Below are 72,089 nucleotides of genomic sequence, written 5' to 3'. Positions count from 1 at the left end.
GATCTGGTGGACTCAATGTCCCGAAGATGCCAGGCAATGATAAACGCCGGTTGCATGTGGACAAAGTATTAGATCGACATGTGTATTTTTTTTCCTTTTTATTTAATTTGTTTATTATTTTTGTTTCATTTCGGGAAGAAAATTTTTCTCCAAAGAGTTTTATTCTCCTAGTCGAGCCTGAGTTGGGAAATAATTCGTTCCACCATAAAATATATCAAGAGAGGTAACATGTATAAAAATTAGTTACGTTAATAAAAAAAAAGTTCACCTGCTCGGAAATCGAAGGTGGTTCGGAGAACGCAAGTCAACACGCTCCTGACTGCTCCACCTGTAAGGACGAGAGTCTTATAGCAGCTTGGCTGGAAGTGAAATGAGACAACACACATACAAACATACTCGTGTAAATAGCGCGTCAAAACTCTAACATTTCCACCACCAAGAGACACGAGAAAACTTTTTTTCTAAGATTGTACATACTTTACATGGATGCACGAATGCATTGTCATTATCATTATCATAATTTTATCGTCTTCCGTATAATAATGTAGAAAGCGGTAGTAAACCACCTATCTGCGTATTCGTATAGTGATACGTCACCACTAAATTTGACATTTATCATACACGTCCTACACGACAAATTTATCTATTCAGGATGACTGAATTTTTTACTAAATAGACTCTGCAAATATGAAATAACTTGCGCATGGCATACACTATATCGATGGCCTAGACCTAATACCACGTATGTGATTTTCCCAAAAATTTCAGGAAAGACATAAAACTTTTCAAATGTTATGTTAAATGTTTTGTTTCTTATTTAACGACGCTCGCAACTGCAGAGGTTATATCAGCGTCGCCGGATGTGCCGGAATTTTGTCCCGCAGGAGTTCTTTTACAGTAAATCTACTGACATGAGTCTGTCGCATTTAAGCACACTTAAATGCCATGACCTGGCCCAGGATCGAACCCGCAACCTTGGGCATAGAAGGCCAGCGCTATACCAACTCGCCAAGCAGGCCGACTAAAACTGTTCATTATTTATACTATCTATTTGAGTCGCCCTCGGTAACGTAGTTGGTATAGCGCTGGCCTTCTATGCCCGAGGTTGCGGGTTCGAACCCGGCCGAGGTCGATGGCATTTAAGTGTGTTTAAATGCTACAAGGTCATGTCAGTATATTTACTGGCATATTAAAGAACTCCTGGGGGACAAAATTTCGGCACACCGGCGACGCTGATATAACCTCTGCAGTTGCGAGCGTCGTTAAATAAACCATAATTTAAATTTAACTCTCTATTTGAACCACTGAAAAGCACAATAACCAGTAAGAATAGTACATTTTATTTGTCTCAAGTATTTATAAAAAATATTAGATTATGAGATATTTCAGTTTTTTTAACACACGTGTTATTAGAACGTGAATAAAGAACTGAAATAAAACTATTATTTTTTTTACCTTTTCATTAAGATTTCAGACTTTATTTTATTTGATATAAGACCATTATCTAGAGAATAACAAATAAAAACTATTTGAAAAAGAAGAAGAAAATGTAAAAATCATTTCTAATTTATGAAATGACATATGCCTAATTGAAATTTCAGAGTTTACATGAATAAAACATTCTCAAAACTCCTAATTTCTTATTTCATTTTTCCAATGGCAGATGTCTACAGAGCACCAGTGAGATGATAATAATTAATGTAGAAAATGTAGAATGCCGGTAGGGGAAACTGGAGTAACCCGCAAAAACCTCCCATCTAATATAGACTTCAACCACAAATTCCATGCGGGTCCGCGAATATTCGAACCCAGGTTACCAACGTGGATAGCCGACGCTCTAGCTAACGGTGAGTCACATTTTCTGATATTATTCAGTGTATAATTTCTTAAAAATGTAAGAAATTACAAAAGCAACAATTTTAGTGTGGAAAATTGTCAAAAAAGGAGTGTCAATCTTTAGGTATAACTGATCTGAGTTCCTCTCAAGTACTGCCACTTTCTCTGTTGTACTGGAACTACACAGTCATAGAGGTTCACAAGAGAGATGTCTCTCTTAGCTTTGGCGGGATGCACGTCTTACTAAGTTATGAAATAAATGGTTAAATGGGAGTTTATATCGAATTTTCCCCTCACAATATTTAAATATCCTTACTTCATTCACATTGGTACCACTACTTTTTCTTCCGGGACGACGAACTGGTTCATAACATTGCATTTGTTTCGAGGCGTAGTTCTTGAAGAATTCAGAGATTAAATAGCTGCTTGGTGTCGTAACAAAATATGTCTTCTTGCTTATTTGATGAATTTTACAATTCGCTTAGGAGAAAAATCTTTAGTCTTTGTTCGATGCAGACATGCACACAATAACACTGCATTTGAGTACAGTAGAAGTGGGTAAAGTCAATCAGAGGGGGTGTAAAATCGATCATTTGTGATTTTTATTGAAAATTATACATTTTCTCAGTTACTTATTAAAATTTTGTTATGCTGACCTCATTTCCTGACATTGCAAATGTAAGCGAGAGGGACAAAAAAAAGTTTGCGAATGCCAACAATGGGAACACAGCGTAATTACCGTTGAAGTGAAAATTGTCATTTTCAACTTTTTCTCTTAAATGAAAACAGTCTTACAAAGTCTAAATTATCGTCAGCAGTGAAAGGAGGCAGGAAGTATACGTAAGTACTTTCCGTTGAGATTGTATCCTGAAATAATAATTTTGCAGTTCGTAAATGTTAATATTGAATCTTATTATTTTAAGAAAACATGTACCTTTGTAGGATTAAGTCGATCATGCCATCGATCTACTCGAAGCAGATAGGACCAGCAGGAAGAATAAATTGTTTACCGGAATACCTCCAACTAACACTTATAAACAGAAAAGTGTCATAGTATAGCTTATATTGATGGGATAGTGGGGAAAGTGGAAGACGAAATTATGGTGAATTTCTTGTGTAAGAGAAGCACTGCTAAAGGAACATATTTTGTACACCCCTCTGTACCTGACTATGGGAACAATGTAATTTCTAAAGTGACATGAGGAGGGGAAGATTTCAAATAACATCTGATAAAAAACCTAAGCAATGTTGAATTGCATTTTAGATTATAATTGAAGTGTGGTATTTGAATGTAAATTTTGAATTTTTAAATCTTTGTTTGTTGGTATGTGAAGTATTAAAATGTGTTTTTATGTTTTATAAGTTGGCAATCATAGTCACGTTTGTACAGTGGAGACCTATAGGCCTAATTGTATCGAATAGCATGATCACAGTAACAAAAGATACAGTATGTAATGCTATAGGCATATATTCTAAATTATTATTGTTTTTATACCCCTTATAACAAATAAAATATATGTAATACACTTAATTTGTTTTTTAAAAACATAAACAGTGATCGACTTTACTCCACAATATTTTAAAATTGATCTTAAATTAAAAATTCAATGATGATCGACTTTACCCTATTTAACAGGTAACAGGTAACTTCGATCACATGTCAAATAAAAAAAGTCAGTTTTTGATAGATTGTATTTCAATACTTGTAACGTGCCTTCATAAGTCAAAGATATGACGACAAATTGCTATTTTCTGAGGAAATTCGCTCCATTGCATAACCTCAATATCATAAAAAAATTGCAAAATTTTGATCGACTTTACCCTCTTCTACGGTATGTTTCGTCACAAGCTATATTTGCAATATAGTGACATCATGTTGAATTGAAAAAATGAAGATGAGCATCTGAAATCACCCAATTTTTGTTTTGGTGAGCACAAGTATCGCTGTATATTATGTATATTATGATTGGCAGTTTTGGTTGTAAACAGTGGTGTGTGAGGTGATCTACAACAGGAATCGCGAATGTATAAGCTACGAGGTCGCCATCGGATTCATTCCACCAATAGTTTGTGACTCTTTTATTTACAAATGAGTTTTAGCATTGATTCTTTGTAACCCTCCTGCTGTAGTGAGAGGGAACTTTCGGAATGTTCAGAAGAAAGATTCACGAATTTCAAAATCCTCATTGTTTTCAAACTCAGCTTTATTTTATGAGGAGTATCGCATGAATTTCTTCTCATGCAATTACGTGCCAGACCCAATGTTTTTTTTCTACATAGTTTCCTGTTGCTCCTCAATTCGTATACTGTAATTCTTGCTTGCTGTTCTGCGAGATTTCCCTGTCTTTTTTATGCTTTCTTAGGAGTTAATCTTGTAATTCTAGAAGATAAATTTTATAAATTTCTCACCAATTTTATTTTCTCCAGAAATAATTAAATATTTGCTTTCTAATTTTTTTACTAATTCTAGTACAATGTCTGTCAGTTAAATTCCTGCAAACTGGAGATTTGCGGATTGCACTCATCTTCCAAGCACACTTTTTCATTTCCTAATGACTTTTCCATCTTTTCTTCGCTGGTAACCTTTGTACTTCTTACCTTTCATTCTTAATATTTTTATCCCATTTTCTCCCATTCCTTTTATCTGCTTTCCTTTTTCTATGTCTCACCTTAACATCATATTGTTGCTCAACATCTAAGTCATTAATATGATAATTTAATGCACAATTGAAATCCTCTTCATTATCTCACTCTGTCTTTCAACCAGAGTTGATATATTTCCTAACTTAGTATTGGAAGCAGAATTGTATGATTGTGGATACTAAAAGCCAGGTTATGAACCTACTAAACAGGAAGTAGTTGGGAGAACTAGAGCAAAGTGCGGGTTAGAGGGGTAGCCTGTGCAGCGATGACATGTTGAGCGTGGGGAGTTAGAGGGAAAAGAAGAACATAGCTTTTCACTGGACCTCAAGTGAAATTGTCGTCTGCTAACGAGAATCTGGCAACGGGTTCACGGAGACAGTGTAACCAAACTTCCCAGTTCATTTGCAATACCACGTGTATTACGAGTCTCATTTCGTGCTTTCTTAAAAACAGTCATTTTAATTACTAATATTGTTGACAGTGTTATCGAGAACTGTATACAGTAATACTTGAATTTAGTGAATTTCTTGACACCACTGTAAATGTATTCTAAATTTCTAAGCTGCATTGCTCTGTATTATTACTATTATTATTAGTATTGTTACCGGTATTGTTATTATTACAAGTATTGTTACTTTATTTGTATTGTTGTATTCATCTGGTTTTACATTTATGACAAATATTATTTTATATATTTTGTAATTTAGAATATTTTATGTCTATTGCAATAAACTGTTCCTCATGACATTAATAAACGATTGATTGGTTATTGATTCATTTATTGATTGATTCATTCATTGATTGACTAAATTCTCCGGAGTGCTACGATTCAAAAATAGCTGAATAGTAAATTTGATTTATAAAGACAGCTCAAAATGAAATAAAAATTACTACTATATATCGTGATAAATTTAGTTAACACCATATTAATATCGTTATTATTATTATTATTATTATTATTATTTATTATTATTATTATTATTATTATTATTATTATTATTATTATTATTATTTAATTGAATCGTTGTTCGTTCTTTTGACTGAAATGTTTGAATTCGTTATATACTGTACTTCTCTAATAATAATTGAAAGCACAGCTACGATGTTTTTTAAACATATCGGTGACAAACGTTGAACACCCTTTGAATCTCGGCCATTATGTGGCAACAGAGCTCTCAAAGAGAGCAACAGAAAGTTGTTTCCGGTTTAGTCGGTTCATAACCTGGCTTTTAGTATACACTCAGTGGCAAGAACTCTCTTCGACGATTGATGTGTTTAGTAGAAATGACAGAGGTGTGCACATTTCACTTCCTTTTGTGTCAGGAATAATATTGGTAAGTTTCTTAATAACATCGGTGGAGTACATCGATCAGATCAGAATGAATGTGTTATCTTATAATATAATGGGATTTTAGGCTAAATAAGTGTAGTTTTAATCTTGTGTAACTGCAGCTACCTCATCTCATTCCTCTACTTTTTATTGTGAGTTGTCTATCTAAAAATTACAAAAAAAGAGGTAAAATAGTTCTTAAATCAAAGTAAAATTTATCTTTTACTTACAGCACTTGGAATCACCTTGTTAAATTATTCATAATACTTACAGATACACTAGAACAGTAAACCAGTTCAACAATCCTCCTTTCAGGAGATGAGTTAAGACTTTTAGGGGAATATAAACTCAGATGCGTGATATTAGTTTACATTCTAATGGAATATCTAATACGTGTTATTAGAAAACGTGTCGTACGTGTTATTAGCAGCAATAAATCCAAAATTTTGATACGAGTTATTAGAAAACGTAAATAGCTTCTAATGTAATTTATTCTCATAAGTGGGATTAGCACCATTGGATAGAGGATAAAAAATACCCCAGAATAGCTCAAAACCTCGAATTCATAAAATTGGAAGTTACATGGTATTAGTCTAGAGTCTAGACTATTGATATGCTTGTGCACAAGGCGGAACTGAGCGGAAGATAGTGAACATTTGTAGACAATTATAATTCCTAAAAAGTTTCAAGTTTTTATTTTCAACTTTATTACACATAAAATAAATCTTAGACTGGTGAAGTTGTACATAACAAGCTCAAACGTTTAATTTTATTTGTTGAATTCCTAATATTGTTGTTTAGTCAACTGTCCGATAACAAGTCTGAACCTCACAATTTATACCAAGAAGGACACCAACTATAAGGAAAATAGGCCAGAAGATAATGGGTTAAGGTGGTCAGTCTCTTTCCCCTCCATTGCATACATCGCCGACTAGCTACATATTATACTAGTCAGACTTCATATGCATATTAATGTAGTTTCAAACAAAAATACATATACTAATTTCCGGAAAGCCTTAACAATTTCATCTTCAGGGTTATAACTATATGCATGAACTGCAACAAATAGTTTTCAATTTACAAAATTTTACTTAGTTACCAAACATGTGATACGAATTTAGCAATGTCCATGACGACATGATGGTCGATCTTTTTATGTGTATCAAATGAAATGGCAGGTTCTGGGGGGCAATGATTATTGTGGTAATTCTGAATAAAAAACCGGCATAAATGTATATACTACAATTTATAAGGTAAAGTAATCATATTGAAGACGTTTTAAAATGCAGCAAATGAGTCGCCTAGAATCAATCTACGTTTTATTTTAAAATCTGATTTTTCAGGAAAGACGAAAAAAAAAATTCTATCTTGTCTGAAACTTATTGGAAGAAACAATTACATTCAATTTAAAGTGTAAGCTTAACAAATGTACTTCAAGTGGAAATCATCGATTTCTTTGATGTACTCAAAAAATGCAAGCGATATATATTAACAGAAAATCCACTCTGCTACCAAGTTGTTTATAAAGTGCAATTTAATTCTAAGCAAAGTGGATAAAATGCAGTTGGATTCCAATGCATAATTTTATTATTATTCTTAGGTGGTACGTATCAGGAGGGTGAATCTCTGCAGTAAATAGGGGAGAAAAGTATTCATTTAATATATAAAAGTGAATGTGGGTATGTATGTAGTAGGTTATTTTACGACGCTTTATCAACATCTCAGGTTATTTAGCGAAAGTTACCCAGCATTTGCTCATATTGGCTTGAGGGAAAACCCCGGAAAAAAACCTCAACCAGGTAAATTGCCCCGACAGGGAATCGAACCCGGGCCACCTGGTTTCGCGCCTAGACGCGCTGACCATTACTCCACAGGTGCGGACTGTATGTATGTATGTATGTATGTATGTATGTATGCATGTATGTATGTATGCATATTTATTTATTGAATCTGGCGGAATTAAGGCCATCACACCTTCTATACCATACCACCGGAATACAAATAGACATATACAAGAAACAATGTAGAGAGAAAAAGCAAATAAGAAATATAAATAAAATAACAGATACAAATACAAAATGCATAAAAGCAAAAAGAATGAGAGAAATAAAATTAAAATATATACACTAATATAAAGATAAGATCGCAATGACCACAAAAGCTACTAATATACGTAGTATATTGTCTATCTAATATATTAGTGATCAAGAAAAATGATTAAATATCTAGAAGTAAGTAGCTGACTGTGCAAATGTAAAGCGGAACAAAACAGTAACAATTTCGAAACATTTGCAGTAAGTTAGATTACTTAGTTTACTGCATTGTATTCTACGCAGTTTAATGAGTTTGTTTTTTAACACTGTTAAATTCCGACAGTCTCTGATGTCACTGGGTACGACATTCCACAAACGCGATAGCGACATTCTGTATGATGATAGATACGATGTCTTGTGTTGGAATGGCTAGTATGCTGCCATTTTGCGTATATGTGAAGAGGTTGTGATACGATGATAGGTAAATGAAGCGGTAAAGGTAGGTACGTGCAGACGAAGCGATTACAAGAATTGTGAACAGGTTGTAATCTTTGGGACTGGATGATATTGAGGTCAGTCAGTAGAAAATCACAATAAACAAAGTGGGGCATTACTAGTACAGTATTTTTTTAGTGATAGCGGGAGAAATTTTCGAATTCCGTTGAAGGAACCTAATATGGAAAACACTTTTTTGATAATTTGAGTTATTTGGTTGTTCCAGTATAAATGCATATCGAAGTAAACTCCAAGGTTTTTAACACAGGAAGCAAAAGGGATTATTGTGTCGTTTAATCTGAATGGAAAAGCAGGAGTAATGTTGCATAATAGATGTTGATATCCCACTAGGATTGCTTGTGATTTTCTTGCATTGAGAGTCAAACCAAACTCTCTGGTCCATGCAGATATAGATTCAAGGTCCTAGTTAAGATTGCATATTGCGTCATCGAGTGAGTCAAGGGTTGTATGGATATAGATATTTAAATCATCTGCGTAAAAGTGATGCTTGCAATGCTGTAGAATCGAGGGGATGTTATTTACGTTAATAGTGAATAGTAGTTATGGTAGGACAGATCTCTGTGGGACTTCAGAATCAACGATACGCCAAGAAGAATTTAGACTTCCAATCGCACACACTGCTGACGTTCCCTCAGATAAGAGGAGAACAAAGAAACTGTGCTTCCTGATAGCTGGAGTGATCGTAATTATCTTGTCAGTAAGTCGATATTTACAGTGTCAAACGCTTTGTTGAGGTCTAATAGTGTCAGTATTGTAATTTTACGTACGTCCATAGCTTCTCGGATGTTTTCCGTTATTTCCAACAGTGCTGTCGCTATACTGTGTCGTGTCCGAAAACCTGACCGATGTGTGTCCAGGAGTTCATATCTGTTTAGATAATCAGTGAGTTGTCTGCGTACTATTCTCTCTAGGTAGAATACTAAAATCACAGTCTACTATATACAGTCACGAAGCCTGAGTTTGAGGGTGCTAGAAACAATAGACTGTGACGGTACTATTTTGCATTGCATGTAATGAGGCGATATTAGCGATCCTAGTCGTGTGCAACTATCTAATGTTTGCATATTTACTACGTATTGAGATTGGCGACTGTATATACTAGACTGTGCTAAAATGTCGATAGTTTCGGTGGTTTAATTTTGGGTATAGGGCTCACAAAGACATATTTCCAAGCTTTAGGAAAAATGGATGTATTCAGCGAAGCGTTGAAAATGTGTGTCAGTGTTGGTAAGACTACGTCTTGCTTATCATTACGATACTAATGCCGTCTGAACCTGTCGCTTTGGATTGTTGCGTTTAAGAGCTGTCTTGATGTCAGTATGTGTGGTCCATGTGTGATGATCTTTGTATCGAATTTGATGTGTGAAGCTGGACATGCACCTATATCTATGTGTCTTAAAATCATTTGCTATGGAAGCAGGTGTTAATGTAATTTCAGTGTTTCCTGTTGTAGTAGGGTTATCGGTATATTCTTGTTCACTAAGATGTGTTTTCGTGTTATCATTTTCATTAAAATGACTCGCTTTGTGTACTATGTTCACAGTTATCACCACGGAATAAATAACTCGACATGAGTATAGCGCTACCTCTCATTTCATCTAAAGCTTTTGTTTTCTTTTTTATGCGCCACACGGTGTAGAAGTGATTTTCTACTCAGAGATCAACACAAATTAAAACAAAAGAAAAACTAAAAATCACAGTGTACAGTTTACAACAATATTATTAATTAAAACACCCACATCGGTACACTGAATATATCAAACAGTTCCAGTCTCACAATAACTGTAAAGTCACATTGGGGACTTGCACATTTATAGTCATTATTTAACTGTTGCTCGTAGAATGTGATAATACATAGAAATTTCATTATTTTTTAAAATATCCATGTTGACAGATTAACACTTTAAAGATAATACAACATAATTATTATATTAATTAGTTGTTCCATTGTAACATTTTTTTTTCTTATATCTCTTTCAAACTATGTAGCTGCTTAGGTCGAATTTTAAAAGAGTTGTCAGATGATTATGAACCTTACGCCTATATGTAGAATAACAAGATTTTATTCACTGTTGGACAAGTACGCGATGCGACGTAAGCTCGATCTGTGTAATGAAGAACGTTCATCATACAGGAAAGAGTCTTCAGAAATATTTTTTAACATTGGAAATATATGTATCTACGCCACTGTAATTTCTTCCAATTTCTTCTCCTGCACTATGTAGACAGTGAGCTAAACAAGTTAGGTGAATTATTCTTGCACTAGATTCCTGCATTTTCTTCGCTGCTTTTATACAAGGTGTAAGAGGTATACGTGCCATTCTTTTTACAGTCGTCGGGGATGGTCTACAGCAGTGGTCGTAAGCACTCGCTGAAATGTGCAATGGGTACGGGGTGCAACAGGGAGAGATAGAGAGCATACCCGCTAGCGGCTACGAGAGCACTATAGTGCACTGCGTTTTCTGCTGGTAAGAGAGGCTAGTCCCAGCGTGCTCTGTGCTGACGACCCCTGGTCTACAGGATGAAAAAAGTATTTCTTTCCTTTTTAATTTGCGTTATACTGCTTATATCGTTAGTAAAATTACGAAAACAAGTACATCATTTTTTAGGTATAACTAGCTAAGAGTTAATATTAGTTTAAACAAATATGTCTTTTTTATAACGTTGAACCGATTTTGGGTTACGTATGCCGAATTGGGTGCCGCCGCGTCAGATGGAAAAGGCATACTGAATTCCTAGTGGGCGCAATGGAAGCGATTAACAATCATAAAGGGAGTGGAAGCGATTAATAATAATAATAATAATAATAATAATAATAATAATAAGTGCAGTGAAAGCAATTAATAACAAAGCCCAATTTTGTAACAATAAGATTATAATTGACTGTACGATGAGATAACAAGACACTACACAAATGAATTGATGTACGATACAAATAAAGATGATACAAAATACTAGAGTGGAAACCAAGCTGAATATATTAACAAGACTATCAAATATATTCTCAATATCGTATTTCTACCCAGAATGTTCTCTCACAGAAAGTGAGCTGTACTGGATTAATACCAAACTAATCTGCATGTATTAACAAAACTATCAAATATATCTCTAAATATTGTAGTTCTATCCAGAATATTCTCTCACAAAAGAGGAGCAATACTAGATTCATAGCAAACAAATCTGCATATATTAACAAAACTATCAAATATATCTCTCAATATTGTGGTTCTATTCAGAATATTCTCTGACAGAAGGTGAGCTGCACTAGATTCATACCAAACTAATCTGCATATATTAACAAGACTATAAAATATATCTCTCAATATTGCGGTTCTATCCAGAATATTCTCTCACAGAAGGTGAGCTGCACTAGATTCATACCAAACTAATCTGCATATATTAACAAAACTATCAAATATATCTCTCAATATTGTGGTTCTATTCAGAATATTCTCTGACAGAAGGTGAGCTGCACTACATTCATACCAAACTAACTGCATATATTAACAAGACTATAAAATATATCTCTCAATATTGTGGTTCTATCCAGAATATTCTCTCACAGAAGGTGAGCTGCACTAGATTCATACCAAACTAATCTGCATATATTAACAAAACTATCAAATATATATATATATATATATATATATATATATCAATATTGTGGTTCTATTCAGAATATTCTCTGAGAGAAGGTGAGCTGCACTAGATTCATACCAAACTAACTGCATATATTAACAAGACTATAAAATATATCTCTCAATATTGTGGTTCTATCCAGAATATTCTCTCACAGAAGGTGAGCTGCACTAGATTCATACCAAACTAATATGCATATAGGCCTATTAACAAGACTGTCTCAATATCGTATTTCTATCCAGAATATTCTCTCACAGAGGGTGAGCTGTATTAGATTCATACCAAACTAATCTGCATATATTAACAAAACTAACAATTATATCTCTCAATATCGTGGATCTATCCAGAATATTCTCTCACAGAAGGTGAGCTGCATTAGATTCATACCAAACTAATCTGCATATATTAACAAGACTATTAAATATATCTCTCAATATTGTGGTTCTATCCAGAATATCTCACAGAAGGTGAGATATACTAGATTCATACCAAACCAATCTGTAGAACGAACTCGAACCTAATATGTTCATATCTATAAAAATCAATATATATATATATATATATATATATATATATATATCAATATTATTAGCTCTCGCTGTAATTTAATTCCCATTCAATATAATACCTGACTCAATACAATATTCTGATACATAATTTCCTTATACAAGAACGAACTTAATACGTTCATATCTATACACCTCTATATATCTCAATAGTATCAACTGCCGTTGTACATTATATTCCATTCAATATCATACCTGACTTAATGCAATATCCTGATACATTCCTTATACAACAAGCCAGATATAGACATATAGACACACAAAGGGCCAAAGCATACCTAAGGTATCGAGTCTGCTCTCGTAAAAGCCAAAATATGTCGTCTGAACACGCGCCGCCAAACTGCCGCGTCCGATCGTGTGACTGATACAATATAATTCAATAGCCCATAGCGAACTTGCGGCCACCGTGCGGCGTCCGTTCCGCTATGGGCGATGCGGCTGGCATGCGGAGACGTTCAGCTGCCGCAGACTGTCCGTCCTGTGTGAACTGCTACATTTAAATTAGTGTGCCATAGAAAATGGTGCGGCCGCCGCGCGGCTGCCGTTCCGCAGACATTCCGCTCATGTGAACCGGGCCTAACGGTTAGCATGCCTGACCTAAAACGAGCTGGTCCTGGTTCAAATCCTGGTTGGGACAAGTTACCTGGTTGGGTTTTTTCCCGTTAAGAGGAAATGCTGGGCAACTTTCGGCGTTGGACCATAGACTCATTTCGCTGGCATTATCATCTTCATCTCATTCAGATGCTGCAAGTTGGAAACGCGTCGTAAAATAACCAATAAAAGAAACAATCGGTAAAACTGTAGAAAGTTTCTGTCAGTGGATGAGATCTAATGTTCACACTTCAGCAGGAAATTATTATGTTTTTTATTTAAGTTATAGAACTGTAAACTAGTGATGTAACATTAAAAAACCAAGTCTAATTATTTTGTAATGTACGTAATAATAATTACAATATTAATTGCTTAGAAGGATGAGGAGAGAATGTAGTTTGAGAATTTTTTTTTCTTTAGTATGGGCAAGTTACAGTATGTTTATGAATTAACTTCTGTGTACATAAATTGTGAATGTCAGTATTCTGTTTGAAAGAATATATCTTAACAAAATGAATAATTAAGAAAAGAAATAAATTTCTCTTTTCGTCCTTAAAGGAAGAAGTACCGGAAAGCAATATTGAGGAATTACTGTATAGTACACTACGTACACTGTAATAAAGGAAAACAAATTATTCTTTCACTACTGGCTGTCAATGAGAAAACAAGTTACAGGAACTACTCGAACAGACGACCTCCTACGTAAGTACAGTATTTTCGGAATTTTATTAATTATTCTGGCTTAACCGTTAGAAACTGCGTATAAGGAATTTTATACAACTAAACATTAAAATGGAACAAGAAACATTAACATAATAAAAGAGAATATAAGAAGATCATGAACTCGTCATGCTTGTTACCAAAAGCCAGCGTGTTCAACTCCATTAGAGTCCCATACTGACTTAATCTCAAGTGAACTGTACTGAACCAATGGCTAGTAGGCTACTGTGTATTATGCTCTTCCGAAATCCTGGATTCCCTATCTTACGTTTCTTGTGTACAACTCTCTATAACAATATAAATTTCTTCGGTTGAATTCTGAAACATCCATTGCGTAGGCCTAATAGATTAGGTGTATCCACTCGGGAGCAAGCTACATAGTTGACAATGTGAAAAACACGGAGTTTCTAAGTTAATGTCTGCAACTTAGAGAGATAGGCCTTGTACGTTATTTTAATATGGTCATTACGAATGCTAGGAGCATTGAGAATAGCAGTTGCTTAAAATCGCAGTGGGTATCATAGGAATACGTGGGATGAAACATCATCTCTTTTCTTTTGGCAGTTAATATTGTAGTTCAGGCGTGCAGAACCCGTAAGTAGGGGAAATATGACGTCAGCCTCACTCCACTTCTATTAGGGATGATCGACTTCTGCGTAGAGTTGTTTACATTCTTTGCGCGTGAAAGGTCCATCAGTGGCGGCACTGTAATTTTAAAAAAAGATTGTAATAAAGTCATTTTATTTAATTATAATGCGTTATCTGGTTTCAAGCTTTACAATTGTGCTAGATTTCCTGTCGGTAGTTTCTTTGAGATTTCTTTGCATCTAGCCTACTCTAGATTTTCGAAAACTTTCCTCCTATCATCACCTACGGAAACATAAATTTTAGCATTTAAGTAACGAAACTTGAAAGTCACTATTAATTTCAATACAAAATGAACACAACGAGTGAAGTCCATAATTTAACAATATATAAATAAATATTCAATATATAGTTGGTAATAATGAACTTACCCGAAAGTTCGTCTTTTCCATAATAGTGTGATACTCGTAATTACAGTTCTGAATATCTAGACAATATACTGTCCAGAAACACATCACTGCAAATTTACTCACTCTACCTCAGCAAACACACATCTACTAAAGCAGATAGTTGTGTAACTTTCGCCAGAATGCGTTGCAATTGGATCTTCCTGCATGAACTATCCCCCGACATGTTTTGGCATTTATCCGTATTTTTTGTAAGCTCAAACGAACACGGACAACTCCACAATTAATTAATATATGAGATACTGCGAAATTAGACGTACTGCGAAATTAGTCGAGTTTGCCTTACATTAAGAATGTAACAATTTATTCAGGGTGTTTCAAAACTGAAGATAAAAATTTAATTATGATAAATAAAACCCAAAAGGAACAAAAATGCACCAGTAAACATGGGTCCGCAAATTAACTGTTTAAGAAATAATGCCATTTTTCTTTCCTTTTTGGTTGGGGCCGCCAGAGAACCAAGCGGCAGCATTCATGCTTCATATGTATACCGCACTCTCTCCATTCCATTTTTTTCTAAGTGTGAGACGATATGGTAAACGGTGGATGGGTAGAGGAGGACCTGTACATAGATCACCGTATTTAAATCCTTTGGACGAGGTTATGCAAAAAAAGCTTAGTTTACACAACAGATATTACCACACCTGAAGAATTGCAGCATCGGAATGCAAATGTCTTCCAGCAAATAAAGAATGTTCCAGGATTGTTCGAGCGCATTCGCGGGTCTATACGGAGAAGACCATTTAAGTGCATGATCAGCATTTTTAACAGCTGCTGTAAAATTTTTCAGTTAACATGTTCATACTCTACTGTACACAGTTTATTCAGAAACTTCACTATTGTTCAAACAAAAAGTTTCTTTTGTGTATCTTTAATCACATTTCTGTGCTGTTGAAGCCAAAATTATGAATTTTACTGTCTCGCGGTTTATAAATTAAATAAAATTGTCATTGCTTTTGTTGGAATTAGTACAGTATGCAGCGGGCCTCGACTTGCACGAAATGGCATTATCTCGTAAAATGATAATTTGCGGGTACATGTTTACTGTAACTGTTTTCCTTCTCTTTATTTTTACTTATAGTCCCTATTTTTTTACTGTCATTTCTGAAACACTCTGTATACAAAGAGGAATAATTGTATTTATTAACTTATTATAATAGTTTGCTACTTTGCAACATATTTGCTTTACTTTCTTTTTTAAATGTCTTGAAAATTTGAATTATTGTAGATAGGCCTATAGTCACCAACAGTAGATTAGTAGTTTTCGGTGTTACGGCGGAAGATTGTCAGGGCTGGAAGTTATTATGATATATTCCAGAATTGGAATACACGTTACAAAAGTTGATGTGAAAAGTATAAAAATATATCCATGTTGAATCTTTCGTACACTACTTTCAACACTTCAATATAAATAATTGATTAAATGGCGATCTTACTCGTGTTAATTGTGTGTGTAAGCATGTGCGGCTTGCAGCTGTTTCGGTGCTTCTTCACACCATCATCAGAGCCTACTAGATCTCGGCGTCATCTCGAACTTCGCTACCTGTTGTGTGGGTGCGTTCGATTGTTGAAAAGCGTTGAAATGTGATGTCAAATAGTGTGTGTGTTCTGAAATTGATCTGTGTGTTGAGAATTTGATAAGGGTGTGTTTTAGTGTGTCTGTATATTCTCTTCATACTCATCCTCTTTCACAATAGCCCTGCCAAGACTCTGGAACTCGCTACCTGCTAGCATCAGGGACTGTCGAAATAAAATTCAATTCAAACGCAAACTTACTAGGCACTTGGTCAGTAATTGAGACTCGTTCAGACATGGTTTCTTGTAAATAGTTCTTTTAATCTACCACAAAATATCTCAATATCCGGTAATTTCATCACTATAGAATTTTGTTATTGTAGGTTTAATTTGTAATTTAGTAAATACAAAAATATTCTTTGTTCTTAACTTCTATGATAAAATGTCTAGCTTTCATTAATCAGGTATTCTTATTTAATTTTTATTGTAATTGTAATTGTAAATTTAATATTAATTGTAATCTTATTGTTCATGTTATAGTTGTAATCCCCTGGTAGAGGGGCAGAGAAGGCCTGACGGCCTTATCTCTACCAGGTTAAATAAATAAATCTAAATCTAATCTAATCTATATTTCATATTGTTCTAGTGTGTATAGTTTTTGGCTTTTGGGTTGTATGTGCAGGATTTCCATGTCTGTATTTATGTTATTGCGTGTGTGGTTAGCATTAGTTATGTGTTCGGCATATGTAGATGTATTGTGTAGACATGGAAATCCTACACATACAACCCAAAAACCAAAAACTCAACACACTAGAACAATAAGAAATATACAGACACACTAAAACACACCCTGTTCAAATTCTCAACACACAGATCAATTTCAGAACACACACTCTATTTGACACCGCATTTCAACACTTTTCAACAATCGAACGCACCCACACAACAGGCAGCGAAGTTAGAGATGACGCCGAGATCTAGTAGGCTCTGAGGATGGTGTGAAGAAGCACCGAAACAGCTGTAAGCCGCACATGCTTACACAATTAACACGAGTTTGATCGTCATTTTATAAAAAAAAAGTATCATATTGGGACAAACAATATTGACCATTTTGACAAATCTTTATGAAACTTCTATAAAACGTGTATAGCCTTGAAGGATAGAAAAGATTGCAACTGTTTATTTTCTACCACTCCGTTCAAGATTTCACCTCAGTTGAAGGACTGAAAGCCTACAGTAACTCAAAAAATTACTATTGAACCTGAAAGTTACCAAAAATTATGAATATTCATGGAATCAAAATAAACTCTTCAAGAGTCAGATTGTTAAAATGTTCACATTCGTAACTCGATTTAAACATAATTTATGAAACCGGTCAATAGCACTCTGTTAGTTTAACCACGAGTTTGTCATGATTATAAAATTGTCGTTTTTATATGAAATAAAGGTTCGAAGCGGTGCCTCGAGAAGGATAAAATTAAGTTTGTAGTAGAAGTGGCTAGATTGAAATAGGCTAACGCTATGACATTTTACTCTCTTATTATATGTTGTGTAGTGTTAGAAAAACCTAATGACGCAACAATATACTTTGCCGGTCGATCTATAAATCTGCATTTTCGAGAAATTGTCGCGTTTTACAGTAATATTCATTACATCTTTTGATGTTAGCAACTTGTATTTCTCATGTCCGTTTTTCTCTTTCATTTAAACGAATAGACTGAATTTTACGCTAGTTAATAATGCACTGATTTCTTACTGATATTTTCATGCTAATCTCTTGACATTTTCGTTTCAGTTGTTGGTGCTACCTGTCATTAACTTACAATAAATAATGATAACCAGGGTTGTGACTTTGTGGTGATAATTTTACCTGATTTCGGCGATTGAAATGATTTGATTTCGATGACTATTCCGTAAAAAAACAAGAAATTTCGTGAATATTCTGCTTCTTAAAGAAATTTTAAAAATAATCAAATAACTACTATTTAATATGAGAAAAAATTCGTACCGGCACCGGGAATCGAACCCAGGACCTCTCAGCTCTGTGCGCTGAGCTGAGAGGTCCTGGGTTCGATTCCCGGTGCCGGTACGAATTTTTCTCGTATTAAATAGTTATAATACATATTGGCTACTTCATAGTAGCCGTGTAATATTCAATGAGGTGGGCGAGACCTCATACAAAATGAATATGTTATGTAATCAAATAACGTTTTTAAAATTATTATGGAAATAACCCCTTTAAAATCAATTTTTTTTTCATCATTAAATATAATCAGTGATCTATTTCTAAACAGAATGGTGCCCTTGCTTTGGAATTTCGGTAGTACTAGTTATTTTCGTCATCGCCGTCTTAATAATAACAATAATGGTAATAATAATAATTTAATACTAATCATTAATAATAATAATCATCATCATCATTATCACAGTTTCAGCAGGAATAATAATGGGTTGTCAGACGAAAATACATTGGTTCGAATCTAGAAAAAGAGGTTATGTGTGTGAATTCCACGTCACTTTATTGATTAAAAATATGAATCAAATATTACTTTTAATAAATGCATAAGTTTATGATAATATGAATATCAGAAAAGTTCCCTGGATCTGCCGCCAGGCCTGAACTACATCCCTGAATATATCTTATTACAGGTATATTCTTAATTCAGTTTATTTCATTTGAATGTGAGGGCGTGACAGGACTGCCTTCAAGATCACACGACAGGAAGCATTGCGGAAAAAAATGAACCTAGTCTGATTGCGTTGCTCTCTGGAAATATAGAGCCACTGTACCTGGAAGTAGTCCCTGAAACTATGCTCACATCATTGCCAGATGCAACACATACATAATGCTGAACGATCAATTATTTAGAAATATTCACGTCAACGAAGAAAATTTTGACTTCTTTATGGAAGGAGTCATGAAACCTGTTTTTATTGAAAATATCGAGATCATGAAGTAATTTCGTAGATTTATATAAATTTCGTGAAAATTCACGGATATATTTCACTTAATTTTGGACTTTCTTTATGGGATTTGCATTTTCTACCCTTAAAATTAAGTTTTAAGTACATTTCGTTAATACCAAAAAATTACACACTGATAATGGTAAAACAAGATGAAAATAAAAATTACTAATAGCACAGACAATTTTTCTGCTGAATCATACTTTATTAATTAGAATACACTTTTTGTTTCTACAACAGAGATTCTAATTTATTAGATATTTGTTTTTGTTTCATGACACAATAACCACAATACTAATTTTCTTCCTGTATTAAGTTTGAAAGTATTACAGAATTGTAAGTAATTTTACTTTGTTGTGCAGGATTGATACTCTTTCTCAATCTTCGACGATTTTAATTCAGTCACAGCCTGAGCTAGTTTCTGAACCCTCTGAGTTAATTGTTCGCTGATTATTGCTGTAGCTCCGTCATTTTGCTTCCTTTCCCCCCTGTTCTGGTTCCAGGATTGCTTAATGAAATCTGCACATCTTTCCGCTATCATTATGGTTGGAGCGTTTGTATTTCCGCTTGTAATCGTAGGCATAATGGAAGCGTCTGCTACTCTCAAACCATTCACTCCATGTACCTTGAGTTGCGGATCAACAACTGCAGAAGAATCACTGCTGGGTCCCATTTTGCAAGTTCCTACTGGATGATAAAGGGGCCAAGTATATTTTTTCATTAGACAAACCCAGTATGGATCAGTGCCGAATTTATATTGTGAACAATTTTCGAGAGTTGTGGTATCAAGGATAACTCCAGCGCTCTTCAATGCTTTCGTCTGTGAAAGCTGTACTACAAAATTCAGACCGTCAATTGTGGCATTGATATCTTCCTGAGCTTTATAGTAATTTGGGTAAATGAGAGGTGCTTCGAAAGCATCGTTTGAAGCTATTGTAATTTTCCCAATACTTTTTGGCCTTGCATACGCTATAGCAAAAGGTATACTGCTGTAATAGCTCAGTGGTAGAGTGACACCATACTTGCTACTTAACACACTTGAACTATTGTCAGTAAGAGGATAAAACATCAAATCCGGATAATCGATATCTTTTGGAACATATCTGGACTTGATAGTTCCTGCAAATTGATTTTGTCCTGTCCCGGTAAATGGCCCTCCGCGCTGGGGTTGTACATATTGTGAAAATGCACTTTCAATTTCATCTAAATTTGGCATAGTGCTTGAATTACCCTCAAGATGAAATGTCAGGCCTTTCACAGTAACATGATCCTGAAGATTCTCACCGACTTTCAAATTCTTAATAACATTTATACCTAATTTCTGCAAAAGTTCTTGTGGACCAACTCCTGACAGCATCAGCAATTGTGGAGAGTTAACAGTTCCGGCACTGATAATAACTTCTTTTCTGGCCAGAAGACGTCCTTTGACTGTCCTGTTCAGTTCATGAGCATATTCTACTCCATACGTTTTGTTCTTTTCCGGATCGATGAGCACTTTAGTAACTCTTACATTAGTAATAATTTTCAGGTTATTTCTGAGATTTCTAACAGGCTCAAGGAAAGCTCTGTTGGTACTTCTGCGTTCTCCATTCTCTTGGGTTAATTGAAGCACTCTGACCCCTGTAACAGGTTCAGCGTTGTAGTCCACTTCTTCGAACCCCATTTCTTTAGATCCTTTAATGAATGTATAAACATTTTTATCCGTATACGGAAACCTTCCCACGGCCTGGTAGCCTCCTACGCTATGGTACGTAGTGTCATTAGCTATATCTCGGTCCAGGTTGTTCTCCGATTTCTTGAAGAATGGCAGAACATTTTCAAACTCCCATTCTGTATTACCTGTAAGTGAAATTAATTAGTGTAAGGTATAGAAATGATATGAAACAATACTTAATATATTTATATTTAATGGTATTGCATGAAAATAAGAAAGAATTCTAGACATTTTTGGTACAATAGTAATCACAGTAAGAAAACAAATTATGAGAGGCAATATTATACATACAGAGTGAACTGTAAGTAATATCATTGATTTCACAGGGTTAATCTTAGAAGTTGAATAAAATGTTGCTCTTTTTTCTACCTTTTCAGGTTAAATATTTTTTTATTTGAAACATTTCATAGCGTGTTTTGGGAAAGCCATTGATGTAATTCCCAATATGTTCAGTCAATTTAAGAGAGAAATGTATTATGATAATAAATGATTGAAAGAATTTTAGTTTTTATCTTTTAAATGTCCAGAAATTTGGTTCGAACAAGTGTAATTTTTCGTTCTGCAAAGGTATTTTACAATGTTACATTTGTTCGGATCAAATTTCTGTACATATAAAGGACAAAACTAATTTTTTTAATTATTTATTTTCATAGCTAATACTCTGCTCTCTTAAATTGACTAAGCATATTGAGAATTAAATCCATGGCTTTCCCATAAGACACAATGAAATGTTTCATATAAAAACATTTTTATCTCGAAAAGAAAGCAAAAGCGAGCAAAATTGTAATAAACTTTTGTGTTTGGAATATCGCAAAGAATGACCTCATGAAATTAGTGACATTACTTATGGTTCACCCTTGTATATGTATATACGTTCACATTGTTTATATTTATAAATAAGTAATGACCACGGTTAGAATTTTTAGGTACACACTTTTTAGTATGCAAATTAGAGTTCTCTGAAAGAAACCGGAATGCGAAATAATGCCTCCAGGTGAGAATAGAGCTAATTTTCCAGCACTGTCCCCCTTTTTGGAATCATTATCCTTTTTTTTTCAATTTCATTCTGCCCCTAATTCCACTTTCATCCTTCTTCCTACCCTTTTACTGCTACTCTTTATTATTTTCCACAGCACATTTTATCATTTAATTTACTTTTAAATTCCAATGCATTACAATTCGCAACATGTATCGCAGCATGGTAGTGAATACGAGACTGAAGGAAAAGACACTTGCAACAATGAAATATTCCACTAACTGACCATTTTTAAGTTGCCACTACTGGATCTGTGAACGAAGAATGTGATTATAACAAACTTTTTAATTCCACTGGAATTAGTGATCTCCTGCCAGTTAGTGAATATTTAATTCGTTGCTTAACAAGTTTAATACAAGATATCGTCATGCAGAATATGTTCAAATCCCTATTTTTCATCCTAGCTTAGGAATTCAAGCAGAATTCATCGAAACTGATGAAACTGTTACACGACGCATTGTTCCCTCTGGTGATTGATACTGGTATGTAACCGATTGAATACTGAATGTAGTCTATAGTATAGAATTATAAGGGCGTGCTGAAAAGTAATGTTTCCCATTTTTTTGTCGCTGTGAATATACAGTAGTTTAAAATATTAGTGATAGTACAATGTATTGAGTGTCCTTTCTGCTTTCAGTGACGCAAGTTTCGTATCTCTGCCAGTAGAGAGCTCTGAGTTATAGCCTGAAACATGACGGCGCGTACCAGCACTATGTCTGTATATCTGAAGCAACGTGCTGTGATCGAGTTTTTAACAGCAGAAAATGTGCCCCCGATCCACACTACAGCTGGATTAAGACATAGTAGGAATTATGGACCAAGACTATACAATTCAGTGTTGAAAAATAATCCAGACCTAAGCAATTTACACATTAAGTTTAAAAATAAAGTGAAAATATTTGTATGATATTTGATAAATTTTATTATTTTTTTAGGTGTTACTGGCATTATATGGTACTAATTTTTATTGTATTTATCTGATGCATGTAACCTTTAAGATACAACATTGTAATAAATATAAATAGATCATATTCTTAATTAATAACAGTGTATATCTCCAATAAATGATTTCTTAGCATCGCCACAGATACACTTGATTGTACTTGTCACTATCTCATGTCACTACGGAGTTCTTGAAATTTATATTTTCCCCGCCATTCATAAAATATTTTGATATAATGCCTCTTGCACAAAAGGGGAGATCTATAACTGAAACTTGATTAATATATTTCAGTAGCCTATTATTTATATTTATCCTGGTAATAATGAACAGTTTGACTCGTAGACATTTTGTTTTTGCAGCATTAACTTCCCATGATTGTACGAGAAGATTCGAAGAGAACGGCAGTAACGTAGACTTTCGGCTCCCCCCTACTACCATTAATGCACAACACAATGTCAATACGGCGGTTGTTGTCGTCTGCGATACAACGAACTTTTCTGTTGATTTTCGAGTTCGTCATTTTTTTCCGGTTATTATATGCTTATTTAAGTTGTGTTAACTCTCGCTAGTGGTTTTATATTTTATTTTATTCGTCTCAGTATTTATTTTATTATTGTAAATATTTTTGTTTTATCACTATTATTATTATTATTATTATTATTATTATTACTATTATTATTAATGAATTATTTTGTATTACTGTCCTTGTATCATCTCCGTCACGATTATTCTATAATAATAATATTTATTATTATTATTATTTTTATTATTATTATTATTATTATTATTATTATTACTATTATTTCTATCATCAACATTATTATTGATCTCTGTAAAATTTATATAGACTACTGGACTGTACCTGAGCACGAGCATATGCTCATTTCGGTTATCTATTCATATGTATTCATTTGAAATGTAAATTGTAAATAAATTTGAATTTCAATTTGATAGACATTTATCGGAGATTGAAGGCTCTTTATCGTGACCAATGTGTCGACATCAGTACTGTGCGACGTTGCCTACTCGTGCTCATAATGAATCTGGTGCAACTCTCAACTTGTGTAACAAAGGATGCTGTGGAATACTACATACTGGAACTGATGACGCTCATTGGAATCGTGTCAATGATCTCATTACAGCGAATCGTCGCTTAACGCAAGAACACCTGTCAATCACACTAATAGGCCTAACTATAGGCCTACTATGCTATACTAATCCCGCTTAAGGAATCGCTTGAGTAGGCCCATTGTGCTACCCAGGAAGGAATGATGTGCCTGCTCTAAGGCTCTCCTGCGCTACAAATTCCCCTGCGGGCCAATCTCGAACTTTTCTACAGCCTGCAGAATCTCTTTACCTTCCACGTAGGCATCACCGCGGTCCCGTAACTGACAGTGATAGTGGTGGAGATGCTGTGTTCAATTATGAAGATGTGAGTAGAAACACTGCAGTGAAAGACCTGGCCTTGGGCAGAAAACTAAATGAAAATCACATGAATTGCAACATACAGTACTTGAACCAAAATCCACATAAATTAGAATGACATAATATTCCGTTTTGTAATGAGTATTCACATTAATCTTAGTTGGTGTCTTCATCTTTATCTTTTGATGTGTTGCAATGTACAGTGAAGGTTTTCTAAACGTTTCAAAAGAGATTCTTCTCCTTTCCGCAAAACAATGTTTTTTATCGAGAAAAATCTTCTCTCAGCGTCACATGAAATAATTGGTGCAAATTTTAAATATTGCGCAATGTGATTCAATAAAGCTTGCCTCTTTGCGATCTTGTAAAATATTTCTAATACCATAGATTGGAGAACAACCGGAATCATTCTTAACAACGGTTATTAATTTATGCCGCACTTTTTCTCAAATTACTTCTGAAAAAGTTCTGTTAATATTTTGGCTGTTTCAGGAAATCTGACATTAGAATACTTATTGATTACAGATGATTTTATAACAGTTAGGTAAATACTATTTGTTGAGAGCTGTTCGATTAAGGAGATCTCATTTTGTGTGTTTTTCTTAATAAAGTTTCTGAATTGATTACTTTTAGCTTCAGAAAACGGAATATTAGCACATATCACAATTTGAAATTTACTGAAAAATTCAGTTTCTGTAGCTGAAAATAATTGTTACTCCCTTTGCTTGCTGAAAAATCAACATTTTTCATATGTTTTATAGAATTACAATGACGGTTTAGTTCTTGAGGGGTTTTAATCACTTAAATTTGATCTTACACAATTTACGCAGTATATTTTTTCCCTTTATGGCAAAATGCTGACTTCCTTTATAAGCAGATTAATTTTTAAAATAGGTGATGTCGCTTGTTCGATCTTAATAAAACTAGATTACACATAAGATAGGTAACTTCACTCGGTAACTGTTCACTTAAGAAGACACTTCAGTATTATTATTGAAACGAGACTGTAAACTCGCTCCTCTCTCTGACGTCATGTATCCTATCTTGAGCGGTATACTATATATTATAATAAAATATTCGCTGTTCTAATGTGTACTACATTGTCACGAAATAAACTGAACTACACTGAATGGAAGTCAGTTATATACTAATTCTCTAACCTTGACGTTTCTTCAGCCTGTGCAATCTGTCCGTACTACGCGACAAAAAACCTTCCCACGTTTGATTCATGGAAAATTTATACACTATCTCCTTGGCCATGGATGGGCAACTCGTGCTCCCAAAGTGCTAAAAAAAACCTTGAAAGAGAGAAAGACAGACGGAGTCAGCCGCAGCAGATACAAGTTGTTTGTAGTTTCGCTGCAAAAGCAGTTCATTGCCGCTGTGCCCTCTGGCGGCTCATGCAGGTGGTCGTGATATCTGCTCCATGATTTGAATTTCAGAATGACGCATGGTACAATAATTATAGTAATTTTAGACAGACTGTACTAAACACACATAACAAAATTATATTATTTCCTAGCTTTGTAAATTACTTTAGTACTGGAAACACAACCTGAATACACCTTTTCAAGAGACAACAAACATAGATGCAACAGTTATTTATTATTACACTATTTGTTAATATTTATTATTATATGTCTTATTTGAAACAGAATGCGAGAATTTACAAGTCTTTATACATTAAAGAGTATTTCTCTGTTCTCAGAAATGTAATAGTCTCTATTCGCAAACAATAACAAATTCAAGGAAGTATTTCTTAAATGTCACGGCAGATGAAATAAACTTACTTCTAAGCACTTTCTGTACATTGAGAGCTTCTACACTTCTTTCTTGTATTAATCTCTGACTCAAGCACATACATTAGGCCTATATACGGAAGCAAGGAGTATATTTGAAAATTCTGACGTGAACTGTTCGATTCCTGATTTCGCTGGAATCTGAGTGGCGTGCTGTTCTGTAGATTTATCAATTCAAACTATAAACTTTCAGGATCTTCTATCGGCTGTAGCCAAAAGAATATCAGAGAAATCTCGATTCCTTTTCAATTGCCACTGTTTCTCCAAACTTACCAGTGAATTCTGCTGTAGATCTTGAAGTAGGATCTTATAGTTGATAAGAACAGTTTCTTATCACTCTTCAAGATAGTTTATAGTCAAAGAAAGTGAAGTTGTCTATGTTCTACATAATACTGCCACACTTCAAATTTATCCATAAATGCTCTTAGTTAGTCGATCATATGTCGTGCAGTTCTGTAACTCGCACGAACAACGTGCTAACGATATTTGATATCAGTCTCACCTTGTTGAAATCCCATTTTTACCTTTAGCTATTCTAAAGCAGATCTAGACAGTACTTCTTTACTAAAACCTTCACTATGTTTATTTGTAACATAAAATGTCATGCGTAAGAAAGTTAATAGAACATAATACATGCTTTATCTCCTTTCTTAATAAAAAATCTTTCTCTTTCGACTCATCACTAAAGGGAAATGATCTGGGGATTATATTGTTTTTCACTTAAAACGAGCCGCCACTTACTGCAGACGCGAGCAAACATGTTTACAGACAGTACAGTACAGAGTCTGTTCTACCTGCACTGAGGTTGTGTTCACACTTCGAGAGCACGAGTTGCCCACCCATGTCCTTGGCAGTCGCGTTTGATCCATAACAGTAAAATATCGACATCATTAGCCTACCTGAGCAAGAGCTTGTTTCCGGCGAACACTCTTTGCAATTATTGATCTTAAGATCGCACTATTAGAGATATTCGTTATGACTCTATTATAATGTAAAATATGGCGTCGGTTACTTAATCATAATTATTGTAGCAGTATAGTATCGTTACCTAAGCTCGCCCAGTGGTCGTAGTCCATTCTATTGCCTCTGTTATAGAACATGGTGTTGAGGGATCCTGTGCCTCCGAGAGCTTTCCCTCTTGGCCATGTGCAGGGTTGTCCACCACATACGTCTTCTTGAGGCTGTGTTTCATAATTCCAGTCCATTCGACTCTCGTAACCATAATCTCGAAACGAAGGGACGTCCATTTCCAAGGGTTCGTCTCCTCCAGCTTCAAGCAGCAAAACATTCCATTCTGGTATCTCAGACAACCTGCAAAATTTTCAGTGACGTACATATGTTTATGTTGGTATAAATACTGTAGGTTGAATGTTGTCACCCGCAATAATACGAGAAGCATCAAAACTCACACCATTATTCGTAATTTTAGAAGGTTCAACATTATTCCTAATATTTTTTTGAAAGGAGAAGGGACCCGAAGGCTTACACAGCAACCTCAGGTTTATTGTGTTTACCACTACTATTCTGTGAAAGATTGGGTAGCAAAACGACCGCATTCTTGTACAAGTACAGCACGCCGTATCGTGAACTTAAACCGGGCTGTCGTATGGATGGTGATGATGTGTGAATTAATGATGAGGAAATGTGTCGAAGGTTACCTAGCATTCTTCTTCAATTGATTGAGAGAAAACCACTGAAAAAGCCCCAACCGGGTAACTTGTCCCAAACAGGATTTGAACACAGGCCCGCTCGTTTCACAGTCAGACGTGTTCACCGTTACTCCAACTCGGTGGACTTACTAATACGTTTATTTCCACTTTCTTCTACACTTTTGAAAAAGGAACTGATATCTCACGAACTCGTTATCACATGAAGTGAATGAGTGAACTCTTTCTCTAAAAAATGTTTCCGTCTTGTCCCAGTTTTTTCTTACTCATAGTTTAGAAAGATAAATCGCATAACATTTCCTGTATATTGACACACAATGTTTACGTAAACGTTGATTTGTATATTTATTTGCAGTTAAACCTATTATTACTCAGCAGAATTTTATTTTGCTTTCTTCAAACCGAAAGTTAGAGAGAGACAGTAGACTAGTCTAGAACAGGCATTTCCAACTGCTGGCTCTATTACATCACATGTCTCTGCTCTCGTGCCCTTCGAAAGGGGAAACATAGGTGAAAGAGCAAAGTAAGAGGAGTGGCATTGGAAGGGATGTAGATGTTTAAATAGTAGCGGAGACACATTACTCTCCTTAACGTGCTCTAAAAGATCTGCTCCTAGAAGGGAAACGCGCTCTGACGTCACAGGTTGGTCAGTTGGAAATGACTAGTCTAGACCCTATATCATTTTGACCTGGCGGGCATTGCTCCCCAGTATCTCCGCCTATGACAGCAGATCTTAACATGCAGATGCATTTAATAGTATTTTTTTGTGAATTACAACGGCTCTTAATGTGCCATGTGCAAATGTCTTCAGTACTAGTGTGTGTGAATGAAATCTACTGTACTTCATTGAAATGCCAACCAGAAAGTTAACATTAGAACAGATAATTTTTACGTATGACACTTAAGTGAAAACAAAGTCTTGTATTGAAGAGTGTAGGCAATTTGTAGAACAATTTCCTGACGTTTCAGATCCACATAGGGATGTAGAAGAAAAATTGTTTGAGATTTGCGGAATTTGGATCAACAAAATGATAGAATTATTTTGCTAAAAATATATATTCTAACGGAAAAAAACTTGGTGAAATTGGACAATCATTAAAGCGTTCTCGAAATAAATCTTGACGTCGTGTTTCACAGGAAGAAGGAGTTTCAAAAATATCTGGCCATAGAGCTACTAAATTACTAAAATTGAAATCTTCCATAGTGTTGTAGTCCACAATTACAATCGCATGACAAAGCACTTTATGCTGTGTGAATTCCTGTAACTGGGTTTACCAAAATATTGGTCATGAAATTTCTGCTTCGTATTTAATCATTTTATTCATTTGAGAGTTGGGTTACTATTCATGGTTCTATTTGCTCACAAAACTATAGACGCTGGAGCACAGAAAATGCACAATAATTGATTCAAGAATTTCCCCTTCATGCTGAAACAATTTGTGTGTGTGGAGTATTGTAATTATTACTTACTTACTTACTGGCTTTTAAGGACCCCACAGGTTCATTGCCGCCCTCACATAAGCCCGCCAATGGTCCCTATCCTGAGCAAGATTAATCCAGTCTCTATCATCATATCCCACCTCCCTCAAATCAATTTTAATATTAACTTTCCATCTACATCTCGGCCTCCCCAAAGGTATTTTCCCCTCTGGCCTCCCAACTAACACTCTATATGCATTTCTGGATTCACCCATACGTGCTACATGCCCTGCCCATCTCATACGTCTGGATTTAATGTTCCTAATTATGTCAGGTGAAGAATACAATGCGTGCAGCTCTGTGTTGTGTAACTTTCTCCATTCTCCTGTAACTTCATCCCTCTTAACCCCAAATATTTTCCTAAGCACCTTATTCTCAAACACCCTTAACCTACGTTCCTCTCTCAAAGTGAGAGTCCAAGTTTCACAACCATAAAGAACAACCGGTAATATAACTGTTTTATAAATTCTAACTTTCAGATTTTTTGACAGCAGACTGGATGATTATTGCAATGTAAATATAGTAGAGTATATTTTATGAAAACTTAGAATTGGACAGAAATACTCGCACCATTTTTCAGTTGTTGACAAATGACGAAAGACAATACGTCGACCGGCAGCTATTGCAGCTTGAGTGGACCGGTTGGTACCTGACTTGGTTTCTCTCTACATCTCTCATCTTGCCAGTCGTAAAGAACAAAAGTGAAATTTCCTTTGTTGGAAAACGATACGAAGCTTCACGTGTAGTGGAACTGAAAGCATTTTCTGCACCCACACCACCTGCATCATCCTTAGATTTTCGTCATAAATTTTCAGATCCTGAAAACATTGCTTCATCACATTATGAAAAAAATATTTCAGAGACTACAGGTCGAATTTCTTTTTTATTTCATGGTTTTTCTTTCATTACGTACTTATTTACTCCTCGCCATGTTGAAATGTAGAGCACTTCAATATATAAGTAGAACAAACAATAATTTCTAATCTCAAAGTTAAGGCGACATAACAATTTGAACATTAGATCGTGTACAAGGACAAGATTATATAAGCATGTTTGAGGTTCGAAGACACTAAGCTTTCACTATAGTTGCTCGTGAAGTAAGCAAATACAATAATTAAGTAAATCCATGTGTAAGAATTAAACTTTCAAAGAATATTAAAAATATAATGTAAAGTAAATCCTATGTGCATTAATTTAAATGAAAATTAATTAAAATAGTTCATTTTAAAATAAAAAATATAAAGTAAAATAGACCCCATGTGAGTTGATATTTAGATGAAAATTAATTAGTTCAGTAACTAATTCAAAATATAAAATAAAATAGGCCCTATGTGAATTGAAGGGCTCAGAGCCAAAGGCGACCAACCCACAATTTTGTATTTTTCATTATTAAGCCTTTTTTCAAAACTATGCATTGTTGTTATAGATTCATGCTATTTTTTGTATTTATTCAATGTAGACCAATTAAAATAAATTGTGAAACCAATCATTTTTGTCAGGATTCACTTAATATCAACTCTTATTTACTCATTTTGTAATTGTGGGTTAGTCGCCTTTGGCTCTGAGCCCTTCAATTAATGTTACTTACTTACTTACAAATGGCTTTTAAGGAACCCGAAGGTTCATTGCCGCCCTCACATAAGCCCGCCAGCGGTCCCTATCCTGAGCAAGATTAATCCAGTCTCTATCATCATACCCCACCTCCCTCAAATCCATTTTAATATTATCCTCCCATCTACGTCTCGGCCTCCCTAAAGGTCTTTTTCCCTCCGGTCTCCCAACTAACACTCTATATGCATTTCTGGATTCGCCCATACGTGCTACATGCCCTGCCCATCTCAAACGTCTGGATTTAATGTTCCTAATTATGTCAGGTGAAGAATACAATGCGTGCAGTTCTGTGTTGTGTAACTTTCTCCATTCTCCTGTAACTTCATCTCGCTTAGCCCCAAATATTTTCCTTAGCACCTTATTCTCAAACACCCTGAACCTATGTTCCTCTCTCAGAGTGAGAGTCCAAGTTTCACAACCATACAGAAGAACCGGTAATATAACTGTTTTATAAATTCTAACTTTCAGATTTTTGGACAGCAGACTGGATGATAAGAGCTTCTCAACCGAATAATAACATGCATTTCCCATATTTATTCTGCGTTTAATTTCCTCCCGAGTGTCATTTATATTTGTTACTGTTGCTCCAAGATATTTGAATTTTTCCACCTCTTCGAAGGATAAATCTCCAATTTTTATATTTCCATTTCGTACAATATTCTGGTCACGAGACATAATCATATACTTTGTCTTTTCGGGATTTACTTCCAAACCGATCGCTCTACTTGCTTCAAATAAAATTTCCGTGTTTTCCCTAATCGTTTGTGTATTTTCTCCTAATATATTCACGTCATCCGCATAGACAAGAAGCTGATGTAACCCGTTCAATGCCAAACCCTGCCTGTTATCCTGAACTTTCCTAATGGCATATTCTAGCGCGAAGTTAAAAAGTAAAGGTGATAGTGCATCTCCCTGCTTTAGCCCGCAGTGAATTGGAAAAGCATCAGATAGAAACTGACCTATACGGACTCTGCTGTATGTTTCACTGAGACACATTTTAATTAATCGAACTAGTTTCTTGGGAATACCAAATTCAATAAGAATATCATATAATACTTCCCTCTTAACCGAGTCATATGCCTTTTTGAAATCTATGAATAACTGATGTACTGTACCCTTATACTCCCATTTTTTCTCCATTATCTGTCGAATACAAAAAATCTGATCAATAGTCGATCTATTACGCCGAAAACCGCACTGATGACCCCCAATAATTTCATCTACGTACGGAGTTAATCTTCTCAAAAGAATATTGGACAAAATTTTGTACGACGTCAACAAAAGTGATATTCCTCGAAAGTTACCACAGTTGGTTTTGTCCCCCTTTTTAAAAATAGGTACAATTATGGACTCCTTCCATTGTTCTGGTACAATTTCCTTTTCCCAAATAGCAAGTACAAGTTTATAAATTTCGCTATATAATGCGCTTCCGCCCTCTTGTATTAATTCTGCTGGAATTTGATCGATACCTGGAGACTTGTACTTTTTCAGATTTTCTATCGCAATTTCGACTTCTGAAAGCGTGGGTTCGGGTATAAATGGCTCAGCAGTTTGTATTTCAATTTCGTCCCGATCATTTCTATTTGGCCTATGTACATTTAGTAGTAGCGCAAAATAGTTTTTCCATCTGTTTAGGATTGATGGAGAGTCTGCAAGCAAGTCACCATTCTCATCCTTGATCACGTTTACCCTTGGCTGATATCCGTTCTTAAATTCCTTTATACCCTTATATAAATCTCGAATGTTTTTATTCTTACTATTTGTTTCTACCTCATTCAGTTTTTCCTTCAAGTAACCTCTCTTTTTATTCCTAAGTGTACGACTTGCTTCCCGTCTTTCATTGAAATAATTATCTCTCTTCTCCTCGACTGGATCCTGTAAGAATTTCAATTTTGCCTGTTTCCTTCTTTCTACTACCATGCAACAATATTCATCAAACCACGGTTTCTTTTTCTTAGTTTCATAATAACCTATGCTCTGCTCAGCTGCAATTTTGATACTATCTCTGATATTTTCCCACACGCTATTAACATCTAATTCTTTCTCAACTTCGTCGGAACTTTCTAAAGTGGCAAACCTATTCGAAATTTCGACCTGATAATTTTGCTTAGTTTTCTCGTCCTTTAATTTCAAAATATTGAATTTAGTAATATTAACTTGTTGCTCTACTCGCTTGGCTACTGATAATCTTTCTCTTAATTCTCCAATCACCAAATAATGGTCAGAATTACAGTCTGCACCCCTGAAAGTTCGAATATCTACTATACTAGTATGTCTCCGTTTATCTATCAAGATGTGATCTATTTGGTTGTGTGTCAATCCATCTGGAGAAGTCCAAGTATATTTATGTATATCCTTATGGGGGAATGTTGTACTTTTGACAATTAAATTTTTCGATGTGGCAAAGTTGACTAATCTAACTCCATTGTCACTACTAATTGCGTGTAGGCTCTCTTTTCCAATAGTTGGTCTAAAAATATCCTCCCGTCCTACTTTAGCATTGAAATCCCCCAATAAAATTTTCATGTGATATCTAGGTAACTGATCAAAAGTATGTTCCAATTCCTCATAGAAGCTATTCTTTATATGGTCGTCTTTCTCTTCTGTAGGGGCGTGAACATTTATAACTATGATGTCGCACCATCTACCCTTAAGTACTAAATATGATAACCTGTCACTGATAAATTCGACCTTTTTTACTGCTGATTTTATTCTTTTATGAACAAAGAATCCTGTTCCTAATTGGTGATTATTGTTTCCTTCCCCATAATACAACAAGTAATCTCCTATTTGTGATATGCCATTCCCATCTAACCTAACCTCTTGTACTCCCACGAAGTCTATTCTATATCTAGCTAGTTCTTTAGCTACTAATGTTACCCCTCCTGTTCTATAAAGACTAGTTACGTTCCAAGTGCCAAATCTCAAAACCTTATTCCTTTGCTGTGGTCGTGCCAGAGAATCAGTCCTATTCCGAGGCTTATTATAGGGATACGTAACAAGCTGTTTTTTACGGTGATGGGTTGTTAGCCCTTCGCCCAACCCCCAAGCTGGAGGACCACCCCTTATCGGCTGTCCACGACTGCTTATTCAATATATTCGCAGCTACCCTCCATATCTGGAGGCCGTCTCCTCTATCCGCAATCTGAGGACGCGCCATGCCGTGGTGATAGGGACCCACAATACATGGCCTTCAATTAATGTATCGATGAAAATTAATGTATTAAAAATGGGCTAAGTAAAGTAAATACTGTGCCAATTAATATTTCAATTAAAATTAATCAATAATTTAATTTAAAGGTAGATAGCAATTACAGCTAAAAAAATAATCTGCACGTGAGACTCCAACCTTCGAACTTCTGACTTAACCAGCATTTTGACCATTAGGCTATCAGTGACAACAATGAATTAAACTCTGTATATAAAGTAGTCTAGCCTGCATAAATGTTTCAGTGAATGCACTTAGAATCCCCTGAATGCAAATATTTAAATCACATTTCATTTCTTGGAATATTACGATAAGATATGTTGAATTACATTTATATTATAAACGTAAATTATATATTGTTGGCGTCCAATCATTGCATCTCGAATTTATGAGCTACTTTTTTCTTATTTATTTGTCAGCAAGAAAATGGTGCAATTTGTACACTCCATACCTACAATTATTTCTACAATTTGGAGCCGAACAACCGACCATTGCGTAAAATTAATAACGTAGTTTATTGTCTAAAACTAAACTGCATCCACATCAGATCTTTCCCTGTCCGTATTGTTATTTCCGCCACACAGACGTCATGTCATGTCACTCGTTTGGGAATCAACATGGCGGATTGTTCTGCTTGGGAAATATAGTGCTTTAGTGAAATGTATTCTTGCGTAACAGCACGTCTAATTTCCATCTGTTCTTCATCATGTAGTGAAAAAGACTAACAGAAGCTGTGGGTTCGCAGAAAGAAATTCATTATGAGGACCTAAATGTTTAATGATCGATTAACGCTAAATTTAAAGTGAGCACGAATGTTCAACGTACACTAAAGTGTATAAACATGCTTACGTCAGGGAACTGGTAGCATTATGAGGCCTATATCTCGCCGGAGCGACGGTAGAAAAAGAGTCAATAATCTATTTATTTTTTTCATTATTGTATAGTGCTCTATGAAATATATAATATGTGTAACAGGACATTGATAGCAGTGCATTTGTCATTGAAAATGATTTTATATTCATATCTTCGTAACATTTCCACTATTAATTTAGATTACTCTACTTATTATAAATGTTATATCATAGAAAGAGCACTTCGTACATATTTTCATAATTACAATGGAACATTATCCAATAAATTAAAAAAAAAAAAAAAAAAAAGGTGGCAAATTTTTCGACCACGCAATTATGCGAAAAAACCATTCCAAATTTTCGGCTGTCAAAACAAGAATACAGGAATCATACAGAATGTCCCATTTATCTTATGCACCTATTATAGCTTTTTTGTTTGGATAGGTATTGGAATTTTTGTTTTTGAGAGTTAAGTTAGAACGAAGGGCTAACATGAATATGGAGATTCGGTGCATGTAACTATATTATGGTACAAGATAAGTGACATAATCAATTTCTCAAATAGCACTACATACTTTAATCATGTTACATTGATTACACGTATTAAGATGAGTTCAAAAATGTATCAAAATGTTACCTTCCTAATCAATAACAATAACAAAACGAAACAAAAACGTACTTCCAATATGATAATGCTATGCTTTGAGAGTCACTGAGGATGTTCCAAATGGTGACCATTCACATTAATGCGCATTCGAAGGCGTTCACCGAAAGACGGTATGGCGGCCACGCATTTTGCTGGCTGAATGAACACACAAGCCTGTCGAATGCGTTGCTGCATGTCGTCTGGTGTTGTTAGAATGTTCTAGTACACACTGTTTTTTACAGTTCCTCACAGGAAGAAGTCGAGTGGCGACAGGTCCGGAGAACGTGCAGGCCACTGTACGTGTAATGTGGGGTCGACAGTTGTGGTTTGTTTACATGTTAGAGGGCAAACACACAAACACACGACGTGTACGGACGTCAGTCGTCTTTCGTTTTGTATAAATTAATGCACAAGATAAATGGGGCGCCACAACAAACGACACTTTCTGATGGCTTTCATTTTTCATTTTGTTGTTATTGTTGGGAAAGTGAAATTGTGATACAATTTTTAACTCGTCTTAATCTGTGTAATCAATGTAACATGATTAAAGTATGAAGTGCTATTTGAAAAATTGATGACGTCGCGTGTATCTTGTACCATAATGTAGTTACATGCACCAAATCTCTACACTCATGTTAGCATTCCGTTCTAACATAACTCTCAAAAACAAAAATTCCAATACCTGTCCAAACAAAAATGTTATAATAGGTGCACAAGATAGATGGGACAATTGTATACAGGTTCTATCTTAATTACACTTTTAGAAACAACATAGTATTCAAAATGTAAGAGGGTTATCGCTGAGTTGCAGCAGGCGCCTTATCATTCACATATATAGTTGAAGGACGCGCATGATGAAGGCTTGGTTTTTACCAGAGGTAGAAAAAATATGAAATTTCATAGTCTAAAATCTAAACCATTACTGCTGGTCGTATGCGAAAGAGGATTTTCACAACTCACAATGTGTAGAATGCAATTAACACGAAACATTTTCACATTCTGTAATGTTTTGGTAAAACTTTCAGATTTGATAAAAATCTTAATACTATTATATTTTCATGTTTTGCCAGAATTTTCCCGTCCTTTACTATATTTGTAACTACCATTGAACTTTGCTTTCAGGTATTATGAGGAAACAATAGAGATGTTTTCCAGGAAACACTTCTAAAACTAAAGCCATCTACTACTACTACTACTACTACTACTACTGCTACTGCTACTGCTACTGCTACTGCTACTGCTACTGCTGCTGCTGCTGCTGCTGCTGCTGCTGCTGCTACTACTACTTACTGGTATTTAAGGAACCCGGAGGTTCATTGCCGCCCTCACATAAGCCCGCCATTGGTCCCTATCCTGAGCAAGATTAATCCATTCTCTTTCATCATATCCTACATCCCTCACATCCATTTTAATATCGTCCCATCTACGTCTCGGCTCCCTAAAGGATTTTTCCCTCCGGCCTCCAAACTAACACTCTATATGCATTTCTGGATTCGATCATACGTGCTACATGCCCTGCCATCTCAAACGTCTGGATTTAATGTTCCTAATTATGTCAGGTGAAGAATACAATGCGTGCAGTTCTGTGTTGTGTAACTTTCCTCATTCTCCTGTAGCTTCATCCCTCCTAGCCCCAAATATTTTCCTAAGCACCTTATTCTCAAACACCCTTAACCTATGTTCCTCTCTCAATGTGAGAATCCGAGTTTCACAACCATATAGAACAACCGGGAATATAACTGTTTTATAAATTCTAACTTTCAGATTTTTTTACAGCAGACTGGATGATAAAAGCTTCTCAACCGAATAATAACAGGCATTTCCCATATTAATTGTGTGTTTAATTTCGTCCCGAGTATCATTTATATTCGTTACTGTTGCTCCAAGATATTTGAACTTCTCCACCTCTTCAAAAGATAAATTTCCAATTTTTTTATTTCCATTTCGTGCAATATTCTCGTCACGAGACATAATCATATAATTTGTCTTTTCGGAATTTACTTCCAAACCTATCTCTTTACTTGCTTCAAGTAAAATTCCCGTGTTTTCCCTAATCGTTTGTGGATTTTCTCCTAACATATTCACGTCATCCGCATAGACAAGCAGCTGATGTAACCCGTTCAATTCCGAACCCTCTCTGTTATCCTGGACTTTCCTAATGGCATACTCTAGAGCAAAGTTAAAAAGTAAAGGTGATAGTGCATCTCCTTGCTTTAGCCCACAGTTAATTGGAAACGCATCTGACAGAAACTGACCTATACGGACTCTGCTGTACGTTTCACTGAGACACATTTTAATTAATCGAACTAGTTTCTTGGGAATACCAAATTCAATAAGAATATCATATAAAACTTCTATCTTAACCGAGTCGTATGCCTTTTTGAAATCTATTCTACCAAAATTCCAGGATTCCCAAAGCTCGATTTAGAATCATTGCACTAGTAGCGTCAAACAATTCTAGAAGCCAGAACGATATAAGTGTTTGCTATTCCACCTTTCCTCATTCTTTTGAATCCCATGAAATTCTTTAGTGTTGTCATATCTACTTACTTAATGTTTTAAACAGATTTCAATTATCAAATTTGCTGCCCACTTTATTTCTCCTCTTTTTGTAACTTCATAGGTAGAAAACATTATTAATTGTCATGAGGTGTAATCTTTTGCCAGAAAATGTGGAAAAGTTACTTTTGTTGTGTTGTAAACAGTGTTCAGTCCTGCTAATGTAAGAACTATTTTTTCGTTCTCTCCAGTGTACGAAATCGAACTACCTGCCTCTTGCATTACGATAAGGGCTTAGTGATACTCAAAAACGGTTAATTACGTAATTTTTTTTTGTATTTTATTTGTTTAATACAGAAAAAATTGTTAATTTCTAGAGGCTCATTTCGTAAATAATGATGTAAACCTTCTACAAATGGTTTAGCAACGAAGATATTTTAACATTGAAGTATTTATTTCATAATTTGTCAAAATTACTCTCGTATTTCGCACAATTTTCTTCGTATTCTGCGGGTCTGTAGCGATTAACCCAATCGCCTTATTTGACGAGCTTGTATCGCTCGAGATTTACCACACCGAAATATCATAGTAAGACATCTTCATCAGTAAGTACATACTTTTTGCATAGTCTCTGATAAATTCTGTATCAAAATATTGTGTAGTAACATTTTATCAATTCCTTTACAGCACACTGCACATTTATTCCCAAATTTGATATTTAAATCTGTGCACAAGGTTTTTAAATAATTTAATTACGAGTCCATTTGCTTAAGCATTATGCGTATTAATTGGGTAAAATATCTCAAGTTTTAGTTCCTGCCCCTTACAGGTATTAAATTTTTCTACACTTATTTTTCGTCGATCAGTTTGAACATACACTGTCTCTAGGCATTCAGTAGAGTGAGAGAAGACAGAAGTGGAGCAAGAAACACTTCACATAAAAATCCTATTATAAATCATGCACTTAAAATTGTACTCATTGGCAGGAAAAAGAGTAAAGAGGAGAACAACAAAAAGAAGAAAAATAGGTCCTAACAAGTGCAACATAAACATGTTATAATGTCCTGAACAACGCTACGATAATCGCTCACCTGTTCGCCAGCACGCAGCCGGCTGTTCCGGCGCCAATGATGATGAAGTCGTAGTCACCGTCTGCACTGAGCTCCAGCGGCGAGGTGACGTCGGAGACCTCTTGGTTGCCGAGGTACAAGCCCACCAGACTCATCAGACTGTACAATGCATTCGCCGCACCACACGTTGTCATGACTAGCTTTTGTTCGTCTGAAATCCAATCAAAGAGTAGATACTGAGACTTGTATCTTATAAAGCAATCATTTTATATAAGTATCTTATAAAGCAATCATTTTATATAAATATTTGTCGGATTAATTATTATTACTGACGCCAGTTTTCCTGGCGTGTGTCCTTGAGTACAATACACAGTCTGCGAGCATCTGTTGATAGTATAGCTGAGAATGGTACAACCTCCTATACACGTCACGTCAGCAATCTGCCAACCACAACCCAGACTGCGGAAAATGTAAGACACTCGCACTTAACGTTCCCTACGCTAGCTTTCCTGCGGTGTGTCTTTGAGTACGGTGTCCAGTCAGTGAGCTTCTGTTGAGTGAAAAAAAAAATGAAGCAAAAAAAACGTGAGGTGGCTTCTGTTGTGGGATTTTCTAGGGTAGTCGACAAGAAATTGGTACATGCATAGCCTCCATAGCCCAAAAGAATTCCGTTTCCCATCTCTCTGTTTACAAATTGAGCTCGTAACCTACTCCTTAAAAATATTGTGTTGTCATGTGTAGAACCCTGCCAACGGGCTACAACATTCCAGAATTCCAATGATGGTGTAGGCTACATATTACCTGTACGTTCAAAAGAAAAGAAACCTTTTCTATTTCGATAAATTTCGACATAATTTCAACCAGGTGATTAGATGGGGATGTGAGCAGTCTATACAACCAATTACTCTTGGAAATCCTGACATGGCTGAAAATTCTCTCTCGATTTCAAATCGTTCCCTGTCTGATGTTGGGGGCTTTATGAAATCCTGCGATAACAAAGCAATTTCACACGTAACATTCCTAACTATCGACAAATAGTTAATTTGTGGACCCCAACAAGATCATCCAAGACTGCCTGAAAAATTCCAAAAGCATAAAATCTCAGCGTTATTAGAACTTCGTTCATAGGAGAAAGTGGAAGGTTTCGATTTGTCTGTGTGCATATATGTGTTTCAATTTTTGATAGTAACAAAACACACGAATCCTTACTTAACCTATATCTTTGCTCAAATTCTGTCATTATACATAAAAACAATTTACGTTTATCACGGAAATGCCTTCTTCTTAATAATATTTCTTCATTCTAAAATTTTTTCATCAGAAGAATATTGTTACGCTATAACTATTTACTATATAAATTACAATAAATGTACTATAAAGAGAACAACATAAATACTTGATCAATGATCAGTCACTTAGCCAGCAAAAATCTGTTGATCAAATCTGATGGAAGACTGATCTCCGATCAAATACTGATTGTTCTTTCTGCAACAGAAATAGACCTGATGGCCAATAAAACCCTTCTTGATCGCCAATCATATTTGATCTGTGTTTCTGCAACCGGGCCTAATGGAACTATTATAAAGTTTGTCAGTGTGTTATATCTTTGGTTCTGATTTATATCGTGATTAGAAAGTTCGCTTACAAGGCCAGAAAATCGTAGGTCAGATATCTTTGAACATCAATGTACAACGACAAGGGTATTCTCGCCTCCCAATGTTTTTACTCTAGTGACTCTGGAGTACTCCACACTGCTTGACGTGGTCGCAATTCATAGTAGCGTCCTCCTTTCACAGCATGCAGTTAGTGAACCGGTGACGTCGACCGGGTGTAGATACTCTGTTATACCTGTTTCTTACAAAGATGGAACATGGCATTAGCGTTGCGAACGGAAAAACATACGTATCACAGAGCGTATTCCGAATCTCAGCGCTGAGCAATCACGGTGTTCCGAATTTCCCCGATGGAGTCACTAATGCTCCACCGGTGTTGCACCGGTGCCATCAGCTTGCAGAGGTGGTGGCAGTCTCCATCAGCCGCCATCAGTGAATCTCATTGGTTCTTGTATAGGGCGGGAATTAGCAGACGAATGACATCGTGCACTGTTATGTCATGGCGGTGTGTTCTGTTTGTAATGAGCACAACGTAAAAACAATATGTTAATGGCTTATGAGCGAACATGTCAACGGACCAGTTATTACTACCGGTTCAAGAAATAAATTGTTTATGCTCTCTTTTCTTTGAACGAGATGGCAGTACGGAAATTTCGCAAAATTTTGCTAGCGTAGCACAGACAACAACTTATACAGTCGCCATGACAGCCATCGATCCTTCCAGCAGTGTTGTTCCTATTTCGCTGCAGCGTGACGTCATTGTTGTCCACCGGTCCGGTGAGATTCGGAATATGCTGACATTGCGTTGGAGGCCTGTTGCTTTGGTGGCAACGGTTGAGTTGCCAAAGTTACAGTTCCCATGTGATGAGTGTTGAATAGCTCTCTTGGCGCCATTTGTTGTGTACACAATAGCAGTATTAATATGTTTCGAGTTTCATTCTCTGTCGGTTCTTGTATTATTTTATACCTTCGCGTCAGTTGACAAAGTTTTAACGTTAGCTAGCCAACGTCAACTGCTAGCTCACATCAGCTGATCTCGTGGTTGCTCATTATTGGCAACATAACGCTGTAGTTCCAAGCTCGGTCGCTTAACTGTCATGTCCCATAAAAAACAGGTATAGGTAGTCATGGCGAGAAATTATGGGGATTCCTGCGACAATATTTCGCTCCTTCGAACCTCCGGAATACTGTTCTTCATATTTACAACATCATCTTACATTTTCTGTTGGGATATTTTGCTCAGAAAGAGTAATTTTTGAGACTTGAAACTAGACTTCGTATTTTATTTTTTTATTTTTTATTTTTTATTTTTTTTTTTGTAGAATAAAAAGATAGATGATTGCTTTTGGGAATGAACATGTCTGTTCCTTTATCTGCCAAATAGTAAACTTCTTTATTTTCTATGATGCCAAATGAGAAGCAATCCAGTAAAATATATTATATTTTTGAGCTTCATTTAGATGCGTAATTACGAGTATACGTTTAATTTTTAAAGAGCGCGGCATGAAACACTTACGGGTGAATCCAGAAATGCATATAGAGTCTTAGTTGGAAGACCTGAGGGTAAAAGACCTGTGGGGAGGTCGACACGTAGATGAGAGGATAATATTCAAATGAATTTGAGGGAGGTGGAATACGATGCTAGGCACCGATGCTAAACTGTGCTTCAATAATCCAGACCTAAGCAATTTATACATGCTTAAGTTTAAAAATAAAGTGAAAATGTTTGTATGATATTTTGTTTAATTTTATTATTATTTTAAATGTTGCTAGCATTATATGTTACTAATATATGTTGTATTTATCTGATGTATGTAAGCTATTAGATAAAAGTTGAAACAGAGCTTCCGGGCTAAGATGCCGTGGTCTGCTGGTGCTGACGTTACCAGACTTTTCGTCTACTTCTACGGCAGACATCTTCAGTGGTTAGGTATCCTCGGTCGAAGTCTTCTGCTCGGGATACCTGTAGCAACTGATGACATGCTGCTCGTCCTTATTTCTACGGAACACCAAGTCTCGGCGCTATAAATAAGGACGAGCAACCAGTCATGTCATCAGTTGCTACAGGTATCCCGAGCAGAAGACTTCGACCGAGGATACCTAACCACTGAAGATGTCTGCCGTAGAAGTAGACGAAACGTCTGGTAACGTCAGCACCAGTAGACCACGGCATCTTAGCCCGGAAGCTCTGTTTCAACTAGACATCGGCCGTGAAAGCCTGCATGCTAAGACTATTAGATAAAACATTGTAATAAATATAAAAAGATCATTTTCTTAATTAATAACAGTGAATGTTTCCACATATATGATTTCTAAGCATTGCCACAGATACACTTGAATGTACTTGTCACTATCTCTGTCACTAGCGAGTTCTTAAAATTTATATTTTCCCCGCCTTTCATAAAATATTTTGATATGATACCTCTTGCACCAAAGGGGAAATCTATAACTGAAACTTGATTAATATATTTCAGTATTATTTGTATTTATCCTGGTAATAATGACTCGAGACACTTTGTTTTTCAGCATTAACTTCCTATGATTGTATGAGAAGATTCGAAGAGAACGTCAGGATGTAGATCTTCGACTGCCCCTCCTAATGCATAACACAATGTCAATACGGCGGTTGCTGTCGTCTGGGATACAACGAACTTTTTTGTTGATTTTCGAGTTCGTTATTTTTATTCTGGTTATTATACGCTTATATTAAGTTGTGTTAACTCTCGCTAAGTGGTTTTATATTTTATTTTGTCAGTTTGTCATTACTTTATTATTGTTAATATATGTATTTTATTATTATTATTATTATTATTATTATTATTATTATCATTATTATTAATTAATTAATTTGTATTACTATCTTTGTATTACCTCCGTCACTGTTATTCTATTATTATTATTATTATTATTATTATTATTATTATTATTATTATTGCTATTATTTCTATCATCAACATTATTATTGATGTCTGTAAAATTTATGTAGACTCTATTAGACTGCACCCGAGCACGAGCATATGCTTATTTTCGGTATCTGTTCAAATGTACCATTTCAAATGTAAATTATGAATAAATATGAATTTGAATTTTGAATTTTGAATTTTGAATTGTAGCACACGTCACAAGCCGAAACACGTAACTCATTCCTTCCCTTCAACTCAAGCGTCATTGTAGGATAGGGGAGAAGAGATAGGTATTCAGAAACGTCATTGAAGGCTCCTGTCTTGTGTACGAAGGAATAAACGCTTTCCCCATGCTTTCACACCTCTCTTCCCCAGTTCTGCAACCCTGTGCTAGGGAATGACTTAATCTTGCTCAGGATAGATTATTTCAGAATTACCCTTGAGGGTCATTGAACTCGTAGCGTCAATGAATTCGAAAAGCGGAAACATATTAAGTGATTTCTTGTCCACGTTTGCTCATTCTTTCGAGTCCAGTGTTGGATTTTTGCATTTTTAATTATAAATTAATATTTCAAACTGGTTTCAAGGACCAATTTTGCTGTCTACTTAATTTCTCCTCTTATGAAGTATATAGGTTTTTCATCTTAGAGAACAATATTAACTGAAAAATGTGTAATCTTCTGCCAGAAAATATAGAAAAATTACTTGTGTCGTATTGTAACCGGTGTTGAGTCCAGCCAATGCAAGAAATTTTTTGTCCGTGTAAAAAGTCTAGTTACGTAGTTCTCAAATTCAGGTAAGGAATTGTTGATGCGACAAACTATTTAAATATGGATATTCATTATATTTTGTTAGATAGCATTTTGAGTAGAGTAATAGACAAAACTATTAATCTCTAAAGGCTTATTTTGTAAATAATTATGTAAATCTGCTCCAAGTGGTTTATGAACGAAGATGTATTAACATTGCTACGAGTATATGTAATTCATATTTTCATATTATTGCAAAATAAGTTTAACATTTTAGCAAAGTTTTCTTTTTGTTATTGTACCATTCTTCAGAAATGAGTAAATGGTTAACACGTCCTCTTACCAAAAGGCCAATATTAGATAGGCCTAATGCTAGTGAAACATCGACGTGCAATTCCATGATATGAACAGTGAATGCGGATGAGTTGAAGCCTAGTTTCTCCACATCTATACTAGATTCAAGTGAAGTCAGTAGGGTAGTCAAACTAAACTATGTTTCCGAATATTAGAACAAGTAAAAGCTGCTAACTTATTACTTTAGCGGTTAAACTCCGTTTACATTTCTAATTTATATAGTTTAACAACTCCAAAACACTACATCTTCACTATAGAGATAAAGAAAACTTTTATAATTAATACCTAAAGGATTTTATAAATCTCATTAACATCTTCAATGTTGTTTGGATTTATTATTTGTACTAGTGATGAGAGTGATGACTTAATATGTTCGAAGCTGCTTTCCAACGTCACTTCAAAACAAAGCACGCCAGGTAATAAAGCAAGAGTGTTAAATTTTTCAGAGTAAGGAACGTGACTTAATGACCAAAAAAGGACATATGACGTCTTTTTTTCAGTTTTATATGAGAGGACAGTTGAAGCGTCATTCATAGCTACTATAAAATATTTCAGACAGAAATATCGCACATGACTGGGCAAAAATTACTTTTGCGAGATGCGAAGGACATTGTTTTCACAGTCGTGGGAAAATTAATTGCTGAACGGCTTGATGTAATATCCCTATCTTTTAATATTCTGTCACGAACAATAATAATTTCAGGGCAGGAAATGTTGCTGAGCAAGTGATCGAAGTAATGGAACGTAGTGAGCACTTACTCTCAAATTTTATGGTTCGGCTGATGTAGCAAACTCTGCTTAGCTTGCGTGTTAGATATAAAGACCATATACCTATTAGTGAGTAATTTCTGTTCTTTGAACTACCCATAAATTTGTCAGGCATTTCCATAATTCATAGTTTCACATACATTAATTAGCTGGATTGATAAATGTATGGGAATTTCCTCTGACAGAGCACGTTCAGTGATAGGATAATACAGTGGCATGATAACAGAAATAAGGGTAGTTGCTCCCTAAACTCTCTTCACTATCTGTGGAATGTATATATATATATATATATATATATATATATATATATATAATAGTTTGGTAGCAAAACTCTGTGTTACCCAAAAAACTGTTCTCCATTACGAGTTTTAAATTTGTGAAATGTATAAAGTCGCAAGCACTTAGAACGATGTTATCTTTAATATTTAATGAAATGGGGAGAGATCATAAAAAGTTACCATTGCATATAGAAGTACGCTAAATTTCGAGGAATAAGCTTTTTTTAAGGATTTTTGAACTGTGACAGGAAGCGAAAATTGAAGGGTTCAGAGCCATAGTGGGCCAAGCGCCATTTATTAAAAACGGAGAAACCAGGGGTTAAAGTTAAGAGAATACCATAATTTAATGAAGACTGACATATAATTTAGTTTTAATGTGCACACTTTGTATTATTTGCTATATGCTTCATTGAGTTATGGTAAGCACTTAATTTTAACCCTTTTTAATGTATGGCGCTTGGCCCGATATCGCTCTGACCCCTTAAATTTTCTTACAGTTTTACATCATTTTCATCAAATTTAAAAGGAAAGTGTTGACTTGAGGGTAGATTTTGTGATAGGTTGTAGTTGCGTATGGATGCATACTTAGCGGAATATGCGCCGTTAAGAGCATAAGTGGTGTATGTCAAAATTGGGTGATGAGGTTTAAAGTAAAAATTCTGTGAAATACAGCGCAAAGTAGCAATTAATATGTCCTTCGTGCTATCCACCGACTACTAATTGCTAAAAAAAATTGAATATTAATTGCTACTTTGCGCTGTATTTTACAGCATGTTTACTTTAACCCTCATTACCCATTTTTGACTTACACCACTTCTGCTCTCAACGGCTCATATTTTGAGCTCACTGAATAATCTCAAAAGCCACCGCCGTGGCTCAGTCGGTTAAGGCGCTTGCCTGCCGATCTGAAGTTGCGCTCGGGCGCGGGTTCGATCCTCGCTTGGGCTGATTACCTGGTTGGGTTTTTTCCGAGGTTTTCCCCAATCGTAAGGTGAAAGCCAGGTAATCTATGGCGAATCCTCAGCCTCATCTCGCCAAATACCATCTCGCTATCAACAATCTCAACGACGCTAAATAACCTCGTAGTTGATACAGCGTCGTTAAATAACCAACTAAAAAAATAACCTCAACAAAATCCTAAAGAGAAAGAACACCACTTTCTTTCTTGTTCAAGATAAAGTGAATACCACGAAACATAAACGTCAGCTTGTGAAAACAGAAACTGAAAAAAATTTGTCGCGTATTCCTTTAATCCTTCACGTTTTTGCTCCAGGGAATGAATTTCAACTTAATCTATGAGATCTGGCGAACACAAAAAACTATTGTAACAACTTCATTCAAGACTTTACTGGTTGCTCCACAGAAGAAGTTGATTCTCACGACAGGATCAGAAATCCATTTTCTTACTGAGAATATTTTCCTTGAGTATTGAACAAATCATTGAACTTCTTAATTTTTCTTTCATTGAAAAAATGTGGAAATAAACCAAAACATACTGTACACTGAAACCAACTGGAACTAATACTAAATAGACCTCAATCTCATATAATAATAGGTATCTAAACAAACTTCCTCTAAAATAGGGGTTGCCCTAAAGGACAAAGTATAGCAAATATACAAGTATTAGTAAATACGTACAATTTTGTGAAAATGTTTTCGTGAGAAATATAATTATTATTATTGTGTTATTAATTTACTTTATATATGTGATTTCTCAGAAGATAGATTGAATATTTTAGAGTTATCAAACAAACAGTCTTGGCCAAAGAAGATTCAAGATTGAAATCTTTGCAGAAATTAATAAATGTTTTTGTAATCGTGCCTCTAGCACACACTAACAAGCAAATAAATTCAATTGTTTGTAACTTATACATATGTAAATAATAAGGAACATTTGGACCATAAATTTGATTCTTCTCACTGTTGACATCTTCCGGTTGAGATGTATTCAATTCGAAGCGGATAGTAGGATCTATTATATGGCCTGTTGTGTTGTTAAAGGCTAATATATCAACCCGCCGAAAGCTTCCTGTTTCCGATAGACCATGAATTTCTTCATAGGTGGTATATCCCTTGTCGCGAAGACTTGACCGATTGCGGGCCTGATTTTGTGATGCCTGGCATTGCGTAATGTCTCACCATGCGGGCAAGATCCAAGAACGTGGGCGAGAGTTTCTATCTCGTTGAAGCAGTGGCGACAACGGTTACTGTCCATGGATTTGCCTGGAATAGCGCGTACAGCCGCAACATTACCGACCATTTTCATAGCATCCCTCTATTCACTGCAGGTCAGTCCTTCATGATGAGTGATCCACCGGTTTGTGGCAGGATGTTCCGCGAAAAGGGAATAAAGTACGCAACAACACGAACGAGTTGTTTCTTTACAACTTGTATAACCCGAATTATTCACGTGTACCAACACGATAACGAAGATATTGAGGGTTTGTTCCGCCAACATCACATAATGTAACTGATTTGGAATAATCATTGCACGAATTACACAATTAATATTCAACAATCATTGTATATACATATTACATGAAACGACTGGTTTTATTTGCATACATACGAGTACAAACGTAAGTGTTCTGCCCATTGGTAGCTCTTTCAATGCAAACCCAACATTATCCAATCTTTCCTATTTTCTGCCTTTCTCTTAGTCTCCGCCTATGATCCATATACAGGATGGAGCGCTCGAATGTACCTAATTTCAATTGTATTTGACTGATGAACGGTTGAAGATAGAACTTTACGATAACGTTTATATGAAAGGAAAACTCAACAAGTTTCGATCCTGTCTGTAGATGGTGCGCAGACACGGTTTCTTTTCGTAGATTGTATCGATTGTCAAAATGGCGACACCGCAGATGAAAGCGCAAACTGTGTTGTGGTATGCGGAGTTTAAATCAATTGTTAGAGTTCAAACGGAGTATCGGCGAGTATTTAACCATGATGCTCCAACTGCTAAAAGCATTAAGAAGTGGCACGATACGTTTTTAGCTACAGGATCGGTGTTGAAGAAGCATTGTGATGGTCGCAGAACATCCGACGAAATGGTTGCAAATGTTCAAGCCTCGTATGAGTGAAGTCCGCGGAAGTAATTAAGAAGAGCTTCGCAGGAACTTCAAGTACCAAAATCAACATTGCAACGAATTGTCCACAAACGTCTCAAACTGTATGCATACAAAGTGCAGTTAATGCAACGTCTGGAGCCGGAAGACAAACCCAAACGAGTGGAATTCGCCAATACGATGCTAGACTATCTCGGCGCTGATTCTGATTTTATGTCCAAGATTTTCTTCTCGGACAAAGCCACGTTCCATGTCTCAGGTAAAGTAAACCGGCATAATGTGCTGACCTGGGAATCGCAGAATCCTCACGCTATACAAGACCTCGTTCGTGATAGTTCCAAGTTAAATGTGTGGTGCGCTTTTTCATAGCAACAAGTCATTGGACCGTTTTCCTTCGCCGAGAAAATTGTGTGTGGCACCACATATCTTGACATGCTGGAGAAGTTCCTCTTTCCACAAATTGAACACCTGCAGCCTAACATCCTTTTCCAGCAAGATGGCGCTCCTCCACAGCACTGGTTCAATGACGTTCTTACGACTTTAGACAACGTGTTGGATTGATAGGGGAGAACCTATCGCTTGACCCCAGAGATCTCCGGATTTTAACACCGCTCGATTTCTTTCTCTGGGGCTACGTCAAATATAAAGTGTACGCCACCCCATTCAGACTCCTTGGTGATCTTCGGGAGCGCATCATAGAGGCTATTGAGAGCATTCCAGAAGACATGCTCCGACGTGCTTGGCAAGAAATCGTTCATCGCCTCGATATCGTTACAGTGACAGCTGGAGCTCACATAGAGATATGGTGATGTGCATATCGAAACTTGTTCAGTTTTCCTTTCATATAAACGTTACTGAAGGTTTCTATCTACAACCGTTTACCAGTCACATACAATTGAAATTAGGTACATTCGAGCGGTCCACCCTGTATTTTAATGTTGTCTATCATCTGATATCTTCTTCTACTCAGAACTCTTCTCCCATCAACCATTCCTTCCAGTGCATCCTTCAGTAGGCAGTTTCTTCTCAACCAGTGACCCAACCAATCCCTTTTTTTCTCTTTGTGATCAGTTTGAGCATCATTATTTCTTCACCCACTCTTTCTAACATAACTTCATTTCTTATTCTGTTTGTCTACTTCACCCACTCCACCCTTCTCCATATCCACATTTCAAGTGCTTTTATTCCTTTCTCTACACTTCGTCGTAATGTTCATGTTTCTGCCCCATACAATGCCACATTCCACATAAAGCACTTCACTAGTCTCTTCCTTAGTTATTTCTCCACAGGTCCGCTGAAGATGCTCTTTTTCCTATTAAAGGCTTCCTTGGCCAGTGCTATCCTCCTTTTGACTTCCTGACTGCAACTCATGTTACTGCTTATAGTACATCCCAAGTTTTTGAAGCTGTTCACATGCTTTACGCCTACTGCTGATTTATAATTCGCAAGTTTACCTTCTTTATATTTTATTTTGATTATGAGACTTACGGTATAGTATCCTGTAGGATGTCACAGTTTACGACACAAATATTGGTCATTTAAAAACCCAATTGGATAACATTGTTCGTATTTAGAACATTTTTAAAAGTTTGTAATTTTATTTTTAATGTTTTAATGATCTACACTTGTAAATGTAAGTGAAAATATTCTGAAAACCAGATATGTGTAAAGTGTTCATACAGCATTAACCATTTAACATGGGACCTTTTCCTTCGCTAATATATTACATAGACCTATTCATGTCATAATGTAATGCCTTGTCAGCAAACAATAAAGATAAGTAATAGACGGAGAAAAATAAACACATTTCATTATCGTCAGTCTGCTTATCGGAACAATATGTCAATAAAATGAATAAAATGGATATAATTAAACAACTACTTGTATCCCGTTATAACACTTTCATTACTTCCATTCTACTCACATTAAGAATATAATAGGCCTACCTATATATAATTTGATTTTTTCTAACGGAAGAGGAGCCTGAAGGCTTGCACTGCAGCCACTTAGTTTTGTGTTTGTCGTTGAACGGCCGCGCTCTTGTACGTATACAGCACGCTACACCTTTGTAATAGTAGATCTGCTTAAGTGACGTGAGGTTGTATCAGAATACCGAAACAAAAATCCAACAAAGAGCAGATAGTAAAGAGGACTGAATTCAGAACACGGGGAAATTGTGTTTGACTTAATTCATAATGACATTTTTTTTTTTTTTTTTTTTTTCAAGGGTTCAGAGTCATAGTGGTCCAAGCGTCATATATTAAAAACGGAGGAAACAAATTAAGTTACTACCATAATTCAATGAAACGTTTAGCAAATAACATAAAGTATGCACATTAAAATTAAATGATATGTCAATCTTCATTAAACTATGGTATTCACCTAACATTAACCCTTGCTTTCCCCATCTTTAATAAATGACGCTTGCCCCAATATGACTCTAAACCCTTCATTTGTTCCGATTTAATTAATTTTAAATATAACTAATCCTGTAAATATAAATTTGTATTATGAGTTCATTCATACGGAGCGGACTGTGCAAGCAGCCGCTACCGTAACAAGTCGCGCAAGAACATAACCATTTTGTAAACACAGAGCTCTACGTATGATGCAGCGTAGGCTATATGCAATACTTTTTTCAGACCTACTTATTACAATCACTTTCTGGAATACCATTGACGACCAGCGATGCGCCATTCCATTTTACTTCAAGAGGAAGTAGTAAATTCTTGAGCATCTTCCGGATATGAATTCCTGCAACTACGAGCTTTTCCTTAAGATGAAAGACCGACTGAGAGGAGTGTGGTTTACAAATAGAGAGAATATTATAACATCTGTAGAGCATAATACAAACATGTGAAGTTTTGGTATTTCCGTCTTTGACTTATTTATTATAACAAAATATCCACAAAGTTATTTTTGCTAATACATCTTAATGAACGTTTTCGCCCTTATTATGTGCATAATCATACTAATCTTTTTGTATATATTCCAAAAAGTCCTATAATGATCATACAAACACGTGAAGGTTTGGTACTTTCGTCTTTGACTTATTTATTATAGCAAAATATCCACAACGTTATTTTTGCTAATACATCTTAGTGAACGTTTTTATAGACGTGAGTTAGACAAGAATCTACAGGAGATCTTAAGATTCAAAATTCAAATATAGACGTGAGTCACACAAGAATCTACAGAAGGTCTTAATTTTTAAAATTCAGATTCATAGACGTGAGTCATGCAAGAATCTACAGAAGATCTTAATTTTCAAAATTCGAATTTATAGACGCGAGTCACACAAGAATCTACAGAAGATCCTAATTTTCAAAATTCAAAGCTGTAGTACAGTCAATTAAAAGCTTATAGTAAAGTGACGTTGTGGATGGCAATGATCTTAATTTAAGTGTGCCATTTTTTTAATGACCCATATATTAATGATTTAAGGGTATTCGAAAGAGAAGAAGAATGGTTTCACTGAGTGGCGCATCCACGAGGGTGGGCTAAAGGAGCTGCAGCCCCCTCCCCCCAAAACAATATTTTAATTGTGTATTTTGTGTAAAATGGAAATAATTTTTTGTTCTCAAGCTAAGTTCCATACTTTCATTTCTGCAGGCGATTTTACTGATGCATTAATCATATTTATAATTGAGTAATCTTTAAATGATTCACGAGGAAAGGTAAAAAAAATTAGTATATGATATCTTAGGCCATTTTGAGTAAAAATGTTCATACGAACATAGGTCTGTTTTCTAACGATGGCGGAGCTAGATGCAATTTTTTTTTTGGTAAAACTTCTCGCCCCAATGTAAATCAGACATTACCATATACTGCTGACGAAATATGTGAGACGAAGTCACGGATCGCAATGAATGACAAGACATTGGAATATGCATTATGAGCGACGTGGATAAGTTCATTCACCTCACAAACCGTGTGATGGCGCATTACAAATGTCCTATCGTCTGCCCCTATCTGATGTAATGACACAGATTCCGCGCATAACACAAATACACTATCGCTTATCAGTTCACAGCAGTTCAGTCAGCTACTTACAGTACAGTAGTTATACAGGTACATTTATCGGAAGTGTTGAGTTGTGTTTTTCAAGATACCTTATAAATTTTCGACTGCAGAATTCGCCGATATTGTGCATGTTTATGGTTTGTGAGATGGAAGTACCTTGCGTGCCGTTGCTGAATATGAACGACGCTTTTCGAATGGAAGAGTACCATATCGAAGAGTATTTACTGTCTATGGAGTTGGACGAAAGACTTGGTACAGCAAAGGAAGGTGAAAACGTGAGAGGCGCTAATCGACCGTATTTTGGATGCTGTATGCCGCATAAAGAACAGCCACGTGCAACTCTCCCGAGCGATGAGCGCGATTGACGTCCGAGCGCAACAGCAGAGAAAGGTACCTTTAAAATTGTGCGAAAACATCGACCTCGTCATCTAGAATATTTCGTATGTATGCATACGTGAATATAAACTTTAAATTTATCTTTTATCTGTCTCTAAATGCGAGTTAGTACAATGGAATCCCAGACATTTTTGTCAAATCAAAGAGCCATATATCCGTGACCATTCGAAAAGGGACCTATATTCATGTGAACTTTTTGACTCAGAATGACTTCAGAATTAACATCCCAAATTGTTTACCTTTTCTCATGAATCACCCTGTATATTCTGACTGAAATCACTTGCAATGCTTCTGTCGGTAGCGCGAGAACATGCCATAGCGAGAGTGAGGCGAATAGTTAGGCCACTCATGGCAGCGGCCCCTCGTACCCTTGATCTCTTTGACATTCTTTGTTGATATTACACCTTTTAAATTATCTAGAGGCGTAAAATGTAAAAATGTCTCATATATGTTGTACCCTTTCAAGCTATCATCTTTACATAGTGCATACAAAGAGAAATTTGTTCAATATCAGATACATCACTAGTCTCATCTGAAATAACTGAGAAAAGTCTTGCACCGTTCACATCTCGAACTATGTTCCGTTTAGTTACAGAGTCACAGAAAAATAGCTGATGTCTGCAGAATTATGCCTACAATTAAAACCCCTTTCAAGTACACAATTTTTAGGCTGGATGTACAAGTTTTGCGTTTAGAAATAGCTATCCCTAGCTACTATGGAGAGAAAAATAAGGAATTCAATATTTTTCTACAAATTTTATTTTTCCGGAGATGACATTATATTCTCGATGTCTGTAATTCTTTCCTACCCTGCGAATTCGGTCTTTCAAAAGGATTATTGAAAATGGTTCCGTATTATAAGTGCACCGCGAATAGTGAAGTAAGAAGTATTACTTGAAAGAGAGAAAAGATTAAGAATATGTCCCCACTACAAGCCTGTTCCTGAATATTTACAAGAACGAAATAAAAATAACTTGTATCATTCAATTGTTATTATTTCTATCAATATATAATACAATACTTCGTACTTAGGAAGACAATACTTGAAGCGACTTGAACATAATACATTATAGCTTTTTTATGTGACATTCTGCAAATATTACAGACTTATACAGTAGGATTACATCTGATTGAGGTTCTGGCTGATATGTACAGACAGCGCCAATAAAATATGAAACATATTATTTTGTTAATATTGAGAAGATATTAATCATTTCTTCATGGTAGTGTTGGAGAACACAGAGCAAACTTGGGTGTTTATGTTGAAATGGTTTTAACAGTTTTGCAGAGAATAGAGATGGTTGTATTCTATAAAAGGTAAAAGGTATCCCCGTTACACGCCGTGACATGGAGGTATAGCCCCATGCTTTCCATGACCTCGGCACTAGAATGAGGTAGTGTGGTCGGCACCACGCTCTGACCGCCTTTTACCCCCGGGAAAGACCCGGTACTCAACTTTGTGTCATACGTTGTTCCTATTATTTTCGTTCCCTTTAGTGTAGTGTAATCACATGGGATGATTGAACAAGTAAGGTCTTGTCTGACAAGAAAAGGAAATGATCAAGTATTACTCATTTGGGTGATGTCTAGGAATGCAGGTTTCGGTTCGTATCTGTGGTGTTATGGAGAAGTTTAAACATATATCGTAAAGTTGCTTGGTTCAAAGACTGTGGTCTAGAAACAGTGACAAGTCTAGGTGTGAAAGTGTATAATAAATACATGTATATTTTCACATATTGACAACAAACTGGTATTTTTGTAACTTATGAGATGACGACTACATTCTCCAAGAGAGGCTGTACGTATTTTATCAAAATAGAAGTATATGTGAGTTTATTTTTCACAAAAAGGGTCGGTTAAGATGTTAATAAATTAACAGAGGATATAATTAGTTTACAAATTATGATAAAACTGACCAGAAGGTGTATTAGTTGTGATATTTGTAATACATTTTAAATAAATAGAAAAAGATCTCGTAGCGTAATATATATATATAAATTGTCATATATAAATTGTCATATATAAATTGTCATTTTATATCTAAAAAGGCTATTGAATAATTTATTTCACTCTCTATTGTAAATTTCAGGCTTACGTGTAATTTATTAAACGAGTGTACAATTGTATTATCTATTGATTTATTTTCATAAATTATAAGTGTGTCATCTACAAATCTATGAAAGTATTTTATGTTATGTTTATTTAGGATGTCACTGATAGTATTATCTTCTATGTATTGTAGGAAGATATCGGTTTGAATTCCAGATAATGGATTACCCATTTCTATGCCAACATTCTGTTTATATAATTTTTTTATTGAAGTGAAGTAATTTTGTGAAGTAACAGTATTTATTAAACTTAATTTTTGTTGGATTTTATTCATTGATATTTGAAGGTTAATTAATTTTCTTTCGATAATATTTATAGTTTCTTGAAGTGTGATATTTTTATATAAGTTTTCTATGTCAAGGGACAATAGTTTTGAATTTAGGTTAATGTTCAGTTTGATTAGATTACCTATTATAAGTTTCGTGTTGTTTTATTGTATATTGATTTTGTAATTGTAAGGTTTGTTTAACCATTTGTTAAGAGAAAATAAAAAAATAAAAAAAATTAAAAAATTATAGGAGGCTGAGTGAACCTCGGGGCCGTTCTGGATGTTTGGCGACGATAAAAATCCCGTCACCACTTAGGATCGAACCCCGGACCTTCCAGTCCGTAGCCAGCTGCTCTAGTAACTCAGCTACCCGGCAGACACTGAAACAAAGTCTTTGATTCAGATGAAGTGCCAGTACCGTTGATTTTTTTAACTATATGTAGGAAGCCAGCGACCTCTGGACCAATTCCCCAAATAGTGAGGAAATTCAATCAAAAATGAAACCATTCTTAACTTAAACAAAGCGAATTCAGTTAGGCCAAGAACTGCTAGGACTGTAGAAAGTGTTGAATTCGTGCGGAAGTCACTGGATAGGAGTCCTTGTAATGGATACCACGGACGTGCACAGGAGTAGAGAATGGGGCCGACGTGTGTGAGAAGAATTTTGAAAATTGATTTGAGGCTGTTTCCTTAAAAAATTCAAGTGAAACAAAATGTCAACGGCGAATGACAAACGTATCTACAAAAACATGTGCGTTAACTTCATTCGCAAGATGGAAGAAAATGAGGACTGGATTCAGAATATTTGATTCACAGATGAAGCGCAATTTTATTCAATGGTGTCGTGAATCATCAAAACTGGAGATTCTGGGGTTCACACCAACCAGAAGAAGTGTTGGAACAGCCAATTCATAGTCCGAAATATACTGCTTGGTGCGCTCTAAGAGCGAAAATTATTGGTCCCTGCTGGTTTTCGGATGAGTACGGGAATAAGCTAATCGTCAGGAAGGAACGATACCAACGAATCATGAAAAGAATCGTAGAAAAATCAGATGATTTCGGAGGAGTCGAACACCGGTGTATCCAGCAGGATGGTGCGACACCATGTACGGCAGGGTCTACAATAATTGCACTCTTGGAAGAATATTTTCAAGACAGGATGATTTCAAGAAAAGAGGACTTATTTTGGGTTCCTCACTCACCAAACTTAAGCCCTCTTGATTTCTTTTTATGGGAATAAGCAAAAGACAATGTTTATGCACAGAAGCCAAGAACTATCTGTGAACTGAAGAGAAACGTGGAAAACCTTACTGAGTCAATATCTACCGACATGTGTCAGAGAGTTATTGATAATTTTAAAGAAGGTTTAAATCATTGCACTATCATTCGCGGTAGTCATTTTGAAAATGTTATTCATTGTACATGAATCACTATAATAACATTGGCTGTTCATTGCAAATAAATAACAGGTAGGCCTATTAAAGTAATAAATAGTACAGTGCCATCAACAACTTTTTCCTTATAGTTTTATTGTACCTTGTTTTTGATTACACCATGCTGGCTTTGCTTAATCCTAAGCTTTTAGCTGCCATGGTAATATTTTACGCTGCATAGGTACAATCAGGACATAGTTAAACATGCAAGGAACTAGTAATATGCGTTACAAGAGCGGTATGTTGAAGTTTTCATGTTCGAGGAAAAGTTTGAAAAAGCTAAACGTAGTTGATCTTTTTTAATTTCCGAGAATTGAAATAAAACATACCGCTCGTGTATCGTACATTATTTTGTGCGAAGATCGTTTATTACATACCTGAAATAGGAATTTCTAATTAGTTGCAATGAAATCTCCATCTTGGTTTCTGTTCAATGACGGCAAATTTGCAAAACAAAAATATCTATCTTCAACATTGTTGCTTTAAAATGTTTTCTGTGTTTACTATACTCCAGCAGGCCGTGCTATACGTCTGTCTTTTTTTTCCCCCAGTCTATAAATGCGAACTTAAACGGTAAGGTTATGTAATGATTTAGAATTTACTTAATTTTTGCAAATGCTTAAAAACAATAATTAACAGTGCAATTTAGGTGAAATTGCAGTGGCAAGTTTCCAATTTATAATTATTACTATATTGAACGTCTCTAAAAATAATATGTTAAAAGCCTAAAACAGTAAAATCAATATGTCACTTAAGCTGTAAGAAGAGGGAAATTGTTATGTGTGTTAGGTTGGGAATGCTGAATGTGGAATTTTAGACTTTCCCCGGATTGGTTTTGTGCGGAAACCAAGCAAATACGCACGATCTCGCACAAAAGTTTTTGATGTCACTTTAGTTAAGTTATCAATTATTTTTATTGTAAAGCTAGTTTAGATGGACTAAAGAAAGCCGTAAAATAATGGCAAGGTAAAAATAAATTATGGCTGAAAAATACTTACTGGTATATATTATAACTTCAATTAATTATAATACGGAACAAAAAAAGTGCGCACGTCTGATGAGGATGACTATCGGGTCTCTCAGGTAAGGTTGTGGAGGATACCCGAGTTCCCCCCCCCCCACCCACTCATAATCAGATACTAGTGGCATCAATGTTTACACCTGCTGATCTACCATGAAGCACGTATGCCCATAGCTATTTGATTAATCCTTGAAACTTTTCCAGCGTTTTTCTGACCCCATAATATTTTTACGCTTCTAAGTTTGCAGAATGTCGTTCTATTCATTCAGTATTCTATATATGATTCTATTAAACTCTGTGATTAGTTTGTATATGTATTTGTTTTTTTTTATTTGAAATTTAATTTGGAACATTTGAACTTGGGGTCACAAAAGACACCAGCTAAGTTATGTGCTACTTCCCATTTTATTTCGTTTTGTTCATCTGAAGATATATAATTTAAATGCTGTCATGACTCTGTACTAGCTTCAGGTGTTGCTGCAATATGCAGCAGGTACTTTAATTCATTGTTGTAATGAACGCTGCTTCAGTAACGTTCTGTACTGGATACAGTTTCAGCCATAAGGAATACCTGATTGTATTCAACAACACAATATGTAAATAAATATACCAGTAGTGTAATGATAATAAACTAGCCATACCCGTGTGCTTCGCTGCACTTGTTAGAAATAAATATGAAGTCATTACATAATTAGAATAAAACTTTTGGTTCAAGGAACATCCTTGTTTAATAGAAGGATAAATCGTTTAATATGTTACTTAATTCAAATTGTATTTGAATATTTAAAATACGATCATAGTTTTGGTCCAGAGAGCACTCATTTGGTACAAAGATCATTATTTTTACATGTTTCTTAATTGTTATTATATGCAGATAATTAAAATATGACCATTTGTTTTAGAGAACATCCGTTTTTGGTGCAAGGATAATTCGTTTAACATTTTTCTAAATTAGTCTTGAATGCATCCTATAATAAATCACGCCAAATTAATGCCAATATATATTAGAATGTGTATGAAAATAATTTTTTTATGTTGGCCGCATGTGTATCTCTTTTTTTCTTTATTAAATTTATTTATACAGGCTTTAACATCTGTGGTCATGTCGTGTGTTTATAATGTGTGGATACTATAACAATAATACTATAATAGTAGGCCGTTTTTACTCTTGTTAAGTTCCTGTTTCCGTAGTGTGTTGTAGATGGCTTGTGTTCATGTAACTGATTATAGATTTTGATTAACGTTTATCGTATTGGCAATTGAAGCGGTGATGAATCGGCCATTAGCTCTCATGACTAGGGGGAACCATGGAAAACTCTAGTCAGATTGAACGCTCACAGAGTTTGAACCCGTGACCTCCCGAACGTGAGTCTCAAACTCTACCGTCTGAGCCAATTTGCTCGGATGTATATCATTGTTTATGTAAATAAAAAAATGAAAATAAATGTGGTACATAAATATTATTTTAAGAAACACCGTAAACGAATATAGGTAAATTATGAGCGCAGGAACGCCATTTCCTGACATTTTTTAAAATAACACAGCTCCAGTGAGCTCAAGGGTAAAATGCTAATTTTTACTCCATATGTGCTGTGTTTTTTTGTCCAGTATAAATACTCCTCTTTACTACAAATGTCTTAAAAATACTATTATGTTCTGTGCACAAAAAGAAACTGAAGTGTATAGAATTGGAGTATTTTATGTAGACCAAATGAAGTTTAAATAATCAAGTTATACAACATTTCGAGAGAATATCAATTTTTCTGTGCGTAAGGATCTATTTTAATCTTACCTCAGTATTATATCAATACGTCTATTTAGGTAAACTACTCTTTCAAAGAGTGAAGGAATTATCCAATTCTGTTAAGTAGCTTCTGAGATTACTTCATACAAACACACAAACTTATTATGTACATTAATATTCATAAACATTTATACATTCTCAACATTGAATACATAATATCTGTATAAAATAGTGCTAAGTGAATAATATTCTCAGTTTGTTGTGTGCAAGGCCGCCTTAAATATATGGAGTCATTTGTTTTCATATCATTATAGTCTTTTAGTCTGAGACGGCGCTGACAAAACGTATTATTATTATTTTAAAACTCGTGTATATCGTTAAATATTAGTCCTATAAAAATTTTGCATAGAATAAAACCTATCGGTAGTCGTTTTCAAAGAAACGTTTGTTATGTTATAATTTTCATGAAAATTGATAATATGCGAGATATTTCGATTTACTTTATTCAGGCTCCCTTATAAACCGTTTTAAATAAAGTATTTTGAATGCCATATAGCCTAAAATATAAGCTAGAACAAACTTAATTTATATCCCAATTTTCACAGAAATCGATTCAGTCGTTATCGCGTGAAACGTAAAATACATCCAGAAAGACAGACAGACATACAAACAAAAATTTCAAATATGCGAATTTTGGTCTCATGATGGTTAATTATAGAATATTTTAACACCAATTATTTTTGGAAACGCGAAAATTACCAGAGAAATTTTGGTTACAGATTTATTATTAGTATAGATTATATAACACAGCATATGCCCTACGTAGTGTAATAAGAAGACAATAACAATTTAATTAGAATTATAAAAAATTACCCGAAGTCGCAGAAACACTGGGTAGGTTGTACGTAATTTTAGTCCTGATAGGTTGCGAGAGTTAAATAGTTCGCTTTTGGTAGGCCATAGTTATGGCCGATAAATAAAATTTAATTGTTTACGTCAGAACACACTTGTGTCGACTTATCAAGCAGAACAGAATGGAATCGCTACTGGAAAAACAGAATAAAAATGATGACTGTTAAATTTGTTAAACATTCCTAGATTTTAATAAATTTTAGACCAAATATCACGTTTTTTTGCCAAACTGCAAAAGCTGCTGGCGGTATTTCGATCTTGAAAACACATTAAATTCTTAGTGAATCCCAACAAAGGTAATGTAACTATTGCTTATATATTCATATTACAGTATGTGTAAAATTGCATGAATTCTAGTTGATCTTTTTTTATTTTTTTTTAAGATTGCTTAGCTTACTGATACCATCATGTAATATGCCAGTGGAAATAAAAAAATCTGGACCTCAAAGACTCGTTGATTTCATTATAGCAAAGGCTATATAGTAAAGAGCAGCATTGTTGTACTACATGTAAAACGCAAAATGATGGACACCTGCCATCTTGACAATACTGAATTTTCTGGTACCGATATAATATTTAGCTATTATTACAGTACGCCTAAAATATTTAATGAAAAAGTACCTAACAGCTATGGAATTGGCAATCCTTACGTTCCTACTTTGCAGGCACCTTACAAATTTCCATCTTCTGCAATGTCGTGTGTGAATCTACCTGTACCAAGAGTGATGAAATTATGATAAAACAAATGCTCCATTCAACTACAACAAATTCTTCAGCTAAGTGAAAATTCCACTTGCATTTGCAGGAGTTTCAGAAAGCCTGTTCTGTATTCATGTAATACCGTAAACATATTTTGTTCTTACCGTTTCGTGTCTGTGAAAATACACCCAGTATATGCTGTAATATAGAGTACAAGAACATGCTTCACTGTGCATGTTTTTCCTCTTGCGTGTTACCTTTTATACAGTAAAATTGAGATTAAAATACATACATATCTTTGTCAGTTCAACCTTCAAATGTCTTTGCAAGCGATTACTGTGTAGAAAAATTTGTAATATACTTGCGAAAGAAAGTGGTGCAAGATTATGTAAGGTAAGGTATATAAAGTATACTAGTAGAATGTGACGGTTTTCGTAGCTTTATTTTGGGACAATAAAATTGAATTAACATACAACACTTTTACTGATTAACTTTACAACTTTCTACTGTATTAACTTTTTAGGTAAATTACCTGACTTACTAGTTCCTAAGTGTTATCTTCATTGTCCAAAGCCTAGGATAACACTTCGAAATTAGTCAGCCAAAAAACCTAAGAAGTTAACACAGTAAAGAGTTCTAAAGGTAATCAATAATAAATAAGTGTTAATAATGTCTATAGAACAATGAAGACAGCACTTTTACTGAGAAACATTGTTGTAGAATGCAATTTGTTTATATGAACTTTTTTTTTTTTTAAGTGACCTCCACTACAATGAACACATTCTTGCAATCTGCTCTGAAAGCTCTTCGTTAATCTCTCCAATAAATCATAATCAATTGCTCTAATTTCATTATTTTTGTTTCTTTTAACTGCATTACGGTGCGAGGTCTGTTACAGTACACTTTACTTTTAAAAATAAATCTTGAAATAATGCGCCCAGGAAACAAGATTCGTAAACAGTTCATTGATTCATGAGCAGTTTGTGCTGTCGTCCCATCCTGTTGGAACCAAAACTCATTATGGTGATTCATCTCAGGTAGTTCTACTGTTCCCAACATTTCTTGACGGTCAGCGCGTCTGGCCGCGAAACCAGGTGGCCGGGTTCGAATCACGGTCGGGACAAGTTACCTGGTTGAGGTTTTTTCCGGGGTTTTCCCTCAACCCAATACAAGCAAATTCTGGGTAACTTTCGGTGCTGGACCCCGGACTCATTTCACCGGCATTATCACCTTCATATCATTCAGACGCTAAATAACCTAGATGTTGACAGAGCGTCGTAAAATAACCAAATTAAATAAATTAAATAAACATTTCTTGGTACCGATCTGCGTTGACAGTCACAGTGCTGATATTTATTTAGACAATTATGGGTCGATAATTCCAGAGGCAGAAACGCCGCTTCACATTGTTACCATCTCACTATGTAGTGGTTGTTCGTGCAATTGCATTGATTGATCTTCACTCCAGTAGTATACAAAGTGGACTGACGTCAAGGGCTTCCGGGCTCCCATGGGCGTGGCCAAAGGAGGGGTGGGGGAAGGAGGCGTGGCGTTGCTTCGTCATTGGTTGAAACAGAAGTGGGGGAACTCAATTTTGATTGGTGCATGGGGGAGGGTCTCAAATGCGATTGGTTAATGGGGTTGGAAGGGGATTGTGATTACGTCAAATCAGAGTAAAATAAATAGACTAAGTTCGACAGCGATAATAATAGTTCTGTGAGTCTATGTCGGAAGTGAAACTGGAGCCAGCGTCAGTAGAAAATTTAAACGAAAACCATTACCAATTAACCCACGGCGGAGGGTGAAGGTTACAATATTAAACCAAAGAAATTTTTGTAATATTCATAAGAACTATTTGAAGCTCATACTCGTTAATTGAAGTGCGTGATATTCTATCAGAGCCATTATAGTACTTTTAACAATAACTGAAGCATATAACTTAGTTTGTGAAGTTCAGCCGCCATGTTGGTCTAGTGGCTAGAGCGCTGAACTTATAATATTGTGGGCCCGGGTTCGATCTCGAGCGTTCCCCAGATTTATACCTTGTACTGGGCAAGCCCGTGGTTCAGGTAGGGATTTCATGGGGTTCTTGGGGAACTCCAATTCCCTTGTGTCATTTCAACAGATCTCCATCATCATGTCATCAAGGGTATACCGTAGACCAGCCTCCTATGGCGCACCCTGGGGAGTGACTCTGTCGGTAAATTGGTCTACGAAACTGGTTTCATATGTGAATATTAAAGATTTTATTAATTTGTCCTACAGAATAATCTCTGTAATATTAACCAATAATTAATATTTGAGGCGAAAAATTCGCTCCGGCGCCGGGGATCGAACCCGGGTCCTTGGTTCTACGTACCAAGCCCTCTGACCACTGAGTTACGCCGAATTAAATCCACAGCACCCGATCGAACTCTCCTCCTTCAATGTTCCCCCTTTTTGGCCTGGCTCCAAGCTAGGCGTATATGTTTACGTTTTATGACCAAGTCAACTGCCATTATACAAGGGGCGCACTCAGCTGAGTGACTTATTTGGCCGGGATTCCGCAGTTAAGTGCACAGTAATCTGTACAGAATATGCACTGCTAGCTATGAGAATATTAAAGATTTTATTAATTTGTCCTACAGAATAATCTCTGTAATATTAATTGACAATTAATGTTTGAGGAGAAAAATTCGCTCCGGAGCAGATTACTGTGCACGTAACTGCGGAATCCCGGCCAAATAAGTCACTCAGCTGAGTGGGCCCCTTGCATAATGACAGTTGACATGAACATAAAACTTCAAGATATATGCCTAGCTTGGAGTCAGGCCAAAAAAGGGGAACACTGAAGGAGGAGAGTTCGACCCGGTAATGTGGATTGAATTCGGAGTAGCTCAGTGGTCAGAGCGCTTGGTACGTAGAACCAAGGACCCGGGTTCGATTCCCGGCGCCGGAGCGAATTTTTCTCCTCAAATATTAATTGGTTTCATATGGGAGAATGTGGAGTAACGGTTAGCGCGTCTAGCCGCGAAACCAGGTGGCCCGGGTTCGATTCCCGGTCGGGGCAAGTTACCTGGTAGAGGTTTCTTCCGGGGTTTTCCCTCAATCCAATATGAGAAAATGCTGGGTAATTTTCGGTGTTGGACCCCGGACTCATTTCATCGGCATTGTCATGTTCATCTCATTCAGACGCTAAATAACCTAAGATGTTGATAAAGCGTCGTAAAATAACCTACTAAAATAAAAAAAAAACATATGGGTGAATGGCGAAAAGTCAAGTATCCGTCGTTAGCAAAAAGAAAAGTATGAAAAGAGTTTGTGATATTGAATCTATTGCACTATAGTATTTACTTTTGTGTTCAATGAAGTCAGTAGCGCAACTGACTTTTTTCTAAATAACTTTATTTTGCACATTTAATGGTATGTTGAAAAAAGGCGTGCAAGTTGTGAGTTCTGTCCGACATTTTAGTCGTTTATAAACGCTTACGGGTGGAAAGTTGATATTAAATATTATTTTCACACTTTGCTCATATAATATACAGCACTTGCACGTGCTGCAAATACTTATTGGGACTTGCAAGGTTGTTTCTCGATTTTCTTATCACAGTTGCTTATAATAGAAAGTTGACACAAACATGCCGATTGTTTGAAGAGTGTGTAATTATTGAAATTAAGCTGTAAGAATTTACTTTCCAAGAACAATGTTGCGCTTATTATTTAGGTAATTATCAGACATATTGTGGACTCTTGCAGCGCCATGAGAATCAATGGTGGAGGGAAAAATAATCTGTATGATACACGGGTTCCCATTATCGCAAGAATTATTGGAACTTATTCTATTATATTTTATGGGAGCACCTAGCCTAAAAGCCACCTGTCTCACTTCGATTACACAGGCCGACGTAATGAAATTAAGTAAATTTTGTGGGCGGAGAAGCAGAGAGATAACCATAAAATTATCGAAAGTTGTGCAGGATCCATCAGGCGTGTGGGTGAGCGGGTATTTGGGCGGACGGAACTGCTCCAAAATAACCATTACGCTATTTTTTCCCCACCTCTAGTCGAAAAACATCGCCAGAGTTAAGGCTCATTCACAATGAAAATTAAACATAACGTAAGCGTTAACTTAAGGATATAAACGTTATGGTAAAATCAAGAAGTCAACATAAACATAACCGCAAACATACTTGGTAACCATGGAAACATAACAACGACGCCATTTCCTCATATTCTGTCGTATACTTCAACGCTACACGATTGTATTCTGTTTGTAAATCACGTAGGCATAAGCATGAAACTTTGGAGTTCGCAAACTTTCATGTTAACGTCTTACGGTAATGTTTATGTCAATGCTTATGTGAATCATTGTGAATGATCCATTTGGTAGCCTGGGCGCAAACTTATGTGTTTGTGTTTAATTTTCATTGTGAATGGGCCATTAGAGAAGCTGTGCTTAGAAGTCATCTCGTTCTGCCAGTCAACCAGCTGCTTTGAATTTATCGCTCACAAGCATGTGCCGTATTTTACACAAAGACTTCAGATTCCATACATACAAAATCCAAATTATGAACCATCTCTGTGACACTAATGAACCTACTCGATTAGTGTTTTGAAGGGAGTTATGTGAAATGTTAAATGCTGATCCGGATATTCAAAATCATTATATCGAACGAGGCACACTTACACAGATAATTTTCGGTAGTGGAGTGAGTAGTATACAAAGTGGACTGACGTCAAGGGCTTCCGGGCTCCCATGGGCGTGGCCAAAGGAGGGGTGGGGGAAGGAGGCGTGGCGTTGCTTCGTCATTGGTTGAAACAGAAGTGGGGGAACTCAATTTTGATTGGTGCATGGGGGAGGGTCTCAAATGCGATTGGTTAATGGGGTTGGAAGGGGATTGTGATTAGCGAATGAGAATGGAGACCTCATGTATGTGAGTGGTCGTAAACGGTGGTTGGGTGGGATGATCCGCGTGTGCAATTGGATAATGGGAGAGAGATAATTTTGGGGGGGGGGGAATGGGAGTGTTGAATTTCAATTAGTTGTTGGTATTACAACATTTGATTGATAGTGAGGAGAGGGGAGGAGTTGTGGTTGCCCCTGCGAGATAGTAATTCACCTTGAAAAAACTAGGTCACACGTGTCAAAAGGAAGGCGATGTTTCGAATACGCATGTTCCTGTGGGTCTTATTTGACACTTGTATTATTTTTTTTCGACCACCGCCTGTTCCCTGGCCAGTTGAAAATAATTTTCTGTTGTGAAATATGTATGAGTATGTATTACGCAGTCGGTTTAGCCATCTGTGTGAGAAGTGAATCCCGCACGTGGAAGTGAAAGTGAGTCCTCGACTACATTACATTGACTGGACGCGGCTGTCTGAAGCACGCAAACAGTAATTGAAAGAGAAAGTATATCACCTTGGTGGAAGTAAAACAATGCATCAAATCGAATTCAAAAAGATGAAATAGCGGAAAGGTTAGTAGAAATGAATAAAATTACTCAAATATGTGGAGAAAACTCAATTCTCACTTCAAAAATGACCTATGATTATTAGAAGTGAATAAAATGTATAAAATAATAACAATGAAGAAAACTCACTTCAACAGTCACCTGGTTGCTGTATTTAAAGAGGCATAAATACATAAAGTTAGCATGATTTATACTCTATCTATGGCTGGAAGTAAAATCTTTTACCTGATTCCAGACATTCGCGGAGAAGACTGTAATTTCTCACAGCAGTTGTTAAAAGTACAAAGGGATATACATAAAAAGACTTGGACTTTTCACGATAGATTGACGCATAACCACAGTCAGAGAAAGGTTTCAGTAAGGCAGAAAAATCTTTCACCTTACTCCTTCCGCAGAAAATTTAATAATAATAATAATAATGATAATAATAATAATAATAATAATAATAATCAATCTTTTTCCAAAAATAAATGGTGTTTACATTTATAATTACACATCGTAACGCATAAATCTAACGCTTGAGTCTTATCAAAGTGCAAATTGCTCCATGCACCATATTGTAAGAAACTTTTAATATTTCTTTTTAATTATATGTTCGGAGAAGGTATATAAATAATTATAAGTATTAGTTTATTATGGGGATTTTTCAAATTTTGCTCAACAAATATGTTAAATTCTAAAGCAGATTACTCACTTAAATGTATCTTTAAAATGTCTTGCATTTCATCAGTGATGCATTCTCAAATATCTTTTAATTCACTCTCATGATTTGTTAGATTTAGAGCACATTCACGGAGCAGACTGGTAATTCTCACATCAGTTGTTAAAAGTACAAAGAGATATACAGAACATGTATAATTAACCATCCTGAGACCACAAATAGTATTTTTGACATTTTTTGTTTGTTTGTATGTCTGTCTATGTTACCTTTTCACACAATAATGGCCGAACCAATTCGCATCGAAACTAAAAACAAGTTTATGCACAAGCACTGTAAGTTTATTATGAGTAAATAAAAGTATATAAAATATACTATTATTATTATTTAAAGACGCTCATGCACACATCTTCTTTTACATGGAGGTTCATAAAATCCAAGTAAATGCTCACTTCAATAATTACCTATAATTACTAGTCAATCTCCAGAATTAATAATAATAATAATAATAATAATAATAATAATAATAATAATAATAATAATAATAATGGTGTTTTTATAGGTGCATCTAACATTGAAACATACGATTAGCTGTGTGTGTTTTAATGTCACAATGAATAATATTCCCTGCTTGTTGTGCAAGACCGCCTTAAATAGATGGAATCATTTTCGTAATACGCTGGATGGGTACAAACAGACATACCCCATTTCTTTATTTTACTTCCGTATTCAGACTACGAAGAGTGATACAAATGTGTTTCTTATAAGTGAAGCTAACATTGAAACATACGATTAGCTGTGTGTCTTTTAATGTTGCAATACTCTATCAGTCATCTCACGTTACAATAAGCTCAGTGATAGTATGTGAAAACTACATCACAATAATTCTCGTTATGTTTAATATAGTATTTTAGTTAAATATAAAAAGAAGTGGATCAAATTCTCCCTGTTGGCTTAAAATATAAGTCTTTAAGTGGAAATTATTGATTTATAAATATATTATGATACACAACCGAGAGAGTTTGAGATTCGCTTCTGGGAGATTATGGGTTCAAAGTATCTGACTGAACTTTTTCATGATTTCCTTAGATGCATATTACTATTGGCTCACTGCAGCGGAGTTATTTTACAAAGGAGCAATTTTATCTATATGAGTCGGGTAGAAGTGAAGATTGAATTTACAGTACGTAAGGTACTCTTTTATAGGGTAGAATTATTTCAACCTGAGTTACTAGTACGAAGGACGAAACTGGTAATTGGAATTAGACGCAATAGTCTATAGTGCGATAATATGCACATGATTTATAAATAGATTATGATACACAACCGAGAGAGTTTGAGATTCGCTTCTGGGAGATCATGGGTTCAAAGTATCTGACTGAATTTTTTCATGGTTTCCTTAGATGCATATTACTATTGGCTCACTGGAGCGGAGTTATTTTACAAAGGAGCAATTTTATCTATATGAGTCGGGTAGAAGTGAAGACTGAGTTTACAGTACGTAAGGTACTCTTTTATAGAGTAGAATTATTTCAACCTGAGTTAGTAGTACGAAGGACGAAACTGGTAATTGGAATTAGACGCAATAGTCTATAGTGCGATAATATGCACAAAAGAACTGAAGACTGTATCGAAATGAAAGGTCACAATTTTAAAAAAATTGTTTAAATACCGGTATACATATTATGATTATTTTTCAATTTAACTTCATGTCTGTCTATCGGGATGTTTGTTACCTTTTCACATGATAATGGCGGAACCGGTTTCTATGAATATTGGAATATTATTTCGTTTTTTGCACTGTCTTGTTGATCACCCCGAGTACACATATAACATATTAATGACTGCTGATTAGATGTAATGAACTTACATTAGCCTACTGCAGAATCATGTTGAAGCTCACATCCCAGCCACTCGATTGTGAAAGAGACACGTGTGAGAGTACCACATGACCCAGGACCTTCCTTTAGATTTCTCAGTATGACATTCAGTTCAAGGTCCATGTGTGCGTTAACTTTCATTTTCTAGTTGCGACATTCACCGCGCTAACCATGATTGAGAAATGGATAGAGAAAGTAAAATAACGAACTGTTGCATTAGCGACAATTTTGAATGCTATCGTTAAATATAAAAAAGAAGTGGATCCAATGCAACAAGTTGTCGATACCAAAGAATAGTTGGTTTGATGGGGGTGATGTATTGAAATAAAAGCAAGTTTATGCAAAAGTAGTGTAAGCTTATTATGAGTAAATAAAAAGTATATAAAATATACTATTCTTATTATTTAAAGATCTCTTGCACGCGTCTTCTTTTACATGGGGGTTCATAAAATCCATGTCGCACTCTATTAACACCATATTGTAATACAAGACAATCACATCTCCAACTATCACAAAGAAGAAACGTCAAATTCCAGAACTGCGATAAATTGTGGTTGTGATAGCTGCAAATGTGACTGTAATTACTTAAAGTACTGTATGCAACAACTTGTCGAAAGTGTGACATGTATGCAACAACTTGTCGAAAATGTGACCTATATATAACAATATGTTGAAAATGTGACATGTATGCAACAACTTGTCGAAAATGTGACCTATATGTAGCAATATGTTGAAAATGTGACATGTATGCAACAACTTGTCGAAAATGTGACCTATATGTAACAATATGTTGAAAATGTGACCTATATGTAACAATATGTTGAAAATGTGACATGTATGCAACAACATGTCGAAAAAGTGACCTATATGTAACAATATGTTGAAAATGTGACATGTATGCAACAACTTGTCGAAAATGTGACCTATATGTAACAATATGTAAAAAATGTGACATGTATGCAACAACTTGTCGAAAATGTGACCTATATGTAACAATATGTTGAAAATGTGACATGTATGCAACAACTTGTCAAAAATGTGACCTATATGTAGCAATATGTTGAAAATGTGACATGTATGCAACAACGTGTCGAAAATGTAACGTATATGTAACAATATGTTGAAAATGTGACCTATACGTAACAACTTGTCGAAAATATGATCTATATGTAACAATATGTTGAAAATGTGACATGTATGCAGCAACTAGTCGAAAATGTGACCGATATGTAACAAGAATTCCATTTTCGCATCATTTGCAATGATGGGGATAGAGAAACTGGGTGTGCAACTAACTTCTTCCCCGATTACATATGATGGAGTATCTCAATATGATTGTATAAATCATTGGGTTCAAAAATCCCATTGAAAGGGAGGAAGAGATGTGCTCAAAAAGGGTGTAAGAGCATTGTTCGAACACAATGTTCAAAGTGTCTTATTGGATTATGTATAAAGTGCTTTTACTCATATCATATGTTTAAAAATGTAAGTATATGTGTTTAATTTTTTCTTTTCTGTGACATTATACAATTTACAATAGGTATCATGCTACACCGCTTTTATTTTGTTTGAGGACGTCCATTATGATAACTGACGTACAAGGTTTCCAAGAAGCTTTAATAAACAACACTGTATTTTAAGCAAGGATGCTGTTTTGTGCTGAAACCACCCCGTCGTATTGGTTATGTTAATTACAATGATGCTGATTCAGTGTATTTATACAAAGGGTGTGGAAAAGGAAGAATTGTTGGAACAATTTATCACCAGTTATGTGTATAATTTGGAAGAAATGGATTGCCCTGGAATTCACTAACTGAAACTGTATTTGAATACTCACTACATGTTATTTTTTTATGAATCAATATATACACATAATGTTATTTTGTTACTATTTGCTTTTACCAAGCACATCCCCATCCTCAATCCACAATGACTAGGTTCAGTTTAATCATTAACATTCACACAACTGTGATATTCATGACTCTCAATCATGCTTCCATATCCTCTGGTTTTATACCATTCGTCATACAAACATACAATGAACTTGTGTATTTCAAATCCACAACTCTCAATCATTACTAATGTATAACAAAGCCCTATGTTTTGGTAATTCCATTTCGCACATCCTGAGAGGAAATACATAATCATTCTCGTCAAGTGCAAACACATTTATTGAAATACCATTGCGTTTTTCAAACTTTGCTCAACAAATATGTTCAATTTTAAAGCAGAGTACTCACTTAAATGTCTCTTTAAAATGTCTTGGATTTCATCAGTGATGCATTCTTAAATATCTTTTAATTCACTCTCATGATTTGTTAGATTTAGAGCAATATAAGTCTTCAAACGATTTTTGAAAGCTCTATCCGATAACGCAAACACAGATCCGGAACATACTTGACTGGATGTT

At 35.4% G+C, this 72,089-nt stretch overlaps 1 protein-coding gene across 1 annotated transcript; it reads right to left on the bottom strand.

Moving 5' to 3' along the window:
- Positions 1-19,706: 19,706 nt before the first annotated feature.
- On the bottom strand, positions 19,707-61,944 carry LOC138693975 (glucose dehydrogenase [FAD, quinone]-like). The gene is made up of 4 exons (XM_069817721.1): positions 61,856-61,944; positions 39,372-39,561; positions 27,368-27,630; positions 19,707-21,244 (listed from the first exon to the last, which is right to left on the bottom strand). Exons 1-4 carry the CDS (start codon positions 61,911-61,913, stop codon positions 19,752-19,754), a joined length of 2,004 nt encoding a protein of 667 aa, XP_069673822.1. The 5' UTR covers positions 61,914-61,944; the 3' UTR covers positions 19,707-19,751.
- Positions 61,945-72,089: the final 10,145 nt, after the last annotated feature.

Source organism: Periplaneta americana, unplaced genomic scaffold (assembly GCF_040183065.1).
Source record: "Periplaneta americana isolate PAMFEO1 unplaced genomic scaffold, P.americana_PAMFEO1_priV1 scaffold_32, whole genome shotgun sequence".
NCBI classification, from domain to species: domain Eukaryota; kingdom Metazoa; phylum Arthropoda; class Insecta; order Blattodea; family Blattidae; genus Periplaneta; species Periplaneta americana.
The sequence above is the reverse complement of the archived record's forward strand: the minus strand, read 5'-3'. Positions and strand labels throughout refer to the sequence as shown.

Bases quoted from the DNA above. Each gene is read 5' to 3' on its own strand.
- LOC138693975 (XM_069817721.1), bottom strand. From the start codon at position 61,913: ATGTTCTTGTACTCTATATTACAGCATATACTGGGTGTATTTTCACAG. The intron at 27,631-39,371 runs GTGAGCGATTAT...AAAATTTTGCAG, and splicing joins GGCTGCGTGCTGGCGAACAG to GTTGTCTGAGATACCAGAAT. The intron at 21,245-27,367 runs GTAACGATACTA...TTTCACTTACAG, and splicing joins CGACCACTGGGCGAGCTTAG to GTAATACAGAATGGGAGTTT.